The sequence below is a fragment of the Pongo pygmaeus genome, chromosome 6, assembly GCF_028885625.2.
Source record: "Pongo pygmaeus isolate AG05252 chromosome 6, NHGRI_mPonPyg2-v2.0_pri, whole genome shotgun sequence".
Lineage (NCBI taxonomy): Eukaryota > Metazoa > Chordata > Mammalia > Primates > Hominidae > Pongo > Pongo pygmaeus.
In genome coordinates this window covers 121051767-121123855 of record NC_072379.2, presented here as the reverse complement: position 1 = coordinate 121123855, position 72089 = coordinate 121051767, and the positions used below count along the sequence as shown (strand labels likewise).

The window sequence follows — 72089 nt, the reverse complement described above, 5'->3', positions numbered from 1 at the left end:
CTAAATGCCCACAAGAGAAAGCAGGAAAGATCCAAAACTGACACCCTAACTTCACAATTAAAAGAACTAGAAAAGCAAGAGCAAACACATTCAAAAGCTAGCAGAAAGCAAGAAATAACTAAAATCAGAGCAGAACTGAAGGAAATAGAGACACAAAAATCCCTTCAAAAAATTAATGAATCCAGGAGCTGGTTTTATGAAAGGATCAACAAAATTGATAGACCGCTAGCAAGACTAATAAAGAAGAAAGAGAGAAGAATCAAATAGACACAATAAAAAATGATAAAGGGGATATTACCACCAATCCCACAGAAATACAAACTACCATCAGAGAATACTAAAAACACCTCTACACAAATAAACTAGAAAATCTAGAAGAAATGGATAAATTCCTTGACACATACACCGTCCCAAGACTAAATCAGGAAGAAGTTGAATCTTTGAATAGACCAATAACAGGAGCTGAAATTGTGGCAATAATCAATAGCTTACCAACCAAAAAGAGTCCAGGACCAGATGGATTCACAGCTGAATTCTACCAGAGGTACAAGGAGGAACTGGTACCATTCCTTCTGAAACTATTCCAATCAATAGAAAAAGAGGGAATCCTCCCTAACTCATTTTATGAGGCCAGCATCATCTTGATACCAAAGCCAGGCAGAGACACAACCAAAAAAGAGAATTTTAGACCAATATCCTTGATGAACATTGATGCAAAAATCCTCAATAAAATACTGGCAAACAGAATCCAGCAGCACATCAAAAAGCTTATCCACCATGATCAAGTGGGCTTCATCCCTGGGATGCAAGGCTGGTTCAATATACGCAAATCAATAAATGTAATCCAGCATGTAAACAGAACCAAAAACAAATACCACATGATTATCTCAATAGATGCAGAAAAGGCCTTTGACAAAATTCAACAACCCTTCATGCTAAAAACTCTCAATTAATTAGGTATTGATAGGACGTATCTCAAAATAATAAGAGCTATCTATGACAAATCCACAGCCAATATCATACTGAATGGGCAAAAACTGGAAGCATTCCCTTCAAAAACTGGCACAAGACAGGGACGGCCTCTCTCACCACTCCTATTCAACATAGTGTTGGAAGCTCTGGCCATGGAAATTAGGCAGGAGAAGGAAATAAAGGATATTCAATTAGGAAAAGAGGAAGTCAAATTGTCCCTCTTTGCAGATGACATGATTGTATATCTAGAAAACCCCATTGTCTCAGCCCAAAATCTCCTTAAGCTGATAAGCAACTTCAGCAAAGTCTCAGGATACAAAATCAATGTACAAAAATCACAAGCATTCTTATACACCAATAATAGACAAACAGAGAGCCAAATCATGCATGAACTCCCATTCACAATTGCTTCAAAGAGAATAAAATACCTAGGAATCCAACTTACAAGGGATGTGAAGGACCTCTTCAAGGAGAACTATAAACCACTGCTCAATGAAATAAAAGAGGATACAAAGAAATGGAAGAACATTCCATGCTCATGGGTAGGAAGAATCAATATCGTGAAAATGGCCATACTGCCCAAGGTAAGTTACAGATTCAATGCCATCCCCATCAAGCTACCAATGACTTTCTTCACAGAATTGGAAAAAACTACTTTAAAGTTCATATGGCACCAAAAAAGAGCCCGCATTGCCAAGTCAATCCTAAGCCAAAAGAACAAAGCTGGAGGCATCATGCTACCTGACTTCAAATTATACTACAAGGCTACAGTAACCAAAAGAGCATGATACTGGTACCAAAAGAGAGATATAGACCAATGGAACAGAACAGAGCCCTCAGAAATAACGCTGCATATCTACAACTATCTGATCTTTGACAAACCTGAGAAAAACAAGCAATGGGGAAAGGATTCTCTATTTAATAAATGGTGCTGGGAAAACTGGCTAGCCATATGTAGAAAGCTGAAACTGGATCCCGTCCTTACACCTTATACAAAAATTAATTCAAGATGGATAAAAGACTTAAACGTTAGACCGAAAACCATAAAAACCCTAGAAGAAAACCTAGACATTACCATTCAGGACATAGGCACGTGCAAGGACTTCATGTCTAAAACACCAAAAGCAATGGCAACAAAAGCCAAAATTGACAAATGGGATCTAATTAAACTAAAGAGCTTCTGCACAGCAAAAGAAACTACCATCAGAGTGAACAGGCAATCTACAAACTGGGAGAAAATTTTTGCAACCTACTCATCTGACAAAGGGCTAATATCCAGAATCTACAAGGAACTCAAACAAATTTACAAGAAAAAACAACCCCATCAAAAAGTGGGCGAAGGACATGAACAGACACTTCTCAAAAGAAGACATTTATGCAGCCAAAAAAAACACATGAAAAAATGCTCATCATCACTGGCCATCAGAGAAATGCAAATCAAAACCACAATGAGATACCATCTCACACCAGTCAGAATGACAATCATTAAAAAGTCAGGAAACAACAGGTGCTGGAGAGGATGTGGAGAAATAGGAACACTTTTACACTGTTGGTGGGACTGTAAACTAGTTCAACCATTGTGGAAGTCAGTGTGGCGATTCCTCAGGGGTCTAGAACTAGAAATACCATTTGACCCAGCCATCCCTTTACTGGGTATATACCCAAAGGACTATAAATCATGCTGCTATAAAGACACATGCACGCGTATGTTTATTGTGGCACTATTCACAATAGCAAAGACTTGGAACCAACCCAAATGTCCAACAATGATAGACTGAATTAAGAAAATGTGGCACATATACACCATGGAATACTATGCAGCCATAAAAAATGATGAGTTCATGTCCTTTGTAGGGACATGGATGAAATTGGAAATCATCATTCTCAGTAAACTATCGCAAGGACAAAAAACCAAACACCGCATGTTCTCACTCATAGATGGGAATTGAACAATGAGAACACATGGACACAGGAAGGAGAACACCACACTCTGGGGACTGTTGTGGGGTGGGGGGAGGGGGGAGGGATAGCATTAGGAGATATACCTAATGCTAAATGACGAGTTAATGGGTGCAGCACACCAGCATGGCACATGTATACATATGTAACTAACCTGCACATTGTGCACATGGACCTTAAAACTTAAAGTATAATAATAACAAAATAAAATAAAAAATTTTAAAAAAGGGCAAGATTTCAGACCTCTAAAAAAAAAACAAAAAACAAACAAACAAAAAGAACTATGAGACCCACAAAATTATGTGGGACCGAGGCTCCTTCTACTTGTGGTTCTGGGGCCTTGAACATATAGCTTCTCTCTCATGTTCCATGATGACTTCTCTGTTCCTCTTCTCATTCACAGCTTTATCTGCACTTGCCATCCTTAAAACCATATGAGGCAAATGGGCCGAGGAGGGTGCTCAGAGCTGATTGTATGGTTCACATCTTACTCTGCCCCTAAAATTTGTGCCCCTTTTCTGTGAACATTTCTGCTCCTGATGGAATATCTGGTACAAAAATAATATTCATATATTCTTCTATCAGTGAAACATACATACACTCATTTATTGGTTTATGCCAATATTAAGAAGAAACATAAAATAATACATCTTATTTAGTTAGTTATACATAGTAATATTAAGGGAAGTAAATCAATGCAATTTGTTCCATTAGACCAGTGGCTCCAAAGTAGTTGTTCTCAACTTTGGCTATATACTATAATCACTTAGGGAGCTTTAAAAATACTTGTACCTGAATCCAGCAATCCAAGTTTCTGATTTAATGGAACTAAAATGCAATTTGGTCTGCAGCAGTTTCCTCCCCAGGTGATTCTAAGTACAGCAAGATTGAGAATCATTGCTGTAGATCGTGGTGCAGAACAGGGTCACCTGAGGAGATTCTGAGCTTCATCTGTGCCTTCCCACACCCACACTCCCCATTTCATTATGCCACAATTAACCTGGAGTGGGGTCCAGGCATCAATATTTTTAAAAAATTTCCCCAAGTGAATCTAATTGTAGTTCGGGCAGAGAACCAGTGCTAAATATGAAAGACAGTTTCTTTTATGATTTTTTTTGTTACCATATGTATTGGCACTTATGCTTGAATTTATAGCTGTTCTGTCGAATTAAATGAGAAGTTTCTGGTATAGGAAAACTACAACTATATTGAAATTAACTCTATATGAGCATCTCATTAAAATCTCAGCTTTACCCAAGTTTAGCTGGAATGCTAAACTAATGTCAAAAATAAAATTAACTATCATTTTGCACATTTATGTTTAGATAGAATTACCTAACATTTTCAATTGCTATGTATTTTTAAACAACTTGATTACATTTAAATGCAAAGCTTTACTTTGTCATTCAAAGATCTCATAAAGAGACAATTTTACTGTTGGAAGGACGTCTCAGCAGCCATAGCCTTCTCTACTATTGTCAACACTTAGAATATTCTGGGTTGGGCCGGGAGTTCGATATTCTTTTTGCCACTCACATTTCCTCTCTACATATTCTTCTATATCAGATAGCCCAGATACAGTATCATCTGACTGTTGCAAAGCCAGTTGTACTGTACTCAGAATCTTGACCCAACCAGGAGTTTAGCCATGAAGTTGTTGGCTCATGTCATCTTTGTACTCCAGACAGGATTAACTTGTATGTTTGTGTGTTGCAATTATACAAACAAGATGAGTCATGGATTACTTGGAGCATTTTCAGTTTTGGGTCTTTCAACTTCAGGACTTTGTGTTCAAATTCCCTTGTACTGTAGCTCCAGCTCTATGTGATACCTAACATATGGAAGTGTGACGGATGAATGCATGAGGACAGTCTCTGAAGGGACCCACAAGGATGTGCTCCCTGCTAGTGACCTATGAATCAGGTAACTCCAACTGAGCCAAAAAAAAAAATTCACATATATTTTTAGAAAACACTTACCAGAGCCTATGATTTCTTTATGCCTTGGATTTCCATGTTGGGGACCAAGGATTTCTTTTTCCGTTACAATAATTAAAATGAATCCCATTAGGGACTTTTGAATATTTGCATAAAATTGGAAGGGTTCTTTAAGAAGTATTTTAAAGAAATCCTGTAGTACAGTGTGCAGAATGCATATCCCATTGGGGCCTTATTAAATGATGCCACATGTTAGGGGGACACCTACCTCTCCTTTTCATGGTTTCATAGAAGGAAGGACATTTTCAACTATTCCATTCCCAAGGAGAAAAAGCCCAGAAAAGAGATACTTCCAGCTTTTCCCTGCCCTTTTGCTTTCTTCTCTGTACTGGAAGTAGGTTGACTTATCTGACCACTTTCTTTGAAGAAGAAATTGAGTATGGTTGGCTCTACTCCTTCTGTTCTCCTTTTTTTTTTTTTTTTTTTTTCAGATCTGACTTTGCACGGAGTTGTGTCCTGCTCCTCTCCACAGTGGAATGTACTGAGATAGGCTTTGTCCTTAAATCCATGTCTACCAAACTCAAGTGCTTCCCAGCAATCTTACCTTTTTTCTAGTCCATCCACACTCCTACTCTCCTAGATGAGTATTTCTTTCTTTATCTTCTCTTTTCAAACTCCCTTCCCAAGCCATGTTATTAGCTGAAAACCTTGTTCCTTTCTTCACTGAGAAAATAAAAGTAATCAGCAAAGAACTTCCACAGATTCCCATTACCAAATCTACTAATCCATCTATACCTAAACTCATATAACTGCCTTTCTTTCATTTACACATAAACAGCCTACATTCCAATCCAAGACCTATCTACTTGTGCTCTAGATCCCATTTCATCTTTCCAAGGGCATTGCTTTAGCAGTTTTCCCCAATCGTTAATTTCTTTTATTGATCTACTTAATCATTTATATCAGCTGATATACTTTGTACATTCGTTCCTGCCCACATTTCATGTTGAATTGTAATCCCCAGTGTGGAAGTGGGGCCAGTGGGAGGTGGTCACAGGGGCAGATTTCTCATGAATAGTTTAGCACCGTCCTTTTTGTGCTGTTCTTGTGATAGTGAACTCTCAGGAGATCTGGTCATTTAAAAGTGTGTGGCACCTCTCTCAACCCACTGGCTCTCTCACTTGCTCCTCCTTTTGCTGTGTGATGTGCCTGGTCTCCCTTCATCTTCTGCCACAATTGTAAGCTTCCTGAGGCCTCCTTAGAAACCTAGGAGATGACAGTACTATGCTTCCTGTACAGTCTACAGAACCGTAAGCTGATTAAACCCCTTTTCTTATAAATAACCCAGTCTCAGTTATTTCCTTATAGCAATGCAAGAATGGCCTGATACATCAGCATATAAACATACTGTAACATTTCTCATCTAAAAATAAAGGTGTTTTATATCCCATATCTCCCACCAGCTTCTACCATTTCCCTGCTACACTTGACACTAGAATTTCTGAGAAAATTCTAGTGCATTTTTAGTCTCCACTTTCCTCTCCCCTCATTCTCTAATGAGTCAGCTCTAGTTAAGCTTTTGCCTCCATCACTCTACTTAAAGTTGTTCCACTCAAAGTCAGAAGTGACCTCTCCATTGCTAAATTCAATGTTATATTTTTAGTCTTCATCTATCAGGAACATTTGACATAGCTAGATACCGTTTTCTCTGCTGTATTGGCTACTCCTTCTTAATCTCTGATGAATCCTATTCATTTTTCTAATTCTTTTTCTTCTTTCATTTTTTCATTCTTAGATTATTTTCTTTCTTTTTCTATATTCACTTCCTAGGTGCCTGCATCCATTTCCACAACCTTAGTATTATCTATGATATTGGTGTGACTTCCCAGTTTTTTCTTTAGTTAAGTGCTCTTCACTGAAGCCTCTAGACTTGTAAACCCAGGTGCTTACCTGACACCCCCATCTAGATGTCTAGTAGGTATTTTAAATATAACATTGCTAAACATTTTTAATTTTCTCCCTTAGACCTGTTCAATTTCAGCCCTCTCGCTCTCTAGTTTCTAGTTTCCAAATGACATCTTGAAGTCATTTTCGACCTCTTTCTTTCTTTTGTACCCTAAATCCAATATGTTAGCAACTTCTATTGGCTCCATATTTGGAATATATTATATCAGCACTCAATTAGAGAAGCAAAAACCACTACAAGATCTATAGATCTAAAAGGATTTGTTGTAGGATCTATAAATCTAAAGATTTGTTGTAGGATTTTGTAAAATCTACAAAAAAAGAAAGATTTGTAAAAGGATTTGTTGTGGGGATTTGACTGTATAGAACAATTGTGGAGCTGATCTGGTTAGGCAGTTTCTGTAAGACTGTTTTCATCATATTTAATACTATATCTTGAGTTCATAGCTCTGGTAGTTAGAAAGGGAAGATAGACATAAATATATCTATATATGGATATATTCAGAGATATCTCTATCTCTGTTCAGATATATGAACTACCTGAACTATCTCTGTTCAGATATCTATTCTATCTGAACAAAGACAGAGATATTTCTGTCTGTATGTTTATCTATCTACCTATCTACCTACATGTAGATATTTAAATATATCATTCTGCCCCATAGTCTTTTAAAAGAAAGTCTTTCTCCTGACCGTCCCTAATGGAAAACTCACATGAAATAGAATTCTGAAAAATGTAATTCAACCTAGTCAAGTTGACAAGATACCACAGTCCAATTCTTGCTAACTTGGCATCTATACATATCTCCTTAAACCATACTTCATATGAAATAACAATAACAAAGTCATATGTCTTCCTACTATGCTACAACTATCTCACATGCAACTGAAAAGCACACTAACCCTTTCCCCAGGAAAGACAACAAATCCTTTGTTGTCTTTGGGTGTTATTCATTCTCCTCCTGGCTGGTTCACACTCCATTTTGATATCCTGTAACTTAAATACAGACAACCACTATTAAGATGTCTTACGTTAAATTATAAGGGATTAAAGAAGCAATAAAACAAAAATATTTATATAAAAATAAGAAAAAACTCATAACTATGACAGTCCTCGTTTCTACAACTGGTCCCATAGCATAGCCAATATTTATAGTTATGAATTGTAAACTTCCTTAGGCCTCCTAGAAGCCAAGCAGATGCCAGCATTATGCTTCCTGAACAGCCTACAGAACCATGAGCTGATTAAGCCTCTTTTCTTATAAATAACCCAGTCTCAGGTATTTCCATACCTTCTTCCATGGTCCTTTCTGGATTTCCTTTGCCCTAACAAAGTCCCTCAACTGGTCATGATGTTTTTCCTGGGAGAGGTGGTCCTAACTTTTACTCTTGAGGGGCCTGAGTCCTTAGCAGTTCTGTTTAAATTGGATTGTTGCAGTTTTCCATGGACTTTGCTCTCAGGAACGTGCTAAGAGGTTTCCCAGAGCATCTTCTGTATTCCAACAAACTTCCTATTTGTCTCATTATATAAAGCAACCTCAATTCCTCTCTTTTCACCAGTCAGAAACTGACTTTTAGTCAGAAACTTCTTTCACCTGTTGATTCAGTGTCATGCAGAGCTGAAAGTGTTGAGAGCCAGTCTCAACTCCCTGTTTAATGGAGTGTTTTATCTCCTAGTAGGGGCATTACATCCTTTGGAACAAAGACCTCTAGGCCAGCTAAACCTAAAGTCATGGGAGCAGGAAGAAAAATTTTGCTTGTGGATCACTAAGGGCATTAGTGAGAGGAGACAGTTCCATTTTCACCTCTTGATTCTTGGACCTACAAATTCTGTCTATGAGAGAAACAGCACGATATAATTGTTGTTGATTTAGGGTGCTACTGAATCCTGGAGAAAAGAGCTTACAATATGTCACTTAGCTCACACAGTAACTGAGTCTTCAAAAGATCATTTTACCATTCTGACAAGTCAAGTGCTTCAGAATAAAGGGGAACATGGTAAGTTTCATGAATTCCATAAGCATGAGTTAATTGCTATACTTCCATTTGCTATGAAATAAATTCCTTGCCTTGTTGTGATACTGTGTGTTCAGAGCTGATGCTGAGTAGAATACAGGAAATCCATGAATTGTAGTTTTGACAGAAACATTGCAGAAAGGAAGGAAGATCTCTATCAGAGTAAGTTTCTATTCTAGTAAGAATGCAGGGGAACATCAGCCACCTTGTAGCTCACATGTGGTTTCACTGGCTAGCTCATCTTCATAGTTGCTGGGCCTGCAACTGCTCCCCTTCCTCTGTATCTTCCTTTAGATTTTAAACTTGTATGCGGGTGTGTATGTTCAGAACACATCTTCCAAACATCTATATTATTGTGGTCAGAAGCAACAGGAGCTGTCAAGAGTTTTAGTCATTTCTCATGGGTTCCATCTTGTGCTTTGGGGTCCAGCTTAATCTTGTTTGCCCCCATTTACATTTACTGTCCCTTCCCTAGTGACTGTCTTGTGGACTTCATACTCCAGCTTCAGATATGAAGACAACAATCTGACTGAGACTGTGTGTGGCTGCTCCCACAATTATATAAGATCAAATTCCAGCCAGGTGCAGTGGCTCATGCCTGTAATCCCAGAACTTTGGGAGGCTGAGGCGGGTGGATAACTTGAGGTCAGGAGTTCAAGACCAGCCTGGCAAACACAGTGAAATCCTGTCTCTATTAAAAATACAAAAATAAAATTAGCCGAGCATGGTGGTGCATGCCTGTAATCCCAGCTACTCGGGAGGCTGAGGCAGGAGAATAGCTTAACCCAGGAGGGAGAGGTTGCAGCGAACCGAGATCACACCACTGCACTCCAGCCTGGTGACAGAGTAAGACTGTTTCAAAAAATAAAAGAAAAAAAAGATCAAATTCCTATAACAAGTGTCTTGATAAATACATATATCGATAGATAGATAGATAGATGATAGATAGATATTCAAAGAGACAGATAAATAGATACATAGGTAGATGTATATATAGATACACACCTCCTAGTGGGTCTGCTTCTCTGACTGAATCCTGATAACAGAATTGCATACTGAGAGTGGTTGCAGAGAACATAATCTCAAGGATGAGTTATCTGAATTGGTTTTGGGTTTTCTAGCATTGGCTCTCTGATCTGAATAGATTTAAAGGCACTAATGACCATGTCTCCAGTGGTAAATGGAGCACTAGTAGTTCATGGCATGTGGTAGTTCATGGCCAAAAAAGTTATGCAAATTATCTCCTTTAGATATCTGCAATCAAATGCTTATAAAAGGCATTTCAGCTCTTCAAGTATTTGCTGCCAATAGAATATTTTAGTGAAAATGAGCAAGATTGAGTTGGTTGGTTTCTTCTAACAATACCTGAGAACTTAGGGAAAGAAAATTATAAGTTCAGGGCTTTAAATTCTTAGCTCAACATTCTCACAAGGGACCTGGAATCTTCTATGTCTACACTGAAATAAACTGTTATCTCCTGTAGGCACAGGACTGAAGTTTATGAAAATGAAAGAAAAAAAATTCTCACCTTGTGAGTGGCTGAATTGCAATGTCAACTGAATGCCCAACCACACAGGGCTCCTTTGTTAAAGTTACGGCATTGATTGGAAGGAATGGCATCTCAAAAACTGGAATCAAGACATATGAGCAGATTCTGATGAAGCTGGTGTCTTGAACCTGTAAATTACACAAAGCCTTTTTCACCAGAAGAAACCGCCCTACCATCTCTTCCTCAGGAAGTTAGTCCCGCTTTGCCTAAAACACCTGCAATGGTTTCCCGTGAGGTAGTCACCTTCCAAGATATTGCTGACCTTCTTCAGGACCTACCCCCCAAAACTCTGCTTTCCTCTAGATCTGCAGCCAAACTCAAGTCTTAGCAGACTCAAGACCTCCTCACTACTTAGAATGTGAACTCCCTGAGTACAGTGACTTTGAGTTGTTCACTGTTGAATCCTCAGCACCTAAAACAGTATCTGGCCCATAGTTGACATTCAATAAATATTTATTGAGTGAATAATGAGTGTCTCTACAGGAGAGGCATACAGTTGTCCATTACTGCCTGTAGGAAAATTCAATATGGAGCAAACTGTTAGGAAATCTATTGAGGCTGAACATTTAAGCCACATCTTCCATTCTAGCTTTTATCAATAATGTTTATGCTTTAATCTCTATCAGATTCCTGCATCTATTGGGGTAGGAAAGAGAGGAGTATTATTTATTAGCCCCCTAAAGCCACAATCACATTTTCCAGAAAAATAAAATAAAGCATTTCATTACATTTTTAAATTTTAATTTTCAATTTTTGTGGGTATAGAGTACATGTATACATTTATGGGGTATATGGGATGTTTTGATATAGGCAGGCAATGTGAAATAAGCACATCATGGGGAATGGGTTATCCATCCCCTAGGCATTTATCCCTTGAGTTATAAACCATCCAATTATACTCTTTAAGTTATTTGAAAATGTATGATTAAGTTATTATTGACTATAGTCACTCTATTGTGCTGTCAAATAGTATGTCTTATGCATTCTTTCTATATATTTTTGTACCCGTTAGCCATTCCCACTTCCCTTTCAGCCCCCGCCCCACACTACCCTTCCCAGTATCTGGTAACCATCCTTCCACTCTCTTTGTCCATGAGTTCAATTGTTTTGAATTTTAGATCCCACAAATAAGTGAGAATATGACATACGATGCTTTTCTGTCTGTGCCTGGCTTATTTCACTTGGCATAATGATCTCCAGTTCCATCCATGTTGTTGCAAATTACTGAATGACATTCTTTCTTATGATTGAATAGTACTCTATTGTGTATATGTACATTTTCTTCATTCATTCATCTGTTGATGAACACTTTGGTTGCTTCCAAATCTTGGCTATTGTAAATATGGGAGTGCAGATATCTCTTTAATATACTGATTTGCTTTCTTTGGGGAATGTACCCAATAGTGGGATTGCTGAATCATATAGTTGTCCTATTTTTAGTTTTTGGGGAATCTCCAAACTGTTCTCCATAGTGGTTGTACTAATTTATATTCCCACCAACAGTGTACAAGGGTTCCCTTTTCTTCACATCCTTGCCGGCATTTGTTACTGCCTGCCTTTTTAATATAAGCAATTTTAATTGGAATGAATTATATCTCATTGTAGTTTTGATTTGCATTTCTCTGATGATCAGTGACATTGAGCATCTTTTCATATGCTTGTTTGCCATTTGTATGTCTTCCTTTGAGAAATGTCTGTTTAAATCTTCTGCCCATTTTTAATTATACTATTAGATGTTTTTCCTGTTGAGTTGTTTGAGCTCCTTATATATTCTGGTTATTAATCCCTTGTCAGATGGGTAGTTTGCAAATATTTTCTCACATTCTATGGTTTGTCTTTTCACTTTGTTGATTGTTTTGTTTGTTGTGCAGAAGGTTTTTTAACTTGATGTGATCCCATTGGTCAATTTTTGCTTCGGTTACCTGTGCTTGTGGGATAAAACTCAACAAATCCCTGCCCAGACTATGTCCTGGAGATTTTCCCCAATGTTTTCTTGTAGTAGATTCATAATTTGAAGTTTTAGATTTAACTCTTTAATCCATTTTGATTTGATTTTTGTATTGGTGAGAGATACAGGTCCAGTTTCATTCTTTTTTATATGGATATCCAGTTTTTCCAGCACCATTTATTGAAGAGACTGTCTTTTCCTCAGTGTGTGTTCTTGGCACTTTTGTAGAAAAATGAGTTCACTGTAGGTGTGTGGATTTGCTTCTGAGTTCTTTGTTCTGTTCCATTGGTCTATGTGTCTGTTTTTATGCCAGTACCATGCTGTTTTCTTACCATAACTAGTATAATATGAAGTCAGTAATTTGATTTCTCTGGTTTTGTCCTTTTTGCTTAGGATAGATATGGCTATTCTGGGTCTTTTGTGGTTCAATATGAAATTTAGGATAGTTTTTTTTTATTCCTGTGAAGAATATTGTGATGATTAATACTGAGTGTCAATTTGATTGGTTTGAAGAATGCAAAGTATTGATTCTGGGTGTGTCTGTGAGGGTGTTGCCAAAGGAGGTTAACACTTGAGTTGGTGGACGGGGAAAGGCAGACCCACTCTTAATCTGGGTGGACACAATCTGATCATCTGCTAGAATGGCCAGAATAAAAGCAGGCAGAAGAACATGAAAAGACTAGACTGGCTTAGCCTCCCAGCCTACATCTTTCTCTGTGCTGGATGCTTCCTGCCTTCAAATATCAGACTCCAAGTTCTTCAGGTTTGGGACTCGGATTGGCTTCATTGATCCTCACCTTGCAGACAGCCTATCATAGGACCTTGTGATTGTGAGTTAATACTCCTTAATTAACATATATATATATATATATATATATACATATATATATATATATTTCTGTTAGTTCTGTCCTTCTAGAGAACCATGACTAAATACAGATTTTGGTATCAAGAGTCTTTCTAGAGGAACAGATTATTAAGGATGGAGTTCTTTTGTTGGTTTTGGGGTTTCTGGAGTTGGCTTCTTAATATGATTAGACCTAAAAATGCTAAGGACTCTAATTCTAATAGCGTGGAGAACACTGGTAGTCTTTGGTGTGGACTGTTTAAAGAGTTATGCAAAATACATTCATTTGACACACCTGATCCACCACTCATGAGAGGCAAGGAGTTTAGTGACTCTACACATAATACCTTTGACTAATGTGGTGAACCGAGGAACATAATGACATTGGTTGGTTGGTTGCTTCTAAATTCACTGGACAAAGTGATGAAAGAAAATGATGAAGTCAGGGATTCTAACTCCCAGTTTCAGAAGCAGATACTGAGCCTCAAATCTGCCAATCTTGCCCTGAGTGAGAGTCTTATCTCCTGTAGAGAAAGAGCTGAAATTGTGGAAAATCAGACACAAGCTCTTATCATACTAGTGGCTGACCTGCAATGAAAGGTGCATGCACAGCCTCACCAGGTGTCTACTGTTAAAGTGAGGGTATTGATTGAAAAAGAATAGAACCCTGCAACTTGGAATGGATATATGGGAGGACTCTGATGAAGCTGGGGACACTGAGCTTGTAAACTCCGATGAAACTTTTAGCCAGAAGAAGCAGCTTCTCCATCCCCAGTAGTGGCAACATCCCCTCCCTGACCCATGCTGCCATCAGCCTTTCCACCTTTGCCTGAGGAGATAAACCCTGTGCTGCCTGAGACAACAATGATGTCCTCCCCTGATGCAGTTGCCAGGCAAGATAATGTTGATTCTCCTCAGGGGCCACCCCCAATACCTCTGTTTTCTTCTAGACCTATAACTTGACTAAAGTCCTAGTGGGCTTGTAGAGTTGAGGTTCAGAGTATGACCCATGAGGAGGTGGATTACACTTGAAAAGAACTACTTGAGTTTTCTGATTTATATAAGCAGAAATCTGGAGAACAGACATGGGAATGGATATTAAGGGTGTGGGATAATGGTGGAAGGAACATAGAGTTGGATCAGGCTGAATTTATAGATTTGGGTCCACTAAGTAGGGACTCTGCACTTAATGTTGTAGCTCAGGGAGTTAAAAAAAAGGTTCTAATAGTTTATTTGTTTGGTTAGCTGAAATATGGATTAAAAGATGGCCTACTGTGAGCAAACTGGAAATGCCTGATTTTCCTTGGTTTATGTAGAGGAAGGAATCCAAAGGCTTAGGGAGATTGGGATGCTAGAGTGGATTAGTCACTTTAGACCTATTCATCCCAGCTGGGAGGATCCAGAAGATACAACCTTGAACTGTGCTTTGTGAAATAGATTTGTGAGGGAAGCACCTGCATCTTTGAAGAGCTCTGTGATTGCTCTTCTCTGCATTCCAGATCTAACAGTGGGAACCACAGTCACTCAGCTACAAAATTTACATGCAATGGGAATAATTGGATCCCAAGTTGGCAGCTCCCAAGTGGAGGTACTCAACCATCAAAGGTAAGGTGGGCATAGCTACTGTAATAGACAGCAGAGGCAAAGCAACAATCAGAATAGTCTGACTCGTGTAGAGCTCTGGCATTGGTTAATTAATTGCAGTGTTCCTAGAAGTGAAATTATAGGAAGCCTACTGCATTCCTACTTAATTTATATAAGCAGAAAACTTCCAGGTTGAGTGGACAAAAGACTAATTTGAATTATAAAGGTAGAGCATAATGACCCCTCAATCAATTTCCAGACAAGCCAGTTTACAGACCCAGAACCCCTCGAATGAAAGGGAGGCTGAGTCCCCTTGAGGAAGGACCCCTCCACACTACTGACAATTTATGCTGTTAATCTTTCTTCCATCCTTTCCCAAGGAGACCTCTAGCATTTTAACAGGGTAGCTGTGCACTGGGGAAAGGGAAATGACAAGACATTTCAGGGACTACTGGACACTGGCTCTGAGCTGACATTGATTCCAGGGGACCCAAAACATCATTGTGGTCCTCCAGTTAAAGTAGGGGTTTACGGAGGTCAGATAATTATGGTGTTTTGCTCAGGTCTGACTTACAGTGGGTCCAGTGGGTCCCTGGACTCATCCTGTGGACATTTCCCCAGTGTCAGAATGCATAATTGGCATAGACATACTTAGCAGCTGGCAGAACACCCAAATTGGCTCCCTGATTGGTAGAGTGAGGGCTACTATGGTGGGAAAGGCCAAATGGAAGCAATTAAGGCTACCTCTACCTAAAAAAAACAGTAAATCAAAAACAATATCACAGCCCTGGAGGGATTGTGGAGATTAGTGCCACCATCAAGGACTTGAAAGACACAGGGGTGTTGATTCCCACCACATACCCATTCAACTCTCCTATTTGGCCTGTGAAGAAGACATATGGATCTTGGAGAATGACAGTGGATTATCATAAGCTTAACCAAGTCATAACTCCAAGTGCAGTTGCTGTACCAGATGTGGTTTAATTGCTTGAGCAAATTAACACATCTCCTGGTACCTGGTATGCAGCCATTAATTTGGCAACTGCCTTTTTCTCCATTCCTGTCCATAAGGCCCACCAGAAGCAATTTACCTTCAGCTGGCAAGGCCAGCAATATACCTTTACTGTCCTACCTCAGGGGTATATCAACTCTCATTTTGTATCATAATCTTGATCACTTTTTGCTTCCATAAGATACCACATTACATTGATGACATTATGCTGATTGGATCCAGTGAGCAAGAAGTAGCAAATACACTGAACTTATTGGTGAGACATCTGTGTGCCAGAGAATGGGAAATAAATCCATAAATCTGATTAACATCTAGGGACCTTCTACCTCAGTAAAATTTATAGGGTTTCAGTGGTGTGGGGCCTGTCAAGATATTCCTTCTAAGGTGAAGGATAAGTTGCTGCATTTGGCCCTTCCTACAACCAAGAAAGAGGGACAATACCTAGTGGGCCTGTTTGGATTTTGGAGGCAACACATTCCTCATTTTGGTGTGTTACTCTGGCCCATTTATTGAGTGACCTGGAAGGCTGCCAGTTTTGAGTAGGATCCAGAAGAGGAGAAGGCTCTTCAACAGGTCCAGGCTGCTGTGAAAGCTGCTCTGCCACTTGGGCCATATGACCCAGCAGATCTAATGGTTCTTCACGTGTCAGTGGCAAATAGGGATGTTGTTTGGAGCCTCTGGCAGGGCCCCATAGGTTTATTACAGTGCTCTAGGATTTTGGAGCCAGGCTCTGCCATCTTCTGCAGATAACTACTCTCCTTTTGAGAGACAGACCTTGGCCTGTTACTGGGCTTTGATGAAAACTGAACATTTGACTATCAGTCATCAAGCCACCATGTGACCTGAACTGCCTATCATGAACTGAGTGCTTTCTGACCCATCTAGCCATAAAGTGGGTCATGAACAGCAGCATTCCGTCATCAAATGGAAGTGAATATACGTGACTGGGCTCGAGCAGGTCCTGAAGGCCCAAGTAAGTTACACGAGAAAGTGGCTCAAATGCCCATGATCTCCACTTCTGACACCTTGCCTTCTCTCCCACAGTCTGCACCAATGGCATCTTGGGGAGTTTCCTATGATCAGTTGAGAGAAGAAAAGGCTACAGCCTGGTTCACAGATGGTTCTGCATGATATGCAGACACCACCCCAAAGTGGAAAGCTGCAGCACTGCAACCCCTTTCTAGGACATCCCTGAAGGACAGCAGTGAAGGGAAATCTTCCCAGAGGGTAGAACTTTGAGCAATGCATCTGGTTGTGCACTTTGCATGGAAGGAGAAATGGCCAGATGTGTGATTATATACTGATTCATGGCCTGTGGCCAGTGGTTTGGCTGGATGGTCAGGGACTTGGAAGTATAATTGGAAAATTGGTGACAAAGAAATTTGGGGAAGAGGTATGTGGGTGGACCTCTCTGAGTGGTCAAAAACTGTGAAGATATTTATATTTCATGTGAGTGCTCACCAAGGGTGACCTCAGCAGGACTGTTTACTAATCAAATGGATAGAATGACTCATTCTGTGGACACCACTCAGCCTCTTTCCCCAGCCACCGCTGTCATCACCAAAAGGGCCCATGAACAAAGTGGCCATGGTAGCAGAGGTGGAGGTTTCACATGAGCTCAGCAACCTGGACTTCCACTCACCAAGGCTGACCTGGCTACAGCCACTGCTGAGCGCCCAATTTGCCATGGCAGAGAGCAACATTGAGCCCTCCATATGGCACCATTTCTCGGGGTGATCAGCCAGCTACTTGGTGGTGGCAGGTTGGTTATATTGGACCTCTTCCATCATGGAAAGGGCAGAGGTTTGTCCTCACTGGAATAGACACTTACTCTGGATACGGGTTTTCCTATCCTGCATGTAGTGCTTCAGCCAAGACAACCACCCGTGGACTCACAGAATGTCTTATCCACCCGCATGGTATTTCACACAGCATTGCCTATGAGCAAGACACTCACTTTATGGCTAAGGAAGTGTGGCAGTTGGCTCATGCCCATGGAATTCACTGGTCTTACCATGTTCCCCATCATCCAGAAGCAGATGGATTGAAAGAACTGTTGAATGGCCTTTTGAGGTCACAATGACAACACCAACTAGATGACAATACATTGCAGGGCTGGGGCAAAGTTCTCCAGAAGGCTGTGTATGCTCTGAATCAGTGTCCAATATATGGCACTGTTTCTCCTGTAGCCAGGTTTCACTGGTCCAGGAATCAAGGGGTGGAATTGGAAATGGCACCATTCACCATCACCCCTAGTGATCCACTAGAAAATTTTTGCTTCCTGTTCCCATGACATTATGTTCTGCTGGCCTGGAGGTCTTAGCTTCGGAGGGAGGAATGCTGCCATCAGGAGACACAATAACAATTCCATTAAACTAGAAGTTAAGATTGCCACCTGGACACTTTGAGCTCCTCCTACCTTTAAGCCAGCATGCTAAGAAGGGATTTACAGTGTTGGCTGGGGTGATTGATCTGGGCTATCAAGATGAAATCAGTCTACTACTCCACAATGGAAGTAAGGAAGAGTGTATGTGTAATACAGGAGATGCTTTAGGGCATCTCTTAGTATTACTATGCCCTGTGATGAAGGTCAATGGGAAACTACAATAGTCCAATCCAGGCAGGACTACAAAGGTCCAGACCTTTCAGGAATGAGGGTTTGGGTCACTCCACCAGGAAAAAACCATGACCTGCTGAGGTGCTTGCTGAAGGCAAACGGAATACAGAATAGGTAGTAGAAGAAGGTAGTTATCAATACCAGCCTACAACCACACAACCAATTGCAGAAATGAGAACTGTAATTGTCATGAGTATTTCCTCCTTCTTTTGTTAAAAACATGTTTGTGCATGTATACACTTGTACTAAGAAAATATCTTCATTTTATTTCCTTTTTCCTTTAACATGTGACATAATATTTATTGACTTCATATCAGCATTTAAGTGTTGTTAACTTTATGTAATAGCATTTGGGTTGGGAATTGGTGCACTTCTGGTTGCATGAAAGATAGTTGTATTATGTTAGGCATAATTATGATCTTATTATTGTCTTTATTTGAAGATGATGTATGATCTCAGGAGATGTGTATGGATTGAAGTTGACAAGGGGTGGACTTGTAATAGTTAATACTGAGTGTCAACTTGATTGGATTGAAGAATGCAAAGTATTGGTCCTGGGTGTGTCTGTGAGGGTGTTGCTAAAGGAGATTAACATTTGAGTCAGTGGTGTGGGAAGGGCATACTGACCCTTAATCTGGGTGGGCACAATTCACTCAACTGCTGGCATGGCCAGAATAAAAGCAGGCAGAAGAATGTGAAAAGACTAGACTGGCTTAGCCTCCCAGCCTATATCTTTCTCCATGCTAGATGCTTCCTGCCCTCAAACATCAGACTTCAAATTCTTCAGCTTTGGAACTTGGACTGGCAACATTGCTTCTCAGCTTGCAGATGCCCTATTATGGGACCTTGTGATTGTATGAGTTAATGCTCCTCAATAAACTCCTCTCCATATATATATATATAGTTCTAGATATATAATCAAATATATATCCTATTAGTTCTATATATACAAAATAGGATATATATTATATATAATAGGATATATATATACACATGTATAATAGGATATATATAGCCTATTAGTTCTATATATAATAAGATATATATAAAAAATAGGATATATATAATAGTATATATATAATGGGATATATACACACATATATAATAGGATATATATACATATATATTGTATTAGTTCTGTCCCTCTAGAGGACCATGACTGATACAAACTTTGTAGGTATTTTGATAGAGGGTGCATTGAAATCTCTAAATTGCTTTGGGTAATATGAACATTTTAATAATATTGATTCTTCTAATTCATAAACATGGAATTTTTTTCCATTTTTTGGTGTCCCCTTGAATTTCTTTTGTCAGTGTTTTATAGTTTTCATTATAGAGATATTTCACTTAGTATTTCATTTTAAAGTTATACCCAGTCAAGCCAGTGCAAAAACGTTTAATGTCAATGTTTAGGGAGATGTCATTTTAGGACTTGTGCTAAACTCATTGAAGCTCTGAATTTTCAGGGAGCCACTTGTTCATGTTTGTGTTCTTTATTTTGATCCAAACAAGTCTTTATGCAGACATAGCTGCTAAATGCTGTGAGCCTTAAACCCTCAAAATTGCCAGAATTCAAGTTCCTTGTGGCTGATAGATGTAGTCTTTCCTTAACTTTAATTCATTACAAAGTGTTTTCTTGTTTAAGACAATGTAAAGAATGTTGCCTCACCATAGGTTGTGCACAGAAAAAAGATGATTTGTTAGGGAAAAAATGTACAGTGACAGCAGTGTTTTGAATTCAACCTATAGAATATATACTATATCTGAAATATTTTATACCATTTTTTCAGTCATACACACTTTCTACTATCAGAATACTTTGACAATTATAATCAGGGAGACAGAAATGATAGAAATTTTAAAATAAAATTGCATTTATAAATCATTTGTATTAGAATATAATGAATTTCTACTGAAGCCACTTATTACTTGTGTTGTTTCAAAAGCTACTGCATATATTAATTGCTAATAACAAGCTACATGACTGAACCAAAAAGATCATCTAATCCAATCTAACTTCCTTTCCAAGAAAATCAATCAATGATGTTGCTAAGAAAATGGAATAGAAAAACTGTTCACCTTGTAGCCATTATTGCATATTCAGTGTTGAGACTTCTGGTCTAGTTGCCATTGAGGGATTTTTCTTTGAAAATGTGAAAATCAAGGTAACCATTTATTGTCAGACTTTTGTTGCTATGGAAGTATTCATTATCTTGGAACACCTAATGCGAAGGAAACAAATAGAATTAGTGGAGGCATCAATGGAATATAAACTTGTAACCTACTACATTGCAACTAGAGCAAGTCTCCTTCCTTATTTTGCGCAATAGATTGTCTGAAGCTGCTCTGTGAAAATACCAGGTGGTAGTTGGGGGGAATGTCTGTTCAGCAATGTCTGGGGTGGGGTGGGGGAGGTGCTAAACCAGGACTAGACTGCCTGTTAGTGCTCATGTAAAGTTCCCAGTCTAGACAATGAAGAGGCAGAGGGACAAAAAAGGTGACAAGTTTGGGGATTTGGTTTGGCAATGTCTATGTGAATAGAGCCTGGCCCTTTTGTCTTTAGAAACTTTAAGTAAATGATCCAAGCTTCAGGTTTGGTCATTTCCTAGGTCCTTTAAATGGATCTAGGCAACAAATGAGACATGTCATAAAGATCATGTGAAAGCCTGATTGCTGTCACTAGTAACTGTTTCCAAAATAATTCAGACAGCATCCCATTCACTCTTTTTAACTAACCACTTCCTTGTTATTATCTTATCTGACTCCTGGCCCTTGGGTCTGAATTCCAATCTTAGTATGAATGTTAGGTTTCACCTCCTGATTCTGAGGAACCATTTTGGTCATGCTTTTGGTTCTCTCTGTTAAGTAGAATTTTGGAACTTGACTTTTAGCTTGTGTAGCTTCAGAATTTCTATATGGGAAAAGCACAGGAGTGGTAAAAGTGTGGGAAAGCAGGGACTGAGGGAACTATAAAGAAATTGTTATGTGCATGGCACACATATTTTTATTCATCTTGTTTGTTATAGAGTAATTAAGATGCCAAGTTTTAGAAAGTTACTTTAAGCATAGTCAGGATAAAATTGAGAAAATATCCTTATCAAGGAATTTTAATCTTTCTTGATTTTGTGATGGTTTAGAAAAGAACAATTAATCGAGATTTTACGGAGAAGGGGAATAAAGTCCTGGCATACTCCAGACTTTCATTTTCAAGTATTATAGCTTCTGGCAACTTGCTCTCCACTGGAATGGCCTTGACTCACCATCCGAGGGATCTGACACAACTACTAGCTGCACCCAGAAGTGGCAGGATATTACCAATACCACAAAACCTTCTATGATGTATTAGTTAGAGCTTTTGTAGTTATGGGTGGCAGAAAACCCAATCCCATTGGCCTAAGCAAAGAGGAATTGGTCTACTACAAGAAACACATATAAGGCAGTGCTAACTTCAGATCCACTTGGCTTCTGGGGCTGAACATCATCTATCCCTGTCTCTTGGCATTGTTCTATTCCACAAGTTGATGTCATTTTCAGACAGGCCCTTATCTTGCAGAAGTGACATGACTGCATCAGTTCTAACTTTACTTTCATATCCTGAAGAGACCAGGAACATTACTGAAGGTGGGAGAATCTGGACTTATCGAATATAATTGTGGTGGTATTTCTGTAAGGATGGGGAATGGATGACAGATGGCAACTCTGCAACTGTCCACCTCACATGACTCTTTGAAACTCAGACATTGAATATTTTCCTACTTTTTATTTCTACCTTGCTCTTAATTTACACATCATCCTTTCTATCACTTCCCCTCTCACTCCAAGTAACTACAATACATTAGATAGAATGGGCCTGGGATTCTATGCAGCACCTTAAATGCCTGTCTTAGCCTGTCATTTTAAATTCAGTAAATGTGTATTAGGCGCCTTTATGTAGGGCATTGATTTACATAATGCTTGGCTGTAGAACAAGAAGAGCCAGATTATTTTTTTCCAGATAGTAAGTGTTTATCTCTGGGTAATATATTAATTTGAGGAAGGACATTCCTAGTTGGCTTTTACCCATGCAACAAATCATGTAGCTAGACTCCTTCCATCTTGTGGCATCATCATTCCAGGGACTTATAATCATCTGACTCTAGCTGGTGGAAGGGAAAAAAGAGATAGAGAAGTTACATGAGGTTCCTAAAACTCTTGGCCACAAAGGAGTACTCTCCCTCTCATGTTTCATTGGTGAGAATTAGTCAGCCATGTGCACGTAGGTGCAGGAGCATTGGGAAATATCATTCTTAGCCATCTCTGCATTCTCACTGCACACATCACAGTGTGAGGAAACATGCAAAATATGGAGTCTCTGTTTCTTTAGAAGGGAAAGCCAATTCCTATAGATACATAGCAGACAATAACTGAGGAAGAAGTTTCACAATTCATTTTAGAAAACCAAGCATTTTGGTGATGTTTTAGATTTTAACCCCCTGAGTGTTGGTTATATGATATGTTGAAATTTCTTGGCATACTGCCACTCCCCAAAATATGCACAGATGGAAGCTTAGTAAATGCTGCTTGAAGGTAATGTTCTTCTTTCTCAGGGCAGGATCTGATTTTTTTGAAACTCCCTATATGCCTGATACAATAGTCTGCTCACAACAGGTACATAGGAACTGTTAGCAGGTACCCATGGGACAACTCTGCTTCCAAGATCTTAATCTCCTTTCTGACCTTGCCCTTTTTTTCCTACTGGAGTTGCTCTTGGTTCTCACCATGAGCTTCATTCCAAAGACTATCACTACAATGCTGGGTTTACTTTCCTGCTTCTCAGAGCAGCCATTCAATGACACACAAAGTGGCACACTCAGATCCATCACTCCCTTCAATAAGCATTAGCAGCAAAGCCTAAGTATTACTTAGAATAAGATTCCTAAACTATTGTGTGGGGATCTATCTCATCATATTAGAATAGGTTAGACTTTTTCAGTACCATATTCCATTAACCACTTCATTATCTCCATGATCATATTTTTTTAAAAAAACAACAACCTTCCCCCCAAACCAGAGCAGATATCATTTCAGATTTTTACATATAGTAGAATGTTTGCTTTTTTTATTTTTTAGATCAGTGCCATTTACAGGTGTCATTTGCCCAAGGCAAATTTATTCTTATAAAAATCTCAAAATTCTAAAATAATGGCAGATCTTCATATTCTTTAGATGTGAGTTGTTTGGAATGTTATATTAACATAGCACACATTGAGGCTTATTTAGCTTTGAGTCTTTAGCTCAAACTGTTTTATAATTTCTAGCAGAGAAGATAACCCTAAAAGAATGCATATTAAAGAACAAGCTCTAGTGATTATAGAAATCTCGTTTCATATAATCAAGTCCAAACACCTTATCAATGCTGGATCACCTGATTGTGGAGCTACCCTTCATAATCATCTTTGCAATTCCAGCCCTGGAACTTTTGTTGCCATGAGGTTTTGACAATGGCATGAATAATGGCTACTCCTTCCTGTTTCGGGAAGAAAAAGGAAATGGGAATTAAGGAGGTGAGAGTATGTTCCCAGTGGGACACTCTGGGCAGTGTGATGAAGCAGGGAAAGTGTTAAGGGACACCAAAACAAACACACACACAGAGGTGGGTGGGAAGATCTCGAATTTGTGAGAATTGAAGATTATACAATTTGGGCCAGGCGTGGTGGCTCACGCCTGTAATCCCAGCACTTTGGGAGGCCGAGGCGGGTGGATCATGAGGTCAGGAGGTCGAGACCATCCTGGTGAACATGGTGAAACCATGTTTCTACTAAAAATTAAAAAAAAAAAAATTATCCACACGTGGTGGTGGGCGCCTGTAGTCCCAGCTACTTGAGAGGCTGAGGCAAGAGAATGGTGTGAACCCAGGAGGCAGAGCTTGCAGTGAGCTGAGATGGCACCACTGCACTCCAGCCTGGGCTACTGAGCAAGATTCTGTCTCAAAAAAAAAAAAAAAAAAAAAAAAAATATATATATATATATATATACAATTTGAAGAGCTTTCTTTAAGGAAAGAAATTTGCAATTATAAATTCATGATTTTATATTCACAAAAATGAATATCTATCTGGAATGAAAAAGAAATGACAAGTTACAAATTTTTAAAAGGTGGTAAATTCAACAAATGTCACAAAAATCAAGAAAAATTGCATAATCATTAGCTATCTAACACACTTGTCAAATACTTTTTTGTCTGGAGTTTTGACCCTGTGATCACTTCTTCATAAGAAACATTTTGCAGAAAGAGAATGAAATGATAATTCAATATTTCCTTAGCATGACTAATTGAAATTTACCTTTTTATTACTGACTGTTGAAAGGCAAAACATAGGGAACTTTAGACACTATTTACAGTGCTGCTACACGTTCATACTCTATAAGCATAGAGATTATGATAAATTCTATGTATGTAATTTCCATCAAAAAAGAAAAAAGTTGCACTGTGCATTCATGATTGTACATACAATGTGTTATTTAATATGTTCTTGTTTTCATAAAACATTCATGAGCATCATCATCTCCTTTGCTTACATATTACATGCCTGACAATGGGAAAACTTTTCCACTGACCAGCTCTGGCTCATGCATTTCAACTTTTTAAAATTTTCACTACCCACATATATCTGGCCCCAGATGCTCTAGGACATGTTCATATTCTGATATGATCTCTAGATACTTTGAATCAAAACCCAGGTGTATTTTCACAGTGATAGTAATAATATTTCTGGAAGTAGTGGCTAGAAATAATTATCCATGGATGTGACTGTGAATTATAACAAAATTCTAGTAAACTCAAGCTAAATATATCTCTAACTCAACTTCTTCTGAGCAAGATCCTCAGAATATCTGTGGCCACTGAAACACTACTGCACAGGTGTGGCAGAGGGCAAGTCAGAGTGGAAAGGAATAGTCTCAATTCACTGAAATTAAAATATCTTACTTTTGTGAATTAAAAAAGGAAATATATGCACATATTGTTGGGCCTGTATTCATCAGCATTCAGCCAGAGAAACAGAACCAGGAGGAGATATATATTAAGAGGTTTATTGCAAGGAATTGGTTTACATGATTGTGGCAAGTCCAAAATCTTTAGGATAGACTGGACTCTCAGGCGTGGGGAGCAAAATCTGCTGTCCACAGGTGGAATTTCTTCTTTATTAAGGAAGCATCAACTCCACTCTTACAGCTCAACTGATTAAATCAGTCCTATTCAGATTTCCTAAGATAATCTCTCTTACTTAAAGTCAACTTTAAGTTGTGTTAAACACTTTAAGTTAGTGTTTGAAATTCAATCAAACACTTTAGGTTAGTGTTTGATTGAATTTCTGGTGACCATAACCTAGCTAAGTTGATAAGTGCAACTAATCATTATAGGGATGTTTCCAGGCTTTGTAAATGGTCCGTGCAAAAGAGGAATGTTTAAAATGCACTTGTTTTAGAAAAATCTGCACCTGGATAGGGCACAGAGAATGAAAGGGATAGTTTGGAGAATACCTAGAACTGCTTCTCAATTTTGCATCAGATACATCTTACAGATTTCTTTCTCTTTCTTTTTTTTTTTCTTTCTTTCTTTCTTTCTTTTCTTTTCTTTCTTTCTTTCTCTTTCTTTCTTTTTCTTTCTTCTTTCTTCCTTCTTTCTGTCTCTCTTCTTTCTCTCTCTCTTTCTTCTTTCTTTCTTTCTTTTCTTTCTTTCTCTCTCTTTCTTTCTTTCTCTTTCTTTCTTTCTTTCTTTTTCTTTCTTCTTTCTTCCTTCTTTCTGTCTCTCTTTCTTCTTTCTTCTTTCTCTCTCTCTCTCTTCTTTCTTTCTTTCTTTTTCTTTCTTTCTTTCTTTCCTTCTTTCTTTCTTTCTTTCAGATGGAGTTTCGCTTTTATTGCCCAGGCTGGAGTGCAATGGTGCTATCTCGGCTCACTACAACCTCCGCCTCTCGGGTTCAAGCGATTCTCTTGCCTCAGCCTCCCAAGTAGCTGGGATTATAGGCACAAACCACCACCCACCGGGCGAATTTTTGTATTTTTAGTAGAGATGGGGTTTCACCATGTTGGCCAGGCTGGTCTCGAACTCCTGACCTCAGATGATCCACCCGCCCTGGCCTCCCAAAGTGCTGGGATTATAGGCGTGAGCCACTGTTCCTGGCCAGACCTATTTCTTTATCCTGGGTTACATGAATTTCAAAAAGTCTTCAGGGATTTATCTACATTGAATTTATAGAAGGAACTAATTGGATTCCTCAGAAAGATTCAGTGTTTGACCCCTGAGGAATGGAAATTCATGGCTGTATTAAGTAGCACATTACACAATAGGAGTATAAAGTTACTTGCTTCTATTATTATATATGTAAGAATAATAAGGGTCAATACCTATAAGTAACCTACTTATGAGAAATTGTGTTCCGTCCCAATGCTCACGAAGTTATCTACCTGGGTCTTATTGTGTGTGTCTGTGTGTGTGTGTGTGTGTGTGTGTGTGTGTAAGAATAAAGACTTTTAGATATGAAGAAAGCAGTAACAATTACCAGGTTTTTGAAACTAATGCTTTTTCAAACCCAACCTATTTGACAGCATTTTCTCATAGAGTTAAGAAAAATACTCTTTTAAAATAAATATCAGAGACATAAATAATGCTTTTGAAACACTGGACATTGAAGGCGAGACACTTAATAAGTTTTTTTTGTTGTTATTTTTCTTTTTTTTTGTAGATAAACTCTAGTCAGAGTGATGTTTTGTGAGAGCCACAGAAATATTTATAAGTGGCAATGTTAAATATATTTGGACCTTGGCTTTGAAATATTGGTAAAAGTGTTTGAAGGTTTAAATTTTGTGCCTTTTGTTCAAGGGTAAATAGGCTCTGGAGCTGCTATGCATGAAAGGGAACAGCATCATTGTTATCTAGAGTATGTCACGGAATCTTTATGTGCATTTGTAATATCAATTCTTTTAGTTTGCCAGAGTTTGTTTTTGCCTTGGGTTCCTAAAGCAGGGTTAACTTCTTAAAAAGCTGTTCTTATTTCTAATATTTATTAGCTTATTAGACTTTCTTTGCATTTAAATGTATATTTTGGGGTTTCTTGGTAAATTTCTGTAAAAAGATAGATGGGATTTCAACAGGAATTGCATTGAATCTGCAGATTTATTTGTGGAATATTGTGATCTTGTCAAAATTAAATTGTGTTGTCCTTGAATTTAATTGTCTTTTCATTTATTTAGATCTTTGATTTCTTTCCGAATTTTTTTTTTAACTTTACAGTAGACAAGTCTCAACCTTTTATTTTCTTCCAACTTTTATTTTAGGTTCAGCGGGTACATGTGCAGGTTTGCTACATGAATAAATTGCATGTCATGGGGGTTTCTTGTACAGATTATTTTTTCAGGGTTAATTTTCTAATGTTAGGCTTTTCTTAAATCTACATGAACATGTATTTATTACTGTTTTGGGAGGAAAAAGTATCTACACACATGTATCTCTAAATCCAGATTAAGACTATTACTACAACAAGATTCCAAACATTTCTTTAGTTGTAACCAGATGCATATCCCAGAATCTGCAAGATGGAAAGAAAAGGCATTGTTTGGGTCTATAGTTATTTTTCAGTTTGAAACTGTCAGGAAGTGAGATTCTCCCAAGGTGAAAAGATTAGAGTGGAGCGAAAGTGGTGGCAATAGGTAGTAGTATGCTGATCAACTAGCTCTCTCAAAAAACAGAAAAAAGAAAGAAAAGCCCTGATTTCACAGTGTTTGCCCATTTTCTTGATACAAATTTGATACAAATACACTCATCATAATGAATTTCAAGATAACAACCATTAAATATTTAGTCTCTCAAAAATCCTATTTAACAATCAGAGACAGCAACAGTCCGTTCCAGTCAGCTCTCACACCACTATTCATTTCTTCCTCTCATTAATTCAACAAACATTAACTGAGTACATACTATGTGTTAGCCACCATCCTATATTTTAATGAGAATAAAAATACCAATTAATATGACCTTATTCATCAGGAATTGTCACCCACTCTCTCTTGAAGTGAAGAAGTTGCTTAAAATTTGGGCCATAGAACTCAGGAACAAAAAAAGACTAGCATCTTATGATATGGGAGATTCATACCAACTCATGAGGTGGAAGATGGAAACCTTTATTTGTAACATTCAACAACAAATTGTAATAAACATCTGGTTACTATTTTTATTGTTCTTTTACACATTGATTTCCTTGAAACCCATGTCTGCTAACCTTGATTTCACTTTAAAAAGACTAGTACCCAATAATTAATTTTTATTATCTTGGTGCTTAAAATGAGCCTAGGAAACAGCTACACCAAGTGCTCTTCCTACACCAGTGTACCTGTTGAAGTCCTTGGGTTGGTTAGCTGCTGCGGAAGAGTGAAGCATTTCTGCTTCTCCCATTTCTGCCTCTGTTTAAAGGCAAGAGAGTTGTGTGTTACACCACACCTCTACTTCAGAGGAATTTTGAAGCAAGCCCTTTCGACCTCTCACTTTGTTCACCCCTATACTTATTCCTTTCCATAAGAGAAAGGGTGCAAACTTGATGCATTGGAATTTGAGTCACTGTGCTAAATCAATGCCCTTGGGTAGCATAGTTTTTTGACTTTTTACATGCTGTTGGATTTAAATGATAATCAGATAGATTGGTGGACATTTGTCCTCACAACAAGCAGAAGACTATGAAGATGAAGCAGACATATTCTTCTCATTCATGTGGTTGGCTGGGTTAGTAAATTACGTGTTTGATTTGCACATCATCCTTTCCTTCAATTATCCTTCCCTCCCTTCCAATACTCTTAAGAGAGTAGATGATCTCACTTTACCTTTGAACTTAAACTGTATTTTCTAATCCACAGTTTAACATTGAGATATAGGACACATACACTTGTATTAATAAAAATGACAATAAATTATTGCTTAGCTATTGATTTTTAGACTATATTCTGTATTAGTCCGTTTTCATGATGCTGATAAAGACATACCAGAAGCTGGGTAATTTACAAAAAAAAAAAAAAAGAGGTTTAATGGACTCACAGTTACATGTGGCTGGAGAGACCTCACAATCATGGTGGAAGCTGAACGGCACGTCTTACATGGCAGCTGGCAAGAAAGAATGAGAACCAAGTGAAAGGGGTCTCTGCTTATAAACCATCAGATCTCATAAGACTTATTCAGTATGAGAACAGTATGGAGGAACCACCCCCCTGCCCACCTTGATGATTCAATTATCTCCCACCAAGCTCCTCCCACAACATGTGGTAATTATGGGAGCTACAATTCAAGATGAGATTTGGATGGAGACACCCAATGGTCTCCACCAATGGAGGGACCATTCCACTCTGGTCCCTCTCAAATCTAATGTCGTCACATTTCAAAACAAATCATGTCCTCCCAACAGTCCCCCTAAGTCTTAACTCGTTTCAGCATTAACTCAAAAGTCCACAGTCTAAATTCTTGTCTGAGACAAGGCAAGTCCCTGTCACCTATGAACCTGTAAAATCAAAAGCAAGTTAGTTACTTCCTGGATACAATGAGGGTACAAGCATTGGGTAAATACAGTGGTTACAAGTGGGAGAAATTGGCCAAAACAAAGGGGCTACAGTCCTCATGCAAGTCTGAAATTTGGCAAGGCAGTCAAATCTTAAAGCTCAAAGATGATCTCCTTTGACTCTATGTCTCACAACCAGGTAACACCGATGTAAGAGGTGGGTTCTCACGGTCTCAGGCAGCTCTGTCCCTGTGGCTTTGCAAGGTACAGCCTCCCTCCTGGATGCTTTCATGAGCTGGCACTGAGTGTCTGCAGTTTTTCCAGGTGCATGGTGCAAGCTGTCAGTGGCCTACCATTCTGGGGTCTGGAGGATGGTGGCCCTCTTCATGTATCTGCACTAGGCAGTGTCCCAGTGGGGACTCTATATGGGGACTTCAATCCCACGTTTCCCTTCTGTACTGCCCTAGAAGTTCTCCATGAGGGCTCTGCCCCTGCAGAAAACTTCTACTTGGAAACCCAGGCATTTCTGTACATCCTCTGAAATCTAGGTGGAGGTTTCCAAACCTCAATTCTTGACTTCCGTGCACCTGCAGGCTCAACACCTCATGGAAGTTGCCAAGGCTTGGGGCTTGCACCCTCTGAAGACATGGCCCAAGCTGTACCTTGGCCCCTTTTAGCTATGGCTAGAGCAGATGGGATGCAGGGAACCAAGTCCCTAGGCTGCACATAGCGGGGATGCTCTGGTCCCAGCCCACAAAACCATTTTTCCCTCCTAGGCCTCCATGCCTGTGATGGGATGGACTGCTGCAAAGGTCTCTGACATGCCCTGGAGACATTTTCCCCACTGTCTGGGCAATTAACATTTGCCTCCTCGTTACTTATGCAAATTTCTGCAGCCAGCTTGAATTTCTTCTCAGAAATGGGCTTTCCTTTTCTATCATATTATCAGGCTGCAAATTTTCTGAACTTTTATGTTCTGTTTACCTTTAAAACTGAATGCTTTTACCAGCACCCAAGTCACATCTTGAATGCTTTGCTTCTTAGAAATTTCTTCCACCAGATACCCTAAATCATCTCCCTCCAGTTCAAAGTTTCACAAATCTCTAGGGCAGGAGCAAAATGTCACCAGTCTTTTTGCTAAAACATAGCAAAAATCACCTTTACTCCAGTTCCCAACAAGTTCCTTATCTCCGTCTGAGACCATCTCAGCCTGGATTTCATTGTCTATATCATTATCAGCATTTTGATGAAAGGTATTCAACAAGTCTCCAGGAAGTTCTAAACTTTCGCACATTTTCCTATCTTCTTCTGAGCCCTCCAAATTGTTCCAACCTCTGCCTGTTATCCAGTTCCACAGTTTCTTCCACATTTTGGGTATCTTTACAGCAGCACCCCAGCCTACCAATACCAATTTACTGTAATTAGTCTGTTCTCATGCTGCTGATAAAGATATATCTGAGATTGGGTAATTTATAAAGAAAAAGAGGTTTAATGGACTCACAGTTCCACGTAGGTGGGGAGGCCTCACAATCATGGCAGAAAGCAAAAGGCACATCTTACATGGTGGCAGACAAGAGAAAATGAGAATCAAGTGAGAGGGGTTTCCCCTTATAAAACGATCAGTTCTTGTGAGACTTATTTACTACCATGAGAACAGTATGAGGGAAACTGCCCCCATGATTAAATTATCTCCCACTGGGTCCCTCCCAAAACACGTGGGAATTATAAGAGCTACAATTCAAGATGAGATTTAGGTGGGGACACAGCCGAACTATATCATATTCTGTCATCAAGGGGCCTGTGAGGGGGAAACTATAGAAATTAAAATGCCACAGAAAACCCTAAGTTTACTTCTTACCACCTTTCATCCTAACCAGTTTAGTCTAATTTTTCTTGTGCATTCTACTCAGGTCTATATCTCCTTGAAACTTTCCCCTGACACCAGCTTTTCTCTTTCTTTCAATGAATATTCTCCTGTCACCAAATTCACAAACATTTCAACAGTCCCTTTACCTCCCTTATAAACAAAACTTTGGCTTTTGTCTGATGAAACCACATTTAGATTTTACAATATCCCATATGGAAACCATTCCAGCCATTATACAGAATGATGAAAAAAAAGTATTGGGTAACTTGTCATTCCTCTTAACCAACTACAGCAGTAGTTTGCAACCCCTCATTCATAAATATCATTTCCATTTTTTTTTCTTTTTTTTTCTGTGACAGGGTCTCCCTGTGTCACCCAGGCTGAGTGCAGTGGTGTGAACATGGCTCACTGCAGTCTTGACCACTCAGGCTGAAGTGATCCTTCCAACTCTGTCTTCCAGTAGCTGGGACTATAGGCACATGTCACCAGGCCTGGCTAGTTTTTTTGTTGTTTGTTTGTTTGTGTGTGTTTTTTTTTTCATAGAGATAGAGCTTTATCACATTGCCTAGGCTAGCCTCGAACTCCTGAGGTCAAGTGATCTGCCTGCCTCAGCCTCCCAAAGTGCTGAGATTACAAGCAGGAGCCACTGCACCTGGCCGCAATTCCAATTTTAAAGGGTTTTCAGAACTTTCTAGGGGTCAGGGAGAAACAGAAAAAATCATGGGTGTGATACATGAATAAAAAGATGATATTTTGGAATGAAATGATAAGTTGGAAAAAAAGAAGAAAACCATATATGTATGAACTCTACTGTGCTTAAGAGTGAACCTGGTTTATGAACATGGTATGTCTTTCCATTTATTTGTCGTCTTTGAAAATTTATTTCAGCAATGTTTTGTAATTTTCAGCATAGAAGTTTTTGCCTTCTTGGTTAAGTTTATTCCAAAATTTTAAAATGTTTTTTGAATTTATTGTAAATGGGATTGTTTTATTTCCCTTTTCAGATTGCTCATTGTTAATGTATAGAAACACAATTGATTTTGTATGTTGATTTTGTATCTTTACCACTTTACATAATTATTTTATTAGTCCTAACAGGTTAGCATGTGTGTGTCTCTGTGTGTGTGTGTGTGTGTTTGTGTGTGTGTGTGTAATCTTGAGGGGTTTTTATATATAAGATGATGTCATCTTCAAACAGAGATAAATTTGCTTCTTCCTTTCTGATTAGAATACCTTTCTTTCTTTCTTCTCTAATTGCTCTGGCTATTACTTGCAGTACTTTGAATAGAAGTAGAGAAAGTGGGCATTCTTGGAACTTGGAGGAAAAACTTGAAGTTTGTCACTGTGGAATATGAGATTTGCTCTGAACTTTTCATGTATTGCCTTTATTATGCCAATGTAATTTTATTCTACTCACAATACATTGAGTGTTTTTATCAGGAAAAGGTGTTGAATTTTGTCAAATATTTTTTCTACATCTATTGAGATTATTATATAGTTTTTATCCTTTATTCTGTTAATGTGGTGTATCACATTGATTAATTTGCTTATGTTGAACCTCCTTGCATCCCAGTGACAAATCTTACTTGATCATGGTATGATCCTTTGAATGTGCTGTTGAATTTGGCTTACTAGTATTTTGTTGTGGATTTTTACATCCATGTTAGTCAGTGATATTGACCTATACTTTTCTTTTCTTGCAGTGTCTTTGTCTGGCTTTACTATTAGAGTGATGTTGGTCTCATAGAATGACTTTCAAAGAGTTCTCTCTTCTGTTTTTGTAATTATCTAAGGATGATTGGAATTAAATTTCTTTAAATGTTTGGTAGGATTCATCTGGGAAGCCATATTGTCCTAGGCTTTTCTTTCTTGCAAGGTTTATAAATACTGATACAGTCTCTATATTTGTTATAGGTCAGTTCAGGATTTTTATTTTTTCTTGATTTAGTCTTAGTAGGTTGTATGTTTCTAGGAATTTGTCCATTTCTCATTTGTCTAATTTTTGGTATATAATTGTTCATGATACTTTTTATGATGTTTTTTATTTCTGTGGGATCATTCGCAATGTCTCCTGTTTTATTTTCTATTTTATTTATTTTAGTCTCCCCTTTAAAAATGTTCTAGCTAAGGATTTTTTAATTTTGCTTATCTTTTCAAAAAAAAACAACAACTAGCTGAATGAAATCAAGAATGAACTACCTTAATGAAATCGAGAAAACAATGCAATTTACAATAGCTACAAAAAATAAACTACCTAGGAATAAATTTAATCAAGGAGGTGAAAGGCATGATGAAAACTACAAATAACTGATGAAAGTAGATGAAGGGACAATAACAAATGAAAAGCTACTTTATGCTCGTGATTTGGAAAAATTATGACCATTCTACCCAAAGCAATCTACAAATTCAATACAAATCCTATAAAAATACCAATGACATTCTTCACAGAAATAGAACAAAATTCTAAAATTTTATGAAGCTGCAAAAGACCCTGAAGAGCCAAAGCAATATGGAGGAAAAAGAACAAAACTGCAGGTATCACAGTATCTGACTTCAAAATACATTATAAGGCTAGAATAATGAAAATAGCATGGTATTGGTATTAAAACAGATACATAGACCAGTGAAACAGAATAGAGAACCCGGAAATAAATCTTTGTATTTATGGCCAACTGAGTTTCCTTTTCTAAACAAATTTTTAATTTTTGTGGATACATAGTAGGTGTATATATTTATGGGGTACATGAGATGTTTTGATGCAGGCATGTAATGTGAAATAAGCACATCTGGGGAATAGATTATCCATCATTTTAAACATTTATCCTCTGTGTTACAAACAATCCAATTATATTCGTTTAGTTATTTTTAAATGTACTATTAAATTATTAATCACTACAATCACCCTATTGTGCTAGCAAATACTAGGTCTTATTCTTTCTATTCTTTTTTAATCCATTAACCATCCCCACCTCCCCCTTTATCCCCTCTACCCTTCCCTTCCTCTGGTATCCATATTTCTACTCCCAGTATTGATAAGTCCAATTGTTTTTATTTTTAGATCTCACAGATAAGTGAGAACAAGTGAAGTTTGTATTTCTGTGCCTGGCTTGCTTCACTTAACATAATGATCTTCTATTCCATCCATGTTGTTGCAAATGACAGGGTGTCATTCTTTTTTATGGCTGAATAGTACTCTATTGTGTATATGTACCACATTTTCTTTATTCATTCATCTGTGATGGACACTTAGGTTGCTTCCAAATCTTGGCTATTGTAAACAGTGCTACAACAAACGTGGGAGTGCAGATAGCTCTTTGATATACTGATTTGCTGTCTTTTGGGTGTATACCCAGAAGTGGGATTGCTGGATCACATGGTTGCTCCATGTTTAGTTTTCTGAGGCACCTCCAAACTGTTCTCCATAGTGGTTGTACTAATTTACATTCCCACCAATAGTGTACAAAGGTTCCCTTTTCTCTACATCTTCACCAGCATTTGTTATTGCCTGTCTTTTGGAAATAAGCCATTTTAACTGAAATGAGATAACATCTCATTGTAGTTTTAAATTCCATTTATCTGATAATTGGTGATATTAAACACCTTTTCATATGCCTGTTTGCCATTTTTATGTCTTCTTTTGAGAAATGTCTATTCAAATCTTTTGTCCAATTTTAATCAGATTATTAGACTTTTTCCTATAGAGGTTTTTGAGCTCCTGACATATTCTTGTCAGGTGGGTAGTTTGCAAATATTTTCCCTCATTCTATGGGTTGTCTCTTCACTTTCTTGATAGTTTCCTTTGCTGTGCAGAAGCTTCTTAACTCATGTCCATTTTTGCTTTTGTTGCCTGTGTTTTTAGGCTATTACTCAAGAAATTTTGCCCAGACCAATGTGCTGGGGATTTTCCCTAAAGTTTTCTTGTGGTAGTTTCATAGTTTGAAGTCTTAGATTTAAGCCTTTAATCAATCTTGATTTTATTTTTGTATATATTGAAAGATAGGGGTCTAAATTTCATTCCTTTTCATATGAATACCCAATTTTCTGAGCACCATTCATTTATTGAAGACACTGTCTTTTCCCCAGTGTATGTTCTTGGCACCTTTGTCGAAAATGAGTTCACTGTAGGTGTGTGGATTTGTTTCTGGGTTCTGTATGCTGTTCCAGTGATTTATGTGTCTATCTTTATGCCAGTAATGTGTTGTTTTGGTTACTAGAGCTCTGTAGTATAGTGTGAAGACAGGTAATATGATTCCTCCAGTTTTGTTCTTTTTGCTTAGGATAGCTTTGGCTTTTTTGGGTCTTTTTTTGTTCCATATACATTTTAGGATAGTTTTTTTCTATTTCTGTGAAGGATGTCATTGGAATTTGAGAGAAATTGCATTGAATCTGTAGATTGGTTCATGTAATATGAACATTGTCATAATAATGATTTTTCCAGTCCATGAACATGGAATATTTTTTCATTTTTTGGAGTCCTCTTCAATTCCTTTGATCAGTGTTTTATAGTTTTTATTATACAAGTCTTCCACTTCTTTGGTTAAGTCCTAGTTATTTAATTTTACTTGTAGCTATTGTAAGTGTGATTACTTTCTTGACTTCTTTTTCAGATTGTTCACTGCTGGCATATAAAAATGTACTGATAGTAAATACTTTGAATGTTTTAAGACTTGTTTTGTGACCTAACATATGTTCTATCCTTGAGAATAATCCATATGCTGAGAAAAAAATGTGTATTTTGCAACCATTCGATAAAATGTTTTGTAAATATCTGTTAGATCCATTTGGTCTACAGTGCAGATTAAACCCAATATTTCTTTTTTGATTTCCTGTCTGGAAGATCTGTCCAATGCTGATAATAGGGTGTTTAAGTCTCCAGCTATTATCGTATTGGAATTTATCTTTCTCTTTAGTTCTAATAATATTTGCTTTATATATCTGGGTGCTCCAGTGTTGGGTGCACATATATTTACAATTGTTATATCCTCTTGCTTAATTGATCCTTTTATCATCATATAGTGATCATCTTTGTCTCTTCCTTATAGTTTTTGTCTCAAACCTATTTTGTCTGATATAAGTATAGCTATTCCTGCTGTTTTTGGTTTCCATTGGCATGGAATATGTTTTTCTACTCCTTGATTTTCAGTTTATGTGTCTCTATAGGTGAAGTGTGTTTCTTGGAGGCCAATCAATGGGTCTTGTTTTTTTAAAAATCCATTCAGCCACTCTATATCTTTTGATTAGGGAGTTTAGTCCATTTGCATTCAATGTTATTATTGATAAGTAAGGACTTACTCCTGCCATTTTGTTATTTGTTTTCTCTTTATTTTTTTGTCTTCTCTTCCTTCTTTCTTTACTTTCTGTTTTTCTTTTAGTGAAGATAATTTTCTCTGGTCATATGATTTAGTTTCTTCCTTTATATTTTTTATGTATCCATTGTATGATTTTGTTTTGAATACACCAAAAGGCTTGCAAAAACTATGTTAAAACATATGATAAAACTATGACAACAACTTAACACTGTTTGCATAAACAAAAAAGCAAAAAAAAAACCTAATAAAAACTCACTCTAACTCCATATCCCCACTTTTGAACTTTTTGTTGTTTCTATTTATTTTTTATTGTATTATCTATGTTTTCAAAAGTTGTCATAGTTATCATTTTTGATTGATTCACCCTTTAATCATTCTACGTAGGATAAGAGTAGTTTATACACCACAGTTACAGTGTTATTATATCCTGTGTTTTTCTGTGTACTTACCATTACCAGTGAGTTTTGTACCTTCAGGTGATTACATATTGCTCATTAACATACTTTGGATTGAAATACTCCTTTTGGCATGTCTTGTATGACAGGTCTGATGTTGATGAAATTCCTCAGCTTTTGTTTGCCTGGGAAAGTATTTATTTCTCCTTCATTTTTGAAGGATATTTTTGCCAGATATACTATTCTGGAGTAAAAGTTGTTTTTCTTCAGCACTTAAAATATGTCATGCTACTCTCTCCTATCGTATAAGGCTTCCACTGAAAAGTCTGCTGCCAGATATATTGGAGCTCCATTGTATGTTATTTCTTCCTTTTCTCTTGCTGATTTTAGGAGCCTTTCTTTATCCTTGATGTTTGGGAGTCTGATTATTAAATGCCTTGTGATAGGCTTTCTTCTTCTTTCTTCTGCTTGATCAATTCTGCTATTAAAAGACCCCAATACATTCTTCAGTATGTCAATTACATTTTTCAACCCTAGAATTTCTGCTTGATTTTATTATTTCAATTTGTTTGTTAAATTTATCTGATAGAATTCTGAATTTCTTCTGTGTGTTATCTTGAATTTCTTTGTTTCCTCAAAACAGCTATTTTGAATTTTCTGTCTGAAATGTCACATATCTCTATTTCTCTAGGATTGGTCTCTGGTACCTTATTTAGTTTGTTTGGTGAGATCATGTTTTCCTGGATTGTCTTGATACTTAGGGATGTTTGCTTATGTCTGGGCATTGAAGAGTGAGGTATTTATTGTAGTCTTCACAGTCTGGGCTTGTGTGTACCTGTCTTTCTTTAGAAGATATTTGAAGAATGTGGGTGTTGAGATCTAAGCTGTATCAACTTTACGGGGCACCCCAATCCCAATTACTCTGTGGTTTTTGCAGACTCATAGAGGTACCACCTTGATGGTCTTGGACAAGATCTGGGAGAATTCTCCAGATTCCCAGGCAGAGACTCTTGTTCTCTTCTCTTACTTTCTCTCAGACAAATAAAATATCTGCCTCTGTTCTGAGCCACCTGAAGCTGGGAATGGAGTGATATAAGTACCTCTGTTGCCACCACCAGTATGACTGAGCTGGATGAGATCTGAGACAAACAGAGCACTGAGTTTCACCCAAGTCCTGCTGTAACCACTCCCCGGCTACTACTTAAGGTTGCTCAAGGCCCTGGGGGCTCTATAATCACGATGTGGCAAAGCTATCCAGGCCTGTCTTTCCTTTTGGGTTTGGTGAGTTCCCTTAGGCCCTGGGCATATCCAGAGGTGCTGTTCAGGAGCCAGGGACTATGGTTAAAATCCTTAGAAGGCTACCCGGTGTTCTGTTGTACTGTGGCTGTGCTGGCCCTCAAACTACAAGATGGAGTCCTTCCCACTCTTTTCTCCACTTTCCAAAGGCAGAGTAGTCAGTCCTTGGCCACTGCCATCATGGGCCCATGGGGGTGTTGCCAGACTATTGCCATTGTTCCCTTAAGGCCCAAGGGCTCTTCATTCAGCTTGTGGAGAATATGGCCTGCCCTGGGACTCACCCTTTAAGGCCTTGGAATCCTCTCTAGACCCAGGCAGGTCCAGAAATGCTGTCCCAGAGCCAAGGCCTGAAACTGGGGACTCTAAGAGCCCACTTGCTGCTCTACTCTCCTGTGATCAAGCTGATACCTAGGTGCAAGACAATGTCTCCTTTACTTTTCTCAAATAGAAGGATTCTTGCTCCACAGTCACCACAGCTGGGGAATGTGCTGAATCTCAACTGAAGCGAGGAAGTCTCAGAGTCTCACCCAAAGCCCTCAATGTAGTACTTGGGTATTGCTGCTGGTTATTCAGGGCCCAAAGGCTTTTAAGTTAGCAGGTGATGAATGGTGCCAGCACTATGTTTCATTCCCTTTAAGGCCACAGGTTCCTTTCTGGTCCAGGGTGTATCTAGATATGTTGTCTGGTGGCTGAGGCCTGGAAAGGGAGCCTCATGACTCTGACCCATTTCCTATCTTACTGCGTCTGAGCTGGTATCCCAGATGTAAGACAAAGTGTTCTCCAGTTTTTCCCTTCCTCTCCTCAGGCAGAAGGAGGTGTCTCTTTTGGAGCTGTGAGCAGTGTGGCCTGGGGTTAGGGGAAGAGTGATGCCAGCACTTCCTTAGGTGCCCAGTTGATGTGTCAGTGGGTCACATGCCCTCCCACCGTCAAACCCTGTGTACTAGCTATGAACCCAGTTCAACATGAGAACTCACCTAAAAATTGCAGTCCTGTGGCCTAGACCACCTTTCAAGTTCATTTAGAGTTCCAGAGCACTTTAGCCCACAGTGCCAAGACTTGCAAGGACTCAAGTTCTCATCACCTCTATTGGCAATTTCCCTCTGGCTAGTGCTGGTTTAAATGCTCCCTCTGTGGGTGTGTGTTAGCTGAATTTGGTCTGTTTTTTCTTTATGCTATAACCAGACAGCACTGAGTTCAATCACTTCATGATTCTGTGCTCTCCCTCCCCCAGTGCTCAGAAACACTCTCTTCACCATGCTGCCACTGCTGGGGGATTGGGGAGGAGGTTGCATCAGTGATTCATGACTGTTTTTTTTCTACCTCTTTAGTTCTGTTTCAGTGATATGAAGTTAAAATCAGGTACTATGAGTGCTCACCTGATTTTTAGTCCTTATGAAGGTGCTTTGTGTGTGTGTGTGTAGATAGTAATTAAATTGCTGTCCTTGTGGGGAGACAATTGGTGAAGCCTTCTATTCTGCTGTCTTGCTCTGCCTCTAATTTTCAGTCTACTGATTTTCAACAAAGGTTCCAAGAACATACAATGGGGAAAGAATACCCTCTTTAATAAATAGTGCTGGGAAAGCTGTATATCCATATGCAAAAGAATAAAACTAAACCTCTATCTTTCACCATATTAAATAAGTCAACTCAAAATAGTCCAAAGACTTAAACATATGACTGGAAACTATAAATCTACTACAAGAAAACATAGAGAAAATGCTTTAGGACATTGGTGTAGGCAAAGATTTTACAGCTACAATTTCAAAAGCATAGACAACAACACCAACAAAACTAGACAAATTAGATGATATGACACAAAAAAAGTTTCTAACAGCAAAGGAAACAACACAGTGAAGGAATAGTCTGTAGAAAAGGAGAAAATATTTGCAAACTATTCATTCAACAAGGGACTAATATCCAGAATATACAAGGAACTCAAACTACTTGACAGCAAAAAAAAAAACAAAAACAATAATCCCATTAAAAATTGGGCAAAGTATCTAAATAGACATTTCTCAAAAGAAGACATCCAAATGGCCAACAGTCATGTGAAAAAATGCTAAACAATACTCATCACCAGGGAAATGCAAATCAAAACCACAATGAGATACTATCTCATCTCATTTAGAATGGCTGGTATAAAAAAAAGAGAAAAATAACAGATGTTAGCAGGAATGTGGAGAAAAGGAAATTCATATATGCTGTTGGTGGGAATGTATATTAGTTTAGCCATGTACAGTATGGAGGTTTCTCAAAAACTAAAAATAGGACTACCATACAACCCAGCAATCCCACTTCTAGGTATTTTTTGAAAGGTAAGTACTCCAAAGTTTACTGCAGCATCATTCACAATAGCCAAAATATAGAATCAACCTAACCAATGGATGAAAAATAAAGAAAATTGGGCATACATGTATGTGTGTGTGTGTGTGTGTGTGTGTGTGTATATATATATATATATGCGCCAAATTTTCGGTATTGTGTTTATACATATATGTGTATATGTATATATACACACACACAATGGAATACTATTCATCCATAAAGAAATAAAATCCTCTTATTTGCAGCAATTTGGGTGGAACTGGAGGTCATTATGTTAAACTGATAAAAGTTGGGCACATAAAGACAAATGTTACATGCTTCCATTCATACATGAGATTTTAAAAAGTTGATCTCATGGAAATAGAGAGTAAAATGGTGGTTATTAGAGGCTGCAAAGGGTGAGGAGTAAAGAGATGAAGAGAGGCTGCTTAATGGGTATAAACGTACACATAGATAGAAGGAGTAGTTTCTAATATTTGATAGTATAGTAGGGTGATTATAGTTAAAAATAATCTTTCTAATATCTAAAAGAGAAGATTTGAAACGTTCACAACATAAAGAAATGATAAATATTTGAAGTGACAGATATCCTAAATATCCTGATCTGATCATTATACCTTGTATGTATGTATCAGAATATTACGTGTACTCCATAAATATGTACAATTATTATGTATTAATAAAAAATGAGGGAAGCAACCATTCTCCACAGGATTTAAATAAGACCCAGAGTTTTATAGTTTAGTACTAAAACATTTAGGATATAATTCAAAAGTACTTATCATATAAATATCTAGGAAAATCTCAATCTGCACAATAAAAGAAAAATAACCAATGTCAATATGCTGAAATGATATAGATGCTAGAATTATCTGACAAAACCTTTAAAGTAGGTATGATACACTCTGAAAACTAATGGGAGAACTGTCTTAAAAAGAATTGAAAGATAGAGAGTCTTAGCAAAGAATTGAAGTTACAAAGATGAACCAAATAGAAATTTTAGAATGAAAAAATGTAATAACCTAAAAGAAAGAAGTGCAAGATAAGATCCATAGCAAAATGGAGATGCCAGAGGCCCTATAAGCTTGAAGCAACAGCAATGAAAATAATACAATCAGAACAGAAAGAAGCACAATTGAAAAAATAAAAAAGACATAAACCTATAGATTCAAGATAGCTACTCAGTGAATGCAAACAAGATAAACTCAAGGAAATTTATACCCCAACATATAATTAAATTGCTGAAAACTAAAGAAAAAGAAAAAAATTTTGAAATCTCATAGAGAAAAACCATAGTATATTCAGAGGAACAGTGATTCCAGTAACCAAATCAGAAACTAAGAAAGAGAGACAGAAGTAGCACATTTTTTGAGTACTGAAAAAAAAAATTATCAACCTAAAATTCTATATCCTGTAAAAATATCCTGCAAGAATGAAGGTAAAATAAAGGCATTCCCAGATGAAGGAACACTAAGAGACTTTGTTGTTAGAAGACCTACTCTAAAGTAATTGGTAAAGTAAGCTTGTCAAACAAAAGAAAAATGATAGCAGTAGGAAACATTTAATATCAGGAACAAAGGCCAAGCAAGAGAAATGGTAAATATATGTATAAACATAAGAGAATGTTCACTTCTTGAGTTCTGTAAAATATGTTTGGTGGTGAAAAGCAGCATATAAGATCAACACACAAAAATCAACCATATTTGTATATGCTAACAATAAACATTTGAAAACTGATATAAAAAAACCTTTTTCAACAATTCAAAACTTCAAATACTTGAGTATAAAGATAACCAAAAAATGTACAGGATCTGCCTGCTGAAACTGCAAATGACAATGAAGAAAATAAAACAGGACCTAAATAAACAAGGAGAAATGCCACATTCATGGATTAGCACACTTAATATTGATCAATTCTCCCCAAATTGGTTATAGAGTTAATGTAATTCCAATAAAAATCACAATAGGATTTTTTGAGATAGAAACATATGTAAAGGTCAAAGAAGTAGAATAACCAAAACAATTGTGAAAAAGAAGAAAAAAGAATTATAGTACTTGATTTTAAGACTTACTATAAAACTACAGCAATAAGGACTGTGTGGTATTGTCAAAGAGATAGACCCACAAATCAATGGAACTGAACAAATAGTTCAGAAATGCATCCACACAAATGTGGGCAATTAATTTTTGACAAAGATGTAACAGCATTTCAGTGGAGAGAGTGTAATCTTTTCAACAAATCATACTGGAACAATTGGATAACCACATGCAAAAAAAAAAAAAAAAACCTTGACATAAACCTCACACTCTTTGCAGCAATTAATTTAAAATAGATTATACATCTAAAAAATACAATAAATTTTTTTATAAGTACAGTTGGGAAAAAGTTTTTAATCTTGGATTTAAGCAAAGAGTTCCTGGAGAACACATCAAAAGCATAGTCAATGAAAGAAAAAAATAATAAATTAGGCTTCATCAAAAATAAAAACTTCTATATTGTGAAGACATTGTTCAGAGATTAAAAAACAAGTTAGAGGCTGAAAGAAAATATTTTCGATCGATATTTTATAAAGGATTTGTATCCAAAGTATATAAGATCCCTCAAAACTCAGGAAAAAAATAAGCAAAATACTTGAAAAGACACATCATCAAAGTTATATGGAAGGCAAATACACACATGAAAATAAGTTCAACATCATTAGTTATTAGGAAAACACAAACTGAAACCGCAATGAGAATTATTATGTACCTACTAGATTACCAAAAATAAAAATGATTAAACCTACCAAGTACTGGTAAGGATGCAGAGTAGCTGGAACTCTTCAAAATTGCTAGTAGGAATGAAATATAGTAAAGCCACTCTGAAAAACAGATTGGCAGTTTCTCATAAAGTTAAACTTCCCACATGATCTGGCAAATCCACTCCTAAGTAGAAAAATGCAACAGCCTATGCACATAAAGTTTACAGGAGCTCTAATAATAGTTTTTAAAAGCTGGAAACAACACAAATATCCTTCAGCTAGTGAATGGATAAACTGTGATATGTTCACACCACGAACTACTACTCAGAAATAAGAAGGAATGAACTATTCATATATACAACAACTTGGATGACTCTCAAAGGCATTATGCTCAGTGAAAGTTTACAAACCCTATGAGTCCACTTATAAGTCATTCTTGAAAAGACAAAACTGTAACAACAGAGAACAGATCAGTGGCTGTCAGGGGCCAGGGATGGGAGAAGGATGTTACTGTTACCAGTGGGTCTTTGTACTTAGAGCTCTCAAGATGGTGGTGGGCAGCTCCCAAGATGGGGCAGGCTGCTCCCAAGATGGTGGCAAGACTTTTGTTCTCTGACCTGGGGTTTTTGGCCTCACAGACTCCAAGGAGTGGAACCCTGGGCCAGGCAGTGAGTGTTATAGCTCTATTAGAAGCCAGGGGTCATGGAAGAGAACTGTGGAACTGAGCAACTAGTGTTCAGCTCAATGAAGATGAACCTGGGCACTTAGCCATGCAGGAACAATGGTGAGCCTTTAGCCTGATCAGGAGCAGCAATGGGTGCCTCACTGGATCAAAAGCTCAGCGGACACCCTGCTGGATCCGGAGGGGTGGAAGTCAGTGGCGGGTCTATGATGGCAGCAAACAGCAGTGGTGGACAGCAAGTGAAAGCTCAGCTTGAGCTGTAACAAATATGGACCAGAAGAGTGTGCAGTTGCAAGATTTAATAGAGTGAAAACAGAGCTCCCATACAATGGGAGGGGACCCAAAAGGGGTTGTCCACTCCCGGATTGAATGCACAATCATTGTCCCTCACTTGCGTTCTCAGATGATACGTGATTTGACTATTTCTTTACCTCCTGCTTTTAGCCTAATTTGTATTTTAGTGAGACCTCTTTACTACCTGATCGGTCAGATGTGAGCTGAGATACAAGCCCCGTGTTTAAAGGTGGGTGCAGTCACCTTCCCCAGCTAGGCTTAGGAATTCTTAGTCAGCCTAGGAAATCCAGCTAATCCTGTCTCTCAGTCCCCCATCTCAACAGGAAAACCCAAGTGCTGTTGGGGAGGTCAGCTGACTACCACTGTTAACTGCTTCCTGCTGAATTGGGGTGTGATAGGGGTCGTGCAGTTGAGATTTCCTCAGGAGGGGTGCCTTCGATGTCATTAACATCAGAGCATGGGCTAGCAGGCTGGTCCAGGGGTCCGTGGTAGATCTTAGACATGATCTGCATCTGGGGCTCCATTTGAAGAATGATTTGTAGTTTTACAGCTTTGGTTCTGGAAGAGACAAACTTAACAAGGAAGGTTAAAGATACAGGGATTGAAATGTGTGGCCTGAAGTGCAGGGGCATATGGGTGTGGGCAGTGAAAGTGGGTTTCCTTTAGAAAAACTCCTATATGATGGGGCATCAATATTTCTGGGAAGCCTCATTCTCCATAGAAGGTCTTGGTAAGGGGAGCTACTGGTAGAACAGCAGCATGGAGGAGGTGCAGTGAGAGTGAAAGGGGGTAAGAGAACAGTAAAGAGAAAAATATGACAAGGGAGGGCCATGGGGATGTACAATTCTAGTTACTTTCCTCATGGTTGTCACTTGAAGAGCGGGTGCAGATCCTCTAGAGGTTCACAGGAATAGCTAGTGTTGTCTCCTGGATTTTCAGGTTCCTTTGGCAGTATCAGGGGTTTGACTTGAGTGTGATGTATCCGAGACTCAACTCTAGCCACTTTAACTGCGATTGTGGTAGATAAAATGACTGGGTAGGGTCCTTCCCAGGATGCGTCTAGGGATGGGGAATTAGAGGGAAGGGACTTGACTAATACCATGTCACCCAGGTGGAATAATTCCTTTCCCTCCTCTCAGGGACAGGTTGCCTGTAATGTTTTAAGAACTTGTTGATATTTGGCTAAGGAAGTGATGTCTGCAACTAAGTTGGCTGTCTCTCGGTCAAGCACAAGGTGATTGGTTAGGAAGGGCTGTCCATACAGCATCTCACATGGACTAAGTCCTGCTTTCTGGAGAGAGTTTTGGATTCTTAGTAAGGCTGTAGGCAACAGAGCAGGCCATGCAAGGTGGGTTTTTTGGGTTAGCTTTTTTTAGATGTTGTTTGAGTGTTTCATTCATTTTCTTGACTTTTCCTGAGGATTGTGGCCTCCAGGCACAGTGTAAGTGATATTGTATGCCTAAGGCCTAGGATACTCCGTGGGTTACTGCAGCCTTGAAAGCGGGGCCATTGTCACTCTGTAAGCCTCGGGGAAGTCTGAATCTGGGAATTATTTCATGAATTAGTGCCTTAATTACCTCTTGGGCCTATTCTGTCCTACAAGGGAAGGCCTCTGCCCAATCAGTGAAAGTATCTACCCAGACTAATAGATACTGAAATCCCTGAGATTTGGGCCTGTGGGTAAAATCTAGTTGTCAGTCTTCTCCTGGGTAATGGCCTGTTCTTTGTTCTCCTGAAGGAGCTTGGCGATAAGGCAGGGGATTATTTCTTTGGCACACTTCACGGGCCCTGACTATCTGCTTGATAGTTTTGAAAAGTTCTGGTCCAGTAAATAATGATTTGGCCATCTGATGGGTGCTATCAATGCCAAAGTGAAAGGTCTGGTGAAGGGGTTTAAGTAATTTCCATTGGTTAGCTGCAGGCAAAAGTATTTTTCCTTCTTCGGTGGCTAGCCATCCTGAGGGGAGGAAACTATGTCCTCGTGAGTTTCCCCATTCTATTTCTTCTGCTGAGTACTGGGGCTTGGTTTCCTGGAGGAGATTATCCCATACTAGGGGTCCTTCTATAAACATTTCTAATGGAGGGTCCCACCTTGCGGCTCTTTTGGCTTCAATATCCACTTGACGGTTCCCTTCTGTTTCTCTTTCCTTTCCTTTCTGACAACCCCGGCAGTGTAAGACTGCCATCTCTTTTGGTTTCTGTATAGCCAATAATAATCTCCTAGTGGCTTCCTGATGTTTGATAGGTGTTCCCTCAGAAGTTAGGAATTCTCTTTCCCTCCATATTGCTGTGTGTGCACGGAAGACTAGGTAAGCATACTTAAAAGTCTGTATATATATTTACCCTTTTTCCTTCTAATTCTAGTGTATAATGGCCCCTGCTTTTGCTAGAATGCCTCTCCCTAATAAAGGAGTGGGGCTTTCAGGCATAATTAGAAAGGCATGTGAAAAGAGTAAAGTTCCCCAGTCACAACTTAGTGGCTGGGAGAAGTATCTAGTGACTGCCTGTCCTGGGACCTCTTGGATAGTGACAGATCTGGAGGACAGTTCTCTGGGACAGGAGAGTAAGACTGAGAAGGCCACACCAGTGTCCAGGAGACAGTTAACCCCCTGACCCTCAATGGCCAAGCCTACCCGGGGCTCTGTGAGGGTGATGGCATGGGCTGGCACTTGTCCCAGGCACCATCAGTCCTGTTGCTGGATCATCTGGTTAGTGGCTTCTGACTCAGGACCTTCATCCCCTGGGGCAGTGGGCCTTCCAGTGATTCCCTTGACATAAGGGGCATGGATGAGGGGTTGGCTTATTTCTATTTGGACAATCTTTTTTAAAGTATCCTTGTAGACCACACTGGAAGCAAGCCCTATTAGGCATTCAATTTGCCCAGCCTTTCCCTGTTCCAGAGCCTCCAAAGTCCGCTTGCCTGAGGGCCATGACTAAAGCAGTGGCCTTCTTTTTATTCCATTTGTCCCATTCTGCCTGCTCCTCCTGATCTCTATTATAAAAAAACCCGAGGTTGCCAAATTCATTAGGGTTTCTAAGTTTTGCTCTGGGCCTAAGGTGGACTTTTGAAGTTTTTTTTCCTAATGTCTATAGCTGACTGGGTGATAAATTTATCCTTTAAGATTAGTTGGCCTTCAATAGAGTCAGGTGGCAGGGAGGTATGCTTCCTCAATGCCTCCCTTAGTCTCTCCAGAAAGGCGGTAGGATTTTCTTCCTTTCCCTGTGTTATAGTGGACATCATTGAATAATTCATAGGCTTCTTCCTAGTTTTCTTTAGTTCTTCTAGCATGCAAGTTGGCAAATGTCTGTGGCACCAATCTCCATGTTCTGATTCTGTGTCCCAGTGAGGGTCTACACTGGAACTGCCTGCTGGCCTGTGGGGAATTTTTCTCTTTCCTCTGTTGTCATCCTATCATTGACCTGACTGAGATACCAGAGATCACCCAACTCTTGGGCTGCCGTTATGGCGGCACTTCTCTCATTTGGGGTTAGTGTCTCATCTAGCAGTAACATTATATCTCTCCATGTCAGATCAAAGGATTGTCCTAACCCTTGTAGAACATCAGTATAGCCATCAGGGTTATCTGAGAATTTACCTAGGTCTATTTTAATTTGCTTCAAGTCTGAGAGGGAAAAAGGTACATGCACTCTGATTGGGCCGAATTCTCCTCCTCCCACCATTTGGAGGAGGCATAATCAGGGAATATTGGCACTCTTGGGTTTATTGTTTACCCCTTTGTATATCTCTTTTTGGACCATTTAGGTTGAAGGGGGGTCTTATTAATTGGGGAAGGGGCAGGGAGGTAGACTCTGAGGGCTTCCCGTAGAGCATAAATTACACTTTTTACATAATTGCGAGTTGTCTCTTAATGAAAAGAAAATTGGCACATATGTCACTTCACTCCATTTGCCCTCCTTTCTACAAAAGAGTCTAGCTGTAAGATGGTGTTATAATTTATACTTCCCTCAGGGGGCTAGGTTTCTCCCCCTTGAAGAGGATATTGTGGCCAGGCAGTAACTGCAGAAGAATATAAGTCACTTTTTTTAAATTTAAATTTTTATTTTTATTTTTAGATGGAGTTTCACTCTTGTTGCCCAGCCTGGAGTGCAATGCCGCATTCTAGGCTCTCCACAACCTCCACCCTCCGGGTTCAAGCAATTCTCCTGCCTCAGTCCCTCGAGTAGCTGGGATTACAGGCATGCACCAACATGCCCGGCTAATTTTGTATTTTTAATAGCGACAGGGTTTCACCATGTTGGTCAGTCTGGTCTCAAACTCCTGACCTCAGGTGATCTGCCCACTTCAGCCTCCCAAAGTGCTGGGATTATAGGTGTGAGCCACCGCGCCCGGCTAAGTTGCTTATTTCTTAGCATCTGAGGGTCAAATTAGTCCCAATTCTCCAGAATACATCTTAGGGGCATTTTTGCCTTGGGGGAAATGTTTCCCATCTGAAAAAAAGAACATAGGGATGCCAGCACCGCTAGTCATTTTCCAATGAGCATTAGTCCTAGAGCATCCTCTGTGGTCCTAATGTTTATTCCTTTTCAGGGTGCGTAACCACCCATGGACCTCTTCTTATTGGATTAGTTACACTCCCCGATGTAGCAGTCCTGCACCCCTTTTCCTGCCTTTCTTGACCACAAAGAAAGGGGTCCAGGCTGCTGGATTCTAGTGGTCCTTTATCAGCATGCCCAACATTGCCTTTGTGCTCAGGGGTGAGTCTTAGAGCTGGGCTGGGTTCCTGAGTATTTCATAACAACCCAGCTGCCCCATCAAGATGCATTCCCATAAATAACAGTTCTTATGCAAATTCATTTCAGAGAGGTGTGTAGGTAACATTTTGAGTCAGTATTGAGATAGAGTTTTTTTGATTCTGTAAGTACTTTAAGGCTTGGCTGAGTGCAAACAGCTCGCATGTTTGAGCAGACCAATTATTAGGCAATTTTCCTAACTCTGCTTTTACAAGAGTTTCCCTATCAATTACTGGATACCCAATTGTGGTTTTTTTCCTCAGTCACCTGGGAGGAACCATCTATCTCCTATCCTGAAGGGAGTTCCTCCTAGGTCTGGTCGGACCTTTGCATGGTAATTAAGATTTAAATCCCTCATTAGGAAACCTGCTGGGTTAAGAGAATTTTCGGTGGTTAATGTTAAATTACTTTTTTCTAACAGAATAGTCCCATACTTTAAGATTTTTGAGTTAGTAAGCTACCTTTTTGCTTTTTTTGACTTAGGATAGCTCTGAACTGGTGAGGTATGCTCTCAATGAGGTTTCCTCCATAGGTTATTTTTTCTACTCTCTTCTGTTAGCAAAGCAGTTGCCGCTACCGATTGAATGCATTTGTGGGTTACTGGGTTAAGGATTTTTGATAGGAAGGCTATGGGTTGTCAGTGGTCTCAGTGTTTTGGGCTACACCCTTGTTTACACAGACAACAAGGTAGCATTGGAGTGTTATAGCCTCATAGAGAAGGCCTTCAATTATCAATCATAGGTTTTAAATTTACCCTAGCTTTTAAAGGAATAGGGTACACTGTTTTTTCTTTTTTTTTTGAGATGGAGTCTTGCTCTGTGGCCCAGGCTGGAGTGCAGTGACGTGATCTCAGCTCACTGCAAGCTCCACCTCCCAGGTTCACGCCATTCTCCTGCCTCAGCCTCATGAGTATCTGGGACTACAGGCACCCACCACCATGCCTGGCTAATTTTTTGTATTTTTAGTATAGATGGGATTTCACCATGTTAGCCAGGATGGTCTTGATCTCCTGACCTCGTGATCCACCCATCTCGGCCTCCCAAAGTGTTAGGATTACAGGTGTGAGCCACTGCACCCGTCCCAGTACACTATTATTTCTTTACTACTTATATACTACTTATATATCTCTCTCTTTCTTTCTCCTTTGACTTTCTCTCTCTCTCTCTCTGACTCCCCTTTTGTCCTGTCTCTTCCTCCCTCTCTCTGCCTGTCTCTTCCTCTCTCTCTCTCTTTGACTTTCTGCCTTTCTCTTTCTCTTTTTGTAGATGGATTTTGGGAACACAACAGAAGGACGTTTGCTCATTACCCCCATTTGCCACTATAGGAATATGTGCCTCCCTTTTATTTACTCAAATTGCTTTCATCCTGATCTATTGTGTTGTTGCAGACCCAGTTCCAGTTGTTAAAGTACTGGGTCCTCAGTTCCAAGGTCCTGGCCAAGGAGCCAAGGCTTGGAGATTGTATTGCAGTGGGTAAGTTGGGTAGAAATTGGGGGAGGAGAGTATCTTATACAATGGGAGAGTAATCCTCCTAGCCATTTACAAACTTGGGGCCCTGGCAAGGGTGGTGGGGAACAGATCCCACATAATTGAGCATGTCAAGAGCTATATACCTAAATTGAGAGGGACACCAGGGAAAAGTATCCCTGGGTTCATAGCTTAGGTGCCTAAGGACACAGCATAGAGCTTCCCTAGATCCTTTTGGAGATACAACTTGCTCTAATACTTGGGAGAGGAAGTGAAAATCTAAAGCATTAGTATCTAGGAGGTAGGGATAGGAAGAAGTAGATTCAGAAGTAAGGAGAATTTTGGGGCTACACTTTCAAGAAAGTCATGGTCAGGACCCAGGAGGTATGGGCCAGAAGGAGAGGTAGGGGTGCACACATGGGTGACTGTTGAGTAGAGACTTCTGGCTGCACCATGATATCGACTGGACAATGCTGGCAGGTCAGGACAACAGCTTTCTGCCTCTAGTCAGCCCTCGGCTTCCCCCAGGAAAATTGTGAAAGTGGAAGCTGGTTCCAGGCAGACCAATGCTCCCAACCCAAAAGGGTTGCGGGTTGTTAGAAAACATTTTCCCAGGAAGCCTCACACCTGAGTCTTTAGTCCGGTGGCCGTGCTAATCGTGTTTAACCTGCCGACAGATAGCCGGTATTTTCCTCCAATTCTAAGGAAGGATAGGACAGGATAGCAAGCGAAAGGGGTCTGATATTACTCACCTCTTTGGAGGAACCTCGTACAGGCCACCAAATGTTACAGGTGGGTCTTTGTTCTTAGAGCTCCCAAGATGGTGGCAGGCTGCTCCCAAGATGGGGCAGGCTGCTCCCAAGATGGTGACAAGCCTTTTGTTCTCTGACCTGGGGTTCTTGGCCTCATAGATTCCAAGGAATGGAACCTTGGGCCATGTGGTGAGTGTTATAGCTCTATTAGAAGCTGTGGGTCACAGAAGAGAACTGTGGAACCCAGTGACTAGTGTTCAGCTCGATTAGGATGAACCCAGGCACTTAGCCATGCAGGAACAATGGCAAGCCTTTAGCCTGATTGGGAGTGGCAACAGGTGCCTCACAGTGGTGGATGGCGAGTGGTGAATTCATGAGTCCATATGTGTGTTAAATTTATAAAACTAATAAAAAGGTAACTTTTGTTGTGTGTTTACTTAAATAAAATGGTTAAAAAATGTTTTCTTTTGATTTTTTAAAATCTCAATCAGATGACAGACCTATTGATCTTATTCCCCTTGATGACAAACTTCTCAAAAGTATATTGCACACTAGAACTATACAAACTGGTTTATACAGAGAAATACTTCCAAGAGAAATTAATAGTTTTGATGAGAAAAAATTTTCCCGAATCAAACAGGTTTCTTTTCTTTTTTGTTGTAACCAGATATTTCCCAGGTTCTTTAATAGGTTATTGTTTACTGTGGAGCTCCAAGAGAATAATTTATTATACAGCATTACTCAAACTTCTGTGACCAGAACACCTATTGTTCTTGAAGTATTGATTAACAGATCCCTGAGGTACCAGTTATCTTAGCTCCCTCAGTCTGCTCTAACAAAATACCACAGACTGGGCAATGTAGACAACAGAAATTTATCTCTCATGGTTCTGGAGAAATAATCAAGTTGCTGGCAGATCTGATATCCTATGAGGGCTCTCTTCCTGACATGTAGACAGCATCCTCTCTGTGCTCACAGACCTCCCCTCCATGAGTCCTCATGGACTCTTTCTCTTCTTCTTCTTATAAGGGCACTAATCCCATCTAAACCTAATCACCTTCCAAAGGTGCCACCTCTAAATACCATCACACTAGGGGCTAGGCATTCAATGTATGAATTTTGAGGAAATACATTCAGCCCATAATACCATGTTATTTGGATCACTATTTGGGAACAGCTTTTGGGTCTTTCTTTTTAAAATCATCTTTACTGGCATATAATTTACCAGTGATAAAACTTGCTGATTTTAAGTACACATCTCAATGAGTATTTACAAATGTATATAGTCATGTAACCACAACCAAAATCAAGATATGAAATATTTCCATCAGCTCAAAATGTTTTCTGATGCCGTTTGCAGTCAACCACCTTCCCACCACCCTGGGCGCCTGGCAAACACTGATCTGCTCTAGGTCACTATAGTTTCCCCTTTTTTTAGAATTTAATATTAATGAAAGCTACAGTATGTATTTTTGTATGTTTGGCTTCTTTCACTTAAGGCAATGCTTTTGGAATTCATGATGTCATAAAACATGAACTATTTAGTTCATGTACCACAGGTTTGTTGATCTATTTACCAATTGACGGACATTTGTGTTGTTTACCGATTTTGGCTTTGAGTAAATCTCTAGAGATATTTGCTTAAAAGGCTATGTATGAACATAGATTTTTATTTCCCTCGAGTAAATACTCAGGTGTGTGATTGCTATGTTTTATGATATGTGTCTGTTTAATAGAATGGGTGTACCATTTTGGAATACTTGAGAAAAACAATTTCTCTACATCTTTACCAATGTTTGATATTGTAATTTTTCTGGGTGTGTACTCATAAATCATTGTGGTTTTAATTTGCATTTGCCTTTTGACTAGTGATAGTAAGCAGCTTTTCATGTCCCTATTTGCCACTTTGTCAAAAAACAAACTTGAATGACACATAAAGAAATATATTATTTTTAACTATAGTTGCCCTACTACACGATCCAACACTAGAACTTACTCCTTCTGTCTATCTGTATGTTAATATCCATTAAACAAAAATGTGGTCAGTTTGTATATTTATTATCAAGTTGTTGTTTATAGCTTTAGTTCTTATATTTTGTAAATGACCCCTTCATATTATGAGGTGCCCTGCTTTATTTCCAGGATTGGTAATATTCCTTACTTTGACTTTTACTTTATTTGAAATTATTAATTCCACTCCAGATTTCTTTTTATTAGTTTTGGCATAGTATATCTTTTTCCATCCATGATTTTTAACATATCTGAGTTTTTGTATTGATTTGTTTTATTTTATTTTTTTGAGATGGAGTCTTGCTCTGTTGCCCAGGCTGGGGTGTGGTGGTGCGATCTCAGCTAACTGCAACCTCTGTCTCCCAGGTTCAAGCGATTCTCCTGCCTCAGCCTCCTGAGTGGCTGGGATTACAAGTGTGCACCACCATGCCCAGCTAATTTTTGTATTTTCAATAGAGATGGTGTTTCACCATGTCGGTCAGGCTGGTCTCGAACTCCTGACCTCAAATGGTCTACCTGCTCAGCCTCCCAAATTTCTGGGATTACAGGCATAAGCCATCGTGTCCAGCTGAATTTTTTATATTTAAAGTAGGGTTTTGTTTTTTTTTTCCAGCATAGTTAGGTCCTGCTTTTTTAAATCCCATCCAACAATTGTTGCCTTTTCATTGAAATGTTTAAATCATTAGTAACTAATATAATTATAAACATGGTTGGATTAGATTTATCACCTTGTTGTTTTCTATTTATCTGATCTGATTTTTGTTCCATTTTCCCTTTCTACTACTTTTTGTATAGATTTTTAAATTAATTCATTTTTCTCCCGTCTGTCTTATTAAATATCTCTTTGCTTTATTGTTATATTAGTTTAGTAATTGCTCTAGAGTTTACAATGCTCTGGAGTTTAGGTTTTCAGCTTATCACAGTCTTCCTTCAAATGATATTATACCACTTCATAGATAATGCAAGAAATGTAAGAATCTTATAATATAATATTATACTTTCATTCCATCCCCCCATGTTTTGTACTATTATTGTCATACAATTTATGCCCACATTTATTATAAATCCTGTAATACATTGCTATTATTTTTGCCTTAAACAGTCATTTTTCTTTTAAAGAAATGTAAAAATTAGAAAAAGCATCTTTTATATTTACCCTTACATGTATCATTTTTGGTTTTCTTCATTCTTTTCTTTTCTTTTTTTTTGGGGGGGACGGAGTCTTGCCCAGGCTGGAGTGAACTGGCACGATCTCGGCTCACTGCAAGCTCCGCCTCCTGGGTTCACGCGATTCTCCTGCCTCAGCCTCCCGAGTAGCTGGGACTACAGCCCCCTACCATCATGCCCGGCTAATTTTTAGTAGAGACGGGGTTTCACCGTGTTAGCCAGAATGGTCTGGATCTCCTGACCTCGTGATCCGCCTGCCTCAGCCTCCCAAAGTGCTGGGATTACAGGCATGAGCCACCGCACCCAGCCTCTTCATTCTTTTATGTAGTATTCCATTTAATATTTTTTACAGTGCATGTCTGCTGGTGGTAAATTCCCCTAGCTTTTGTTTGACAGAAATGCTTTTATTTCACCTTTGTCTTAGAATGATTTTGTTTCTTTTGAGGGGGAGAAGTTGCATATGCAATTCTCTTCTGACTTTTTTTCCCTTTCAATACTTCATTGGAATTCCTGTGGCAGTTAATCCACCAGTCTATTTATCTGTCCTGGGGTTATTCTTTTTGTTCCTTCTTTCCTCATGGCAATCCATGCAAGAAGACAAAATACACAATGAGTGAGTGTGGGAACAACCCTAGCTTAGAAACCCCGTGTCCTACATGAGCCAACGTCTCTTCTCACAACCCTTAGCCATAGCTTCCAGGGTCTTGCATATTCAAAATAAAAAATGATGACTTATCACTCGGTATATATAGTCATACCTAGAACTCCCAGTCAAGACACAATCTTCCAATCAGCATTCATTGAGTTGCTTAGCATTGATATGACATGTCATTTTTATCACATTTCCTGGAGAACAGGGTTAGAAAGTTTTAAAACAGCAAATTCTCATGGAAAAGAAAAAAAAGAGGTTTTAAGCCATTTACCCACATCCTTGAAGCACCTTCTTCTCTTGAAGTCCATTGTGTTGCGCTCTCCGGGTGTGCCTTCTCTTTCCTTCTTGGTCTCACCTTTCCCTCCCATGTAGGCTTTTACAAGGCTATGTCCTTAACTCTCTTCATTTCTCCTTTGTGCTCTCTCAATATCTTCACTAGCTCTTTTGGTTTGGGTCATCTATGCAGACAAATGCCAAATCCTTACCTGTAGCCTTAACTTTTCTAACAACTCTAGTTTTGAATTTCCCAGTTCCTCCTGTGTGTTGTCATTTAGATATCTTGCAGGAACACTGAATTCAATTTATCTAATACAACTCCTCAATACAACCCACTGTATTTAATCACCATCTTCTCACTCAGTCATTTTCAATTATACCATTTCTCTCTCCCCTGTTTTTCAGGCATCTTCAAAGTACTATAGATTCTACCTCTGTACTATTTTTCTTATCAATATGGCCCCTCTTTTTCATGTCTATGCACTCTTTTTCTGCCTCTGAAATGCTCCAGGCTCACCATGCTGGTTGTCATGAAAACTGTAAAAGAAAAAAAAAATACTATCTTTAATTGTCTATGCTTTGCTTTGGAGACTTCATCAGACCCTCTCTTACTCTTCTTACTTCAAACATTCCCTTGTATTAGCTCCTCTTGGTTTAGGATTGCTGTGGTTTGACTATTTGTGTCTCCTTCAAATTTCATGTTGAAACTTAATTCCCAGTGCAACAGCATTAAGACGTGGGGCTTTTAGGAAGTGTCTGTGCTCACCAAACACCAAATCTGCTGGCACTATGATCTTCAGCTTCTCAGGTTCCAGAATTGTGAGAAATAAATTTCTGTTCTTTCCAAATTACCCAGTGTCAGATATTTTGTTATAGCACATAACAAATAGACTAAGACAAGGATCATACTTTCCTTGTACCTTTTTTTTCTTCTCCATTACTCCAGGATGTGCTGGTGTTTCCCCAGAATTTTACACTATCTACACAGACTTTAGCTTCATGTCAATATACCTGTTACTAGGTGATTCCTAACCAGTATCTATACATTCCAAAAGAGTTTCAGAAAATTAGTTACTATCACTAGGCTACTTCATCACTTGCTTCAACAATAAGAATTATGTCAGTCAACTTTGAACATATGCCAAGGAATGGAAGAAAAGAAGCATTGAGGTAGAAGCAGGAATATGGTTTGTACCCAGTGCAAGCCTGATGTTGTAGTATAAGCCTACCATCTATTACAGGCTGAATTATGTCCCCTACTCCACAAATTCTTGTGTTGAATCTCTAACCCTGAGGATCTTAGAGTATAACTGTATTTAGAGTTAGGCCCTTTAAAGAGGTGATGATAGTGAGACCATTAGTGTGAGTCCTAATTCAAATTGGCTGTTGGCCTTGTAAGAACAGGAAATTTGGGGAGCTGGGTGCAGTGGCTCACATTTGTAATGCCAGCACTGTAGGAGGACAAGGAAGGCGGATCACTTGAGGCCAGGAGTTCAAGACCAGCCTGGCCAACATGGCAAAACCCCATCTCTATAATAATAATAATAATAATAATGATAATAATAATAATAGCAAAAATTAGCCAGGGGTGGTGGCATGCACCTATAATTTCAGCTACTTGGGGGTGCTGAGGCATGAGAATCACTTGAACCCAGGAGGTGGAGGTTGCAGTGAGCCGAGATCGCACCACTGCACTACAGTCCAGTCTGGGTGACAGAGTGAGGCTGTCTCAAAAAAAAAAAAAAAAAAAAAAAAAAAGAACAAAAGAAGAATAAGGAGGAGGAGAAGGAGGAGAAGAAGAATAAATTTGGATGCCCAAAGAGACATTAGGGATCTGTATGCACAGAAGAAAGGCCATCTGAAGACACAGTGAGACAGTGGCCATCTGCAAGCCGAGGAAAAAGGCCAAACTTGCCGCCACCTTGATCTGAGGCTTCCAACTTGCAGAAGTGTGAGAAAACAAATTTCTTTGTTTCACTCAGTCTGTGTGGTATTTCATTATGGCAACCCTAGAAAACTAACTCATGATCAATAGAAATGCATTTATGGCACAAACTGTCAACCTGTGTAAGTGCTAACAATGAAGTTTAAGTGAAAGAACAGACCCTTAACAAATTTTGTAACCACAATCAGGTGGGAAAAGAAAGAAATTTCTATTTCTCCAGTTTTACCTCTTTTCCTCATTTATTGATATTAATATTTATTAATATTATGTGTAATTTAATAATACACAAAATATTTAGGTCACGCTAATGTCCTTTAAAATATACATACATTGAAATAAAGCTAAGTTTATATCTTTGTAGCAGCAGCAGCCTCTGAATACAAGCCCCCTCTTTCCTTTTCCCTCTCCTTCATCTAAAATGGACAGTTACGGGGAACCACAGCAGATGTTGCTGGTGAGATGCTAGTAGAAAGACATGTAGGAGATAAAGCTTAGACCAGGCACTGCGGCTCATGCTTGTAATCCCAGCACTTTGGGAGGCTGAGGTGGGCGGATCACAAGGTCAGGAGTTCAAGACCAGCCTGACCAACATGGTGAAACCCCGTTTCTACTAAAAATACAAAAATTAGCCGGGCATGGTAGTGTGTGCCTGTAATCCCAGCTACTTGGGAGGCTGAGGCAGGAGAATCACCTGAACCCAGGAGGCAGAGGTTGCAGTGAGCCGAGATTGCGCCACTGCACTCCCGCCTGGACTACAGAGGGAGACTCCATTTCAAAATGAACAAACAAGCAAACAAAAAGCTTTGTGTTTACTCTTCCTCAAATTTCTCTTTGGCTCTGTGAAGCGGATATAAATGGATGAGAGTAAAGGCACCCCTGGCTGGGTAATGGGAATCCTCTGCAATGCCTCAACATAGTTATTAAACCTTAAATTCAGCTGCATGAGAAGCTGACAGCCAAGAGCTAAAATGTACCCAGACATTGCTTATTCTATCCTTTATTTCTGAACTATCACAATCAGTCTCTGATTTTTAATCTAGTGAAGTTTCTTATTTTTTAAAAGTCAAGAACAGCAAATACTCCTGCTGAGGATGGCAGTTTTAGTTAGGGTGAAGGAATAGGGAAGTGGAATATGTTGACAACTTACTTCTATAGCAAAGAGACTATTTCTTGTGTTATCTGCTTCCCCTGGCTCCTGGAATCTGGCAAAGATGTTTTTCTTTAAATATTGTATGAAACTGGCTTTCCATGTGGTGTGGGATTTAGAAATTAGATACTTGAACAAGTTGTATAAAGGAAGTGTATATGAACATTGTTTAAAATGCCAAGACATGTGAGCATTCAGCTTGGAATCAATTACAACCTTAAAGCAGGTCTGCCACACTGCCAAGTTGCTCCTCATTCTTTATGTCAGTAAAACTGGACAGATCATAGAGGTAGAAAGTTATGGACATCATATTTGGGGAGATAATTTGAATTGAGCAAATACAAAACTATTTTTTAAAATAAAATGTCATATTTGTAAACTCATATATTCTGTTACTTCAGACACCCTGATTCAAAGACAGACAGACAATCTTTTAATTGTTTGAGAAATGAGAATTTAAGAAAAGCTCTTCTTTCTGATTATGAGAGAGTGACTTCTTCCAACTCTCTGGAAATCCACTCATGTGATAAGAATATTCCATCCTATAAAAAGTGTTGGTCTGGGTGTAAATTTTTAATTCATTATTTCAATAAATATTTATTGAGTACTTCCTCTAGGTACTGACTGCACATCAAGATAGACAAAGTTTCTACCATATGGAGCTTATATTCTAGCAGAGGAACACGGATAGTAAACAAGCAAATAAGTTCAGATACTGTTAAGTGCTAAGAAGAAAATATAACACGATAAGAGTGGGTCCTCAGTGAAGACCTCAGTGTGAAGGTAACATTGAAGCTGAGAACTCGATGACAGAAAGAAGCCAATCTTGCTCAAATCTTCTAGGGGAGGAGCTTTTCTGGAGGAGGCCCTAACATGAGAGGCCCTAACATGAGAGGAACTTGGCAAGTTCCAGGACAAAAAGAAGGCAGTGTATCTGGAATATTGTAATAGGAGAGATGCGATCAGAGAGGGTGGTCAGGGACCCGCTCTGGTAGGACTACTAGGTAAAGGTAAGGTCAATGAGTTGTACTCTAAGTAGGAAAGGAAGCCCATGTTTCAGGCAGAAAAGCAACAGGATCTGATTTATATTCTTAACACATGGTTCTGACCACTATGAGGAAAATCAATTTTACAGAAAAAGAGAGGTCAACCAGGAGGCTGTTGCAGTATCCAGATGGGAAATGATGGTGCTTCAGATAGGGTGGGCATAGTGGAGATGAAAAGAACCAGACTGATTCTGTATGTTTTGAAGTTGAGACTTAATAGGACTTGCAGAGAGATTGGATGTTGGAGATTAATGAAAAAGGGAAATCAAAGATGACTCCTGGATTTGGGGGTTTAACTATCGATTGACAGTGCTTTTATTTTCAGTGAAATATGAAGGATAATCATTAGATAGATGACAGGGTCAGGAAAGGGAAAGGAGAAGACTTATGGGAGGTTTGAGGAGAGAGGAAAGGTGTAAAAGAGTTATGAAGTGTAAGAGAGAATATAATAGTAAGTGAAAAAGAATTGTTGCAAATAGTTTTATCTCCCATTTGGGATTAGCTATTAGACAATACAAGATTTCCTAATAGGATCCTTGTCATTGTGACTGTCTTATCTAAGAGAAGGGATGGTCAGAAGAGAGAAATACAAATAGAAAAGTGTCATTTTATACCACTGTGCCTCTGACGTGTAGGGTGCTCAGTCTGGAAGCCAGGTGGCCTTCTGCCAGACACAAGAGAAACATTATTTTAGAAAAAAAAATCTTCCTGTAACATGGAAACATTCATATGAGTCTTACTAAACCTGAAAGAATTTATAGCAGAGATAAACCAAACAAGTTTACTAATAGTGGTAAGAACCTTCAGCCTAAATGTACCATTTCCCACATTCCAGAATCTTGTTGAATCTAGGAAATGAAGCTAATCCTATTTACCCATCTCTCCATCCATTTTTCTATTGATTCATTGATTTATTTAATGAATATTTACCAAATGTCTGCTATGTGCTGCTATGTGCTAGTAACAAGGTAGATGCAGTCTCTACCATCATAGAGCTAATATTCCAACAGAAGAAACAGACAAGAAACAAGTAAAGGAAATGAAATGATGAATGGTCAGGGAAAGCCTCTTTGAGGAGATGAAACTTAAGTTGAGGCATGAAAGATAAGTGTCGGTAAGCTATACAAGAACCTGGGCGGGAGCATTCCAGACAAGTGTTAACAGGAAAGAATCTGGCATGACCAGAGGGATGCAAAACAGAGAAGAGTGACAGGGGATGTGACACCAGTGCCAGGCAGGGGCCAGCTCACTTAGGAGAAATCAGAAAGATCTTGTGAATTTTACTATTGCTCTTCAATCAAATTTATCCAAAAGTTGCCAGAATAAGCTTCTTAAAAATGTCGATCCCAGCAATCATTTATCTGCTTAAAAACCTTCAGTGGTTTCTCATTGCGTTTGAAATTAATCTAAATTATCCAGTTTAGCCTACAGGACGTGGAATGAATCGAAGATACGGCTTAGATTTTTGTCTTCTACAACTGTATGGTGCACCAGTGATAAACTGGAGATGACTAGAAGAAGAAAAGTTTTTTGGGGGGATTGGGGAAATCCCATTATATAATACTTTCAATTCATGTGTAAAAAAATTCCATGAGTATAATTAATTAAGAAAATCTTTGGTGCACTTCTATTCTGTTGTCTACATTAAAGAATTCAGGGCCAGGTGCAGTGGCTCACACTTGTAAACTCAGCACTTTGGGAGGCCGAGGTGGGAGGATTGCTGGATGTCAGGAGCTCGAAGTTAGCCTGGACAACATGGTGAAACCCCATCTCTACTAAAAATACAAAAATTATCTGGGCATGGTGGTGGGTACCTGTAATCCCAGCTACCCAGGAGGCTGAGGCAGGAGAATCACTTGAACCTGGGAGGCAGAGGTGGCAGTGAGCTGAGATCATGCCACTGCACTCCAGCCTGGGCAACAGAACGAGACTCTGTCTCAAGAAAGAAAAACAAAAATCATATTTGTGAGAAGTCCTGTGATCAAAAAGTATCTTTATTCAAGACTTCTATTATGCATACTTATTACCCATTGGCTATATTCGTTTAGCCTGTTGGAAAGTATTTTTGTTGTTGTTGTTGTTGTTTTTAACCCAACTCCTCCAACTGCTTTGCCAGTCCCCAGTCTTCTTTCCAATTATTCCACCTCTCCATAAATTTCATATTTGATATTCCCTAAGTATGACCAAAGCTATTACCACATCAGGGATTTCTCTGTACCCCTCCCTAGCCTTTTTTGTCTCTTAGAACTTTAATTTCACTTTGCTTTGTGCATTTTTTGTGATCTTCAAAACCTTCTGCTCTTTCCCCGCATGCTTCTCCAAAGGTCCTTGTTGCTAGCTCAGAATTTCTCTACCTTTTTATATATCTATAAAATAACTCCTTCAGAGTATTCTAGGCACATTCTTTTTTCCATCCCTGATCCAGGGCTGCCACTTTCTTTTAGTTTAGAGTATAATGTCTACAAGTAAGCCTTGGGAATGAACAGACTATCTTTACACTTAGAGACTGTATTTTCCATTGATTCTGAAAGTGAGAGACACAAGGACCCACAATCAAAAGTGCTACCACCTATATAGGATAAAGTCTCTCGTGTTGCAGGACCATTTGTAGTAGGCAGATTCTATGAAGGATAAAAATTTTGTAGAAAAACATTTGCCTTACTAAAACAACAACAAATAAAAACAACAAGAAGAAAACTCGATCTACACTCTATTCCACTAATTATTTTTCCGTGAAAGGAATCATAGCATAGTGGTTAAGAGCATGAGCTTTGGAGTCCACCAGAGATGACCCCAGCTTGGGCTTTAAGCAGGGGTGTGAATGCTATCACTTAACCTTTTTAAGCCTTAGTTTCCTCATGTCAGTGGAGACTATTTGTATCTACTTCATGGATTGTTGTATGGACTACATAAAATATTATTGGTTTATCACTCAAACCTAGCATATAGACATTTAAGTATGGTAAGTTTTCTTATTTTATACTATGTAATTACCTTATTGTTTATGTTTTTGCCATTTCATTACTGTACTCACATATAATTTTAAATCTCTTCTTAGAACTTTCAAAAATATGCACAATATTTTTAGATTCTGACCTATACCTTCCAGACTTTTATTTCACCACTCTGTTGCTCATACTCTCTTCCCCCTAAGAAACAGTTAGGACTATGGTTTTAAAATATTTTCTGATCATTTGCAGCATATTTTTCACTGATGGTCTATGAAAAACTTAGGAACTCATTGATTTCCTATAAATTTTTTGGTGCTTATATACATACACACGCACAAATTATACAGATAACTGTATATTTAAACACACATATAATATATTAAAAATAAATGTATACATTCATTTTTATAATTTTTTGTGCTTATATACACATATACACACAAATTATATAAATAACTGACATATTTAAACACATATATAATGTATACATAAATTATACATAAATTTATACATAAATTATATATGTGTTATTATATATACCACATTCTTGCTTTTAGGACCTCAGCACAAAAATCAATCTTCCCCATGGAATGAAAGAAACATAAAACAATCATTAAAATATTGTTAGGAATACTATACAAAGAACTAAAGTAAAATAACTCAAATCCCTAGTTACACTGAGGTATTTCTACATGTCTATATACTCTCCATCATGTTTGAATTTCCAGAAGCAGATCATAAAGTTATCAGTGTCATCTTGTGATGATCTAGATAAACTCTTTCAAATGGGAGTGTTGGCTTTTAGGCCAGGAGGTTGAGCCTCAACAAAATCCGATCTTGGTGCTCACACAGCTCCTCCAATCACAGTATCCCTTTTTTACCCAAACCCTTCATTCCCTCACTCCTCCACTCCATGTTTATGCTTAATATAATCAATGTTTTAAGCTTAGTTTTCATCACCAATAGCAGAGCTCTATAAATTCTTCAAATGAAACACATTAGCATCCATAAATATTATTTGGTATTTATACTACATTGTATTTTTTTATAAGTCTTCGTGTTATTTACATGAATAGTCCATACTTTTGGTTCATGGTTTTGCATGCCATCATGACAGATCCCAAAAATTCAACAAAAAGAAGAGTATCAGTTCCAAGGTCTGCTACCAGTATAAGGATAAGACTTGAGTCAACAATGTTAGGAAATTTTTAAAGTCCACACACACTCTGGTAATTATGTCTGCTCCAAATGACACTAGCAAACATGTACAGTATTATAGAAGAATATTTGTAGTTGTAATTGTATTAACTATAATTTATAATAACATATTCTAAATCTAATAAATTCCATTTTAACAAAATAACATCTGCAAATTATTCAAACTCATTAAACCCCCAAATGAAAATATAATCAAAGTAAAATAATTATAAAGCATGTTGGCTTTTGCCAAGTAATGTTTCCATTTAGATAGTGAGGTCCCAGTCCTCTACAACACAGAGTCTTACATACTCATGTTCATATAGTATTTTATTTTTTTGAGACAACATCTCACTTTGCCACCCAGGCTGGAGAGCAGTGATGCAATCATGGCTCTCTGTAACCTTGACCTGCCGGGGTCCAGTGATCTTCTCCCCTCAGCCTCCTCAGAAGCTGGGACTACAGGCACATGCCACCATGTCTGGCTAATGTTTAAAAACAATTTTTGTAGATATGGGATCTTGCTATGTTGCCCAAGATGGTCTCGAACTCCTGGCTTTAAGTGATTCTCTGCCCTCAGCCTCCCAAAGTGTTGTGATTATAAGTGTGTGCCACTGCACTTGGTCATATAGTCTATTTAAAAAAATAAACAACTGTGCAAAAATATTTAATATTTGAACTGACGATACATATAAAATGGTATTTAAAAGCATTAAAACATATAATCACTTTCAAAGGCTTAGGGTTTTAAATTTAACAGAAAAGAGAATGAAACAATGTTTGATAAAAATGATGCAAGTGTTCATGCACAGATTTAATTTTCTCTCAAACAGCAGGATACCTTGGACCCAGTATAATGGACTCTTGTATACCATCATACAATGAAGAAACAATACTTTTAGAGAATTATCTTTAGGTGAAGAAATTAAAAATGTCAGAGTAAGAAATATACTGTACATAAACATACACATGAAAAGCCTAAAAATCCAGCTGTGACAAGAGACTTTACAACTGAATCAAATGCAATTTGAGAAAACCTACAAAACATTTGCTTTCTGTAATCTCTACATATAATTTCAGAAACAGAGATTTTTGCCCTGGACTGGTATAAATAAAACACCCAAAACTTTTACTAACATCATTTAACGTAAAGGTGCTGATTTCCTCGGCATATAAATTTTTTGTCTTATTTTCTTTTTCTTTCCCAAATCCACCTATCTGATTAAATATACTGAGTAAATTTTAATTTTTTTTAACGCTGCTTTCTGAGTGTTCTTTGCTATAAGTCCATCTTGTTCTGGAACCTCTGTTTTGATATCCTGACCATAATTATTTTCTCCTTCATATTTTCCTTGATTTGTATTTAATCAGTATTTTAGCTCATGTCTATCGAAATCACATGATCTAGAATAAGTGTGTTTTTTTGTATCTCTCAACTGACTTCCAGGAGTGGTCTGAGCTTGCTGGTGAAGTGAAATACCTCATACAACCTGGCTTTTACCTTCTCTAGAGCTCTTTTCTTCCCTCCTATGACCACATCTCCTACAACCATATCCTGCTCAAATCTACAATCATAAATTTTTATCTTGTTTCTTGAATTCCTACAGAAGGAATCTGAGGAATTTCTTCTACTGGAAAAACGTCTTTCTGATTTATATGGCTTTTCTGCGTTGCTACTACTTGTCTCAGTTTTATCGGTATTACAAAAATCTCTTGGCTCTTCAGACCTGTCTCCAAAATAATACAGTATTTCACCTGAAGATGGAGAGAGTATCTATCTTTCTCTTTTACTCATGTTTTTTGATATTGTAAGTTATCGTGATTTTCCAGTAGTTTTTCCACTTCTTGCTTTTGGTTAAGAAAAGATGCTAAAGTATTAGTTGAAACTGGGTTTCACCTTTCCTACTCTGTCTATCTGGTTTGAGGATACCCTAAGCGAATGCCTCTTCAAATTTCAAGCAGACTTTGAACAGTTCCTCTTATGTTTCTTATGCTTTTTGTGACTAGAAGAGAATGAGGATGATGCAGAAACAGATTCATCAGCAGAAGAAACAGGAAGAGGAAGTCGTTGATTTTCTTTTCTTCTTTAGCCTTTCTCTCTCTCTCTTTTTTTTTTTTTTTTTTTTTTTTTGTTAGTTTGAGATGGAGCCTCACTCTGTTGCCCAGGCTGGAGTGCAGTAGTGCAATCTCAGCTCACTACAACCTCCACCTCCCGGTTCAAGTAATTCTCCTGTCTCAGACTCTCGAGTAGCTGGGACTACAGGTGCACACCACCATGCCCAGCTAATTTTTTGTATTTTCAGTAGAGACAGGCTTTTACCATGTTGGCCAGGCTGGTCTCAAACTCCTGACCTCAAGTGATCTGCCCTCCTTGGCCTCCCAAAATTCTGGGATTAGAGGCGTGAGCCACCGAGCTTTGTCCCTTGTTCTCTTTTAAGAGGTTATGTAACTTTCTTCACGTGTTTCTTTTTTCTGCTTTTCTTCCTTTTCAGCCTGTTTTTCTCTGTACTTATTTATGAAGTTTCTGCGAAGCAATTTTTACATCTTTCGAAGTCTCATCCAAAGCCCAAGCTTTCTCCCAGTGACTTTCAGCATTTAAAAACTTTTCTTCTTCTAACTGCCCTCTTCTTTCTACAAGTGTCTGTGAGTTGGAGAGTTTTGTAATGCAAGCTCAAAATCTTCTGTTGCTTTGGTCAGACTTCCCTTTGGGGTATTTAATCCTCCATAAACTGCCAGTGTTTTGTTTGTTTCTAGAGCTTTATTGTATTCATTCATGGCATCCACATGGCATCCAATCTTAAACTGTAATCTTCACACATTTTAAAGTCCAAGATGCATATTGTTTCTTTCTTAATGCAGAAACAAAATTGTCTTAAGAGAAATTATTGCTCTGCAGGCCTTTTATTAAAGATGGTGGATGGTTGCAGCAACACGAATGGAACTGGAGTACATTATCCTAAGTGAAATAACTCAGAAACAGAAAGTCAAATACCGCATGTTCTTCCTTCTAAGTGGGAGCTAAACAATGTGTACACATGGACATATAGAGTAGAATAACAGACATTAGGGACTCAGGAGGGTGGGATGGTGGAAGGAGGGTGAGAAAAAAAAAAGAGAGAGAGAGATAAAAAAAAATTACCTATTGGGTACAATGTTCATTATTTGTGTGATGGGTACACGAAAAGCCCAGACTTCACCAGTGTGAAATATATCTATGCAACGAAACTGTACTTGTACCCCCTCAATATGTTTTTAGTGGTGTTTTTTTTTTGTTTTTTGTTTTTTTGTGTGTGTTTTATTTTTTTAGATGGAGTCTCGCTCTGTCACCCAGGCTGGAGTGCAGTGGCACCCTCTGGGCTCACTGCAACCTCTGCCTCCCAGATTCAAGTGATTCTCCTGCCTCAGCCTCCCGAGTAGCTGGGATTACAGGTATGCACCACCATGCCTGGCTAATTTTTGTATTTTTAGTAGAGATGTGGTTTCACCATGTTGGTCAGGCTGGTCTTGAACTCCTGACCTCATGATCCGCCCACCTCGGCCTCCCAAAGTGCCATGATTACAGGCATGAGCCATCGTGCCTGGCCCTAAATATGTTTTTTTTTTTTAAGTGGTGGATTAGTCTATTCCTACTTTTTCTAGAAAAAAGTTACTCCTGGATTAACAAATTCCACTGAGCTCTGCATAATATTTTTATAGGCTCCAAAGAATTGTTATTTAGTTCAACACGCCTCCTGTAGCACAAAGGAAGTTCTTCAGGGCTAATTATACCTAATTTAATACCAGATAGGTGTGGTGGAAGAGACAAGGTATCCAGAGACAGTGCAAGCTTTGCATGGCATCTATCAATATCCTTGATTCTGGCTTGAATGATGTCATCAGTTTGATAGTATGATAAAGAACCCCTATGGTTACTGTAAGAAGACACATTTCTTAATGGACAAAGACCTGTGCTTTCTAAGTGGAAGTGGAATGTATCTCCTATGATTCCACTTCATCAACAAATCAACACCACGAAAAATTAAAATTCCTGTATAAAACTAGTTTTTCCAATCACTAAGTCACCATGCTCAATAGTTTGGAAAAACAGCTCTCTCCAATCTACACTAGGTATCTCCATAAATAGTTTTAAAGGAGGCATGGCTGCATAATAATCTTCATTGTCTTCATTAATTTCAGAAGTTGCAGTTGTCTCTGCTTTCCAGGGGTGCAAAAAGCAGATTTTTGCCTTTTTGAAGAAGAATTTTTGCATTTTATCGTTGTCAACTCTCTTCTCTTTTCTGCTCTATGGTTGCTGCTGGGGCAGAGGGCCCAGGCAGCCTTGGCAGCTAATACCAGGACGCTCCCCCAGTGCAGACTGTCCTGCTGTTCGCTCTGGAGCAAGGATAGCAACAATGGCCCTGTAGCAAATCAGAGACTGCCACAGAAGGTCTCAGCCAATGGCTAGAGATTGCTGGGCCTGATAGCCTATGGGAAGCTGAGGAGGAAGCCTGGAGACCACTGGAGGCACAGAGCACGGTCACTTAGGTGATCTTTCACATTGATTTAGAGGGATAAGTATTGCTATTTTTAATCTGTTATAAAGATTTGTCTTCTCAATCTTAAAATTTCTAATTCAGTAGTTGTAAGATAAAAAAACAAGCATTTTTTTCAATGCCAATGTGGCCAAGTATGCTGATTATTATCTGAGTGCTCTATCACATCCATTCTCCAGGTTTCTCTGCCTTGTTCTTCGCCCTGGAGGCTAACCTCTATTAAGCGCATCTGCATAATTTGCCTTAGAATTTCCTGTTTGAAGTTGAGTTAATGAAATGTTCTGGCCAATGTTTGGAGTATGGAAAGAAAAGATGCCAAGGGATCCTTTGAATGAACCATCTTTTTCTGCTGAGACCCTGGCTGATGTTTGTCCTGGAAGTGGCGTCACTAGGCAGACTCTCAAAATAGGATTCCAGGATTACGGTGCTCACAATATTCACATATTTGAATGCGTAGGTAACATCTTGATGCCTCACTAGGCAGACTCTCAAAATAGGATTCCAGGATTAGGGTGCTCATATATTTGAATGCATAGGTGACATCTTTGCTGGGAGGAAATAGTATGCAATGTATCATGCAATGGCATCACAGTACTCAAATTGCTACTGAAGGTGACAAGTGATGAAGGTCAGGGAGAGGATAAAGTGATGCCAGATCAAATAGATGGGGGCACTTAGCAGTTATGGCAATAATGTGGTGGATTTTGGGGGTGGACTGGGCGCTTCTGGCTACTCTGGGGAGTGTATATAAAGAAAAAAGATAACCTTAAAGTCTAGAATACCCAGCTCAAAGCACATCAATGGAAAACTAATAGCTTGAAAATGTCAGAAGCATCTAGGAAACATATTTAGTAGGAAGGAAGGCTTGAGTAACTCTACCAGGTAAAGAATTGTGTGCAGACAATGTGCTGGTGAAGGATAAGAGAATGGATGTTGAAAGCGGGAAGCTATTGTTGTCAGTTTAGGTCTTGTGACCAGCTAGTTTTAAGTTAATTGTTTTTCCCCTTTTCCATCATATATTTTTTAAAGAGAACTAATGGTAGCTAACATTATGATTTAGGTTCCAGGAGGAAGTGTGACAGAACTGACAACATTCAGCAATGACACTGTGGCTGATAAGACCTTATGCTTCTCCTGTGTTGAGGTCAAAAATTTTTATTCAGGCAAAGGTCAAGACTGGATGCTGAGTGGCAGAAGAGGTGAACTGTGCTGGTTATTCTGTTTGCTTCCCTGTACTCATGCCTTGATTCATAGCATGCCCTCTACCCTGGGTATCCCAGGACACTGACCTCTATAAATTCCATTACCAGGGTTCTCTTGTCCTTTTGCTTCCAGCTGGGTTTGACCAAAGGGATGCCACAGCAGGTTATTGGATGGCAGGAGGAGAAAGAGGATGGAGTATTTTCCTGTATCTTCTACCTTTGCTTGGCCACAATTTTGGCAGTGGCTGCATTGTATGGTCACAGCTTCTATTGAGCAATTTCTCTTCTATGGCTCCAAACTTTTTCCAGGCTCTGGAAACACTATTTCCCATTCTTGCGCCTTTAGTTCTGGGGTGACAATGATTTCCCGCTATTGCTGGTCCCTAAGTGTTACATCACACGTTTTGTTTCCTTAACCTTGTCCATAACTCTTTAGATAATATTTTTATTAAGCTCACTCAGTTACAGCCTTTGTGTTTGCCTTTTATTTCCTGCTATTCCATTGACTGATACATTATGGAAAGGAGGAGAAATTGGGAGGGACCAGATGAAGGCAACCATTGGCATTGGGATGCAGTTCAAGTGGTGGAGCAGATGTAGCTAAGAAGACAGAAAGCAGAATTCAGAAAATATGGGCACAGGCTCGGTTCCGTGGCTGATGCCTGTAATCCCAGCACTTTGGGAGACTGAGCAGGAGAATCACTTGAGGCCAGGAGTTCAAGACCAGCCTGAGCAACATACCAAGACCTCGACTCTACAAAAAATTAAAAAATTAGCCAGGTGTGGTGGCATGTGCCTGGAGTCTCAACTACCTGGGAGGCAGAAGCAAGAGGCTGAGCCCAGGAGATCGAGATTGTAGTGGGCTATGATCACACTACTGCACTCCAATCTGGGTGACAGAGAGAGACCCTGTCTCAAAAATTAAAATAAAACAAAATAAAAATCTTCTTGGGAAGACAATAGGGTCTCCTGATAGAGACCTGGGAAATTTTTTAGTACCTTCAGTGATTCATTTAAAAATAATTTGTAAAGTTGGTCATTCTTCCCTTCATTTTGTTACTGTTCATCTGTTTCATTTGAGAGTGGTATCTTTTTACTTTTCCTTACATTTTGGAGGTTTTTGGGCCCAGTGTTCCCTGCATAATAAAGACAATTATGCTTCAAGATATGTTTTCAAGATAGTGTTTACCAACTTTTTGATATGCTTTTTGTCAGCCTACCTAGTGAAGAACCATGAGTTACAGACTTGTCAGGAATCAGGTAATCAAAAACAAGTTTATTCCCACTACTTTATTTTCACATATTTATCGTGAGATACTTTTGCTAAATGGGTCTGTAGAAATTTCAGGCTTTATGTCCCTTTCTGTCTTTAATAAGACATGTTCAATAGATTTAGAGGCCACCCAAATCCAGTATAATCTCACTTAAAAAACAAACAACAACAACAAAGAAAAACCAAAAACAAAAAAGAAAAGGTCTTGCTATGTTACTGAGGCTGGAGTGCAGTGGCAAGATCATAGCTCACCACAAACCTTGAACTCCTGGACTTAAGTGATCCTCTTGCCTCAGCCTTCTGAGGAGCTTGAACTACAGGGATTCATCCAGCTAATTTTTTATTTTTTGGTAGAGACAAGGTCTTGTTATGTTGCTCAGGCTGGTGTTGAGCTCCTGGCCTCAAGCAATCCTCCTGCCTTGGCCTCCTAAAGGGCTAGGATTACAAGCATGAATCACTATACTCGGCTCTATAATCTCATCTTGATTCTTATATCTGCAAAAATCTTATTTCCAAATAAGGTCACATTCTAAGGCTCTGGGTGGGCATGAATTTTGCGGGCATGGGAGGGCGGGGTTCTCTATGAACCTGTTACAAGGCCATTGAACTTCATGAGATGCTAGGTACAGAGTTGCCTTCCTGTCAGGGGAGCTGGTGTGGGCTCAGCAGGTAGTACAGACAGGCTTCCACAAGTGGCAGAGATGCCAAAACAGCCAAGACACTGGGACTTACGGAGGCAAGGGCAGCCTGTGTGCAAGAGAAGCAGAAGGAGCAGACGTTGTTTTTAGCTGTGAAAGATTTTCTGAACTGAAAATTAAACAGAGGTATTCTAAGATTTTGGTGGGGTTTTTTTTGTCTGTTTGTTTTGACTTTTTTTCAAAACCTTTGAC

The 72089-nt window shown here is 38.7% G+C and overlaps 1 pseudogene; it reads right to left on the bottom strand.

The window, feature by feature from the left end:
- Positions 1 to 21160: 21160 nt before the first annotated feature.
- LOC129041584 (tetratricopeptide repeat protein 14-like) lies at positions 21161 to 68441 on the bottom strand (annotated as a pseudogene).
- Positions 68442 to 72089: the final 3648 nt, after the last annotated feature.